The 72,089-nt window shown below is 38.2% G+C and overlaps 3 protein-coding genes and 1 long non-coding RNA gene across 4 annotated transcripts; 3 read left to right on the top strand and 1 right to left on the bottom strand.

The window, feature by feature from the left end:
- The first annotated feature begins 28,891 nt into the window (after positions 1–28,891).
- Positions 28,892–33,325, top strand: LOC111425578 (uncharacterized). Its single transcript, XM_071196767.1, has 3 exons — positions 28,892–29,254; positions 29,317–33,156; positions 33,227–33,325. Exons 1-3 carry the CDS (start codon positions 28,892–28,894, stop codon positions 33,323–33,325), a joined length of 4,302 nt encoding a protein of 1,433 aa, XP_071052868.1.
- A 14,450-nt stretch (positions 33,326–47,775) lies between these two features.
- LOC139430115 (uncharacterized) lies at positions 47,776–49,044 on the top strand. The gene has a single exon (XM_071196766.1). It carries the CDS (start codon positions 47,776–47,778, stop codon positions 49,042–49,044), a length of 1,269 nt encoding a protein of 422 aa, XP_071052867.1.
- Positions 49,045–50,207: 1,163 nt separating this feature from the next.
- On the top strand, positions 50,208–50,446 carry LOC139430015 (uncharacterized). Its single transcript, XR_011640582.1, has 2 exons — positions 50,208–50,284; positions 50,342–50,446. It is a non-coding gene; the product is annotated as an uncharacterized lncRNA (long non-coding RNA).
- A 5,904-nt stretch (positions 50,447–56,350) lies between these two features.
- On the bottom strand, positions 56,351–59,407 carry LOC139430114 (uncharacterized). The gene has a single exon (XM_071196765.1). It carries the CDS (start codon positions 59,405–59,407, stop codon positions 56,351–56,353), a length of 3,057 nt encoding a protein of 1,018 aa, XP_071052866.1.
- Between the last annotated feature and the right edge of the window lie 12,682 nt (positions 59,408–72,089).

Raw genomic sequence — 72,089 nt, 5'->3', positions numbered from 1 at the left:
AACCAAAAGTGATAGAAAGTTCAAACATGCCTCAAAAGGGCGTATAACGTCATATATCACGTTTTGGGCACATTTTGTTTTTTATCTCCAACATGCTCCAAGATGTCATTTGACGCCTGAATATCACAAATATGGTCAACAGAATTACCGGAACCAAAAGTGATAGAAAGTTCAAACATGGCTCAAAATGGCGTATAACGTCATAATATCACGTTTTGGGCACATTTTGTTTTTTATCTCCAACATGCTCCAGGATGTCATTTGACGCCTGAATATCACAAATACGGTCAACAGAATTACCGGAACCAAAAGTGATAGAAAGTTCAAACATGGCTCAAGACGGCGTATAACGTCATAATATCACGTTTTGGGCACATTTTGTTTTTTATCTCCAACATGTCCAAGATGTCATTTGGCACCTGAATATCACAAATATGATCAACAGAATTACCGGAGCCAAAAGTGATAGAAAGTTCAAACATGGCTCAGAACGGCGTATAACGTCATAATATCACGTTTTGGGCACATTTTGTGTTTTATCTCCAACATGCTCCAAGATGTCATTTGACGCCTGAATATCACAAATATGGTCAACAGAATTATCGGAACCGAAAGTGGTAGAAAGTTCAAACATGGCTCAAAACGGCGTATAACGTCATAATATCACGTTTTGGGCACATTTTGTTTTTTATCTCCAACATGCTCCAAGATGTCATTTGACGCCTGAATATGACAAATATGGTCAACAGAATTACCGGAACCAAAAGTGATAGAAAGTTCAAACATGGCTCAAAACGGCGTATAACGTCATAATATCACGTTTTGGGCACATTTTGTTTTTTATCTACAACATGCTCCAAGATGTCATTTGGCGCCTGAATATCAAATATATGGTCAACAGAATTACCGGAACCAAAAGTGATAGAAAGTTCAAACATGGCTCAAAATGGCGTATAACGTCATAATATCACGTTTTGGGCACATTTTGTTTTTTATCTCCAACATGCTCCAAGATGTCATTTGACGCCTGAATATCACAAATACGGTCAACAGAATTACCGGAACCAAAAGTGATAGAAAGTTCAAACATGGCTCAAAATGGCGTATAACGTCATAATATCACGTTTTGGGCACATTTTGTTTTTTATCTCCAACATGCTCCAAGATGTCATTTGACGCCTGAATATCACAAATACGGTCAACAGAATTACCGGAACCAAAAGTGATAGAAAGTTCAAACATGGCTCAAAACGGCGTATAACGTCATAATATCACGTTTTGGGCACATTTTGTTTTTTATCTCCAACATGCTCCAAGATGTCATTTGGCGCCTGAATATCACAAATATGATCAACAGAATTACCGGAGCCAAAAGTGATAGAAAGTTCAAACATGGCTCAGAACGGCGTATAACGTCATAATATCACGTTTTGGGCACATTTTGTTTTTTATCTCCACCATGCTCCAAGATGTCATTTGACGCCTGCATATCACAAATATGGTCAACAGAATTATCGGAACCGAAAGTGATAGAAAGTTCAAACATGGCTCAAAACGGCGTATAACGTCATAATATCACGTTTTGGGCACATTTTGTTTTTTATCTCCAACTTGCTCCAAGATGTCATTTGGCGCCTGAATATCAAATATATGGTCAACAGAATTACCGGAACCAAAAGTGATAGAAAGTTCAAACATGGCTCAAAACGGCGTATAACGTCATAATATCACGTTTTGGGCACATTTTGTTTTTTATCTCCAACATGCTCCAAGATGTCATTTGAGGCCTGAATATCACAAATATGGTCAACAGAATTATCGGAACCGAAAGTGATAGAAAGTTCAAACATGGCTCAAAACGGCGTATAACGTCATAATATCACGTTTTGGGCACATTTTGTTTTTTATCTCCAACATGCCCAAGATGTCATTTGGCGCCTGAATATCACAAATATGATCAACAGAATTACCGGAGCCAAAAGTGATAGAAAGTTCAAACATGGCTCAGAACGGCGTATAACGTCATAATATCACGTTTTGGGCACATTTTGTTTTTTATCTCCAACATGCCCAAGATGTCATTTGGCGCCTGAATATCACAAATATGATCAACAGAATTACCGGAGCCAAAAGTGATAGAAAGTTCAAACATGGCTCAGAACGGCGTATAACGTCATAATATCACGTTTTGGGCACATTTTGTTTTTTATCTCCAACATGCTCCAAGATGTCATTTGGCGCCTGAATATCACAAATATGGTCAACAGAATTATCGGAACCGAAAGTGATAGAAAGTTCAAACATGGCTCAAAACGGCGTATAACGTCATAATATCACGTTTTGGGCACATTTTGTTTTTTATCTCCAACATGCTCCAAGATGTCATTTGACGCCTGAACATCACAAATACGGTCAACAGAATTACCGGAACCAAAAGTGATAGAAAGTTCAAACATGGCTCAGAACGGCGTATAACGTCATAATATCACGTTTTGGGCACATTTTGTTTTTTATCTCCAACATGCTCCAAGATGTCATTTGACGCCTGAATATCACAAATATGGTCAACAGAATTATCGGAACCGAAAGTGGTAGAAAGTTCAAACATGGCTCAAAACGGCGTATAACGTCATAATATCACGTTTTGGGCACATTTTGTTGTTTATCTCCAACTTGCTCCAAGATGTCATTTGGCGCCTGAATATCAAATATATGGTCAACAGAATTACCGGAACCAAAAGTGATAGAAAGTTCAAACATGGCTCAGAACGGCGTATAACGTCATAATATCACGTTTTGGGCACATTTTGTTTTTTATCTCCAACATGCTCCAAGATGTCATTTGGCGCCTGAATATCACAAATATGGTCAACAGAATTATCGGAACCGAAAGTGATAGAAAGTTCAAACATGGCTCAAAACGGCGTATAACGTCATAATATCACGTTTTGGGCACATTTTGTTTTTTATCTCCAACATGCTCCAAGATGTCATTTGACGCCTGAATATCACAAATATGGTCAACAGAATTATCGGAACCGAAAGTGGTAGAAAGTTCAAACATGGCTCAAAACGGCGTATAACATCATAATATCACGTTTTGGGCACATTTTGTTGTTTATCTCCAACTTGCTCCAAGATGTCATTTGGCGCCTGAATATCAAATATATGGTCAACAGAATTACCGGAACCAAAAGTGATAGAAAGTTCAAACATGGCTCAGAACGGCGTATAACGTCATAATATCACGTTTTGGGCACATTTTGTTTTTTATCTCCAACATGCTCCAAGATGTCATTTGGCGCCTGAATATCACAAATATGGTCAACAGAATTATCGGAACCGAAAGTGATAGAAAGTTCAAACATGGCTCAAAACGGCGTATAACGTCATAATATCACGTTTTGGGCACATTTTGTTTTTTATCTCCAACATGCTCCAAGATGTCATTTGACGCCTGAATATGACAAATATGGTCAACAGAATTACCGGAACCAAAAGTGATAGAAAGTTCAAACATGGCTCAAAACGGCGTATAACGTCATAATATCACGTTTTGGGCACATTTTGTTTTTTATCTCCAACATGCTCCAAGATGTCATTTGACGCCTGAATATGACAAATATGGTCAACAGAATTACCGGAACCAAAAGTGATAGAAAGTTCAAACATGGCTCAAAACGGCGTATAACGTCATAATATCACGTTTTGGGCACATTTTGTTTTTTATCTACAACATGCTCCAAGATGTCATTTGGCGCCTGAATACCAATTATATGGTCAACAGAATTACCGGAACCAAAAGTGATAGAAAGTTCAAACATGGCTCAAAACGGCGTATAACGTCATAATATCACGTTTTGGGCACATTTTGTTTTTTATCTCCAACATGCCCAAGATGTCATTTGGCGCCTGAATATCACAAATATGATCAACAGAATTACCGGAGCCAAAAGTGATAGAAAGTTCAAACATGGCTCAGAACGGCGTATAACGTCATAATATCACGTTTTGGGCACATTTTGTTTTTTATCTCCAACATGCCCAAGATGTCATTTGGCGCCTGAATATCACAAATATGATCAACAGAATTACCGGAGCCAAAAGTGATAGAAAGTTCAAACATGGCTCAGAACGGCGTATAACGTCATAATATCACGTTTTGGGCACATTTTGTTTTTTATCTCCAACATGCTCCAAGATGTCATTTGGCGCCTGAATATCACAAATATGGTCAACAGAATTATCGGAACCGAAAGTGATAGAAAGTTCAAACATGGCTCAAAACGGCGTATAACGTCATAATATCACGTTTTGGGCACATTTTGTTTTTTATCTCCAACATGCTCCAAGATGTCATTTGACGCCTGAATATCACAAATACGGTCAACAGAATTACCGGAACCAAAAGTGATAGAAAGTTCAAACATGGCTCAGAACGGCGTATAACGTCATAATATCACGTTTTGGGCACATTTTGTTTTTTATCTCCAACATGCTCCAAGATGTCATTTGACGCCTGAATATGACAAATATGGTCAACAGAATTACCGGAACCAAAAGTGATAGAAAGTTCAAACATGGCTCAAAACGGCGTATAACGTCATAATATCACGTTTTGGGCACATTTTGTTTTTTATCTACAACATGCTCCAAGATGTCATTTGGCGCCTGAATACCAAATATATGGTCAACAGAATTACCGGAACCAAAAGTGATAGAAAGTTCAAACATGGCTCAAAACGGCGTATAACGTCATAATATCACGTTTTGGGCACATTTTGTTTTTTATCTCTAACATGCTCCAAGATGTCATTTGACGCCTGAATATCACAAATATGGTCAACAGAATTACCGGAACCAAAAGTGATAGAAAGTTCAAACATGGCTCAAAATGGAGTATAACGCCATAATATCACGTTTTGGGCACATTTTGTTTTTTATCTCCAACATGCCCAAGATGTCATTTGGCGCCTGAATATCACAAATATGATCAACAGAATTACCGGAGCCAAAAGTGATAGAAAGTTCAAACATGGCTCAGAACGGCGTATAACGTCATAATATCACGTTTTGGGCACATTTTGTTTTTTATCTCCAACATGCTCCAAGATGTCATTTGGCGCCTGAATATCACAAATATGGTCAACAGAATTATCGGAACCGAAAGTGATAGAAAGTTCAAACATGGCTCAAAACGGCGTATAACGTCATAATATCACGTTTTGGGCACATTTTGTTTTTTATCTCCAACATGCTCCAAGATGTCATTTGAGGCCTGAATATCACAAATATGGTCAACAGAATTATCGGAACCGAAAGTGGTAGAAAGTTCAAACATGGCTCAAAACGGCGTATAACGTCATAATATCACGTTTTGGGCACATTTTGTTGTTTATCTCCAACTTGCTCCAAGATGTCATTTGGCGCCTGAATATCAAATATATGGTCAACAGAATTACCGGAACCAAAAGTGATAGAAAGTTCAAACATGGCTCAAAACGGCGTATAACGTCATAATATCACGTTTTGGGCACATTTTGTTTTTTATCTCCAACATGCTCCAAGATGTCATTTGAGGCCTGAATATCACAAATATGGTCAACAGAATTATCGGAACCGAAAGTGATAGAAAGTTCAAACATGGCTCAAAACGGCGTATAACGTCATAATATCACGTTTTGGGCACATTTTGTTTTTTATCTCCAACATGCTCCAAGATGTCATTTGACGCCTGAATATCACAAATACGGTCAACAGAATTACCGGAACCAAAAGTGATAGAAAGTTCAAACATGGCTCAAAATGGCGTATAACGTCATAATATCACGTTTTGGGCACATTTTGTTTTTTATCTCCAACATGCTCCAAGATGTCATTTGACGCCTGAATATGACAAATACGGTCAACAGAATTACCGGAACCAAAAGTGATAGAAAGTTCAAACATGGCTCAAAACGGCGTATAACGTCATAATATCACGTTTTGGGCACATTTTGTTTTTTATCTACAACATGCTCCAAGATGTCATTTGGCGCCTGAATATCAAATATATGGTCAACAGAATTACCGGAACCAAAAGTGATAGAAAGTTCAAACATGGCTCAAAACGGCGTATAACGTCATAATATCACGTTTTGGGCATATTTTGTTTTTTATCTGTAACATGCTCCAAGATGTCATTTGACGCCTGAATATCACAAATATGGTCAACAGAATTACCGGAACCAAAAGTAATAGAAAGTTCAAACATGGCTCAAAATGGCGTATAACGTCATAATATCACGTTTTGGGCACATTTTGTTTTTTATCTCCAACATGCTCCAGGATGTCATTTGACGCCTGAATATCACAAATACGGTCAACAGAATTACCGGAACCAAAAGTGATAGAAAGTTCAAACATGGCTCAAGACGGCGTATAACGTCATAATATCACGTTTTGGGCACATTTTGTTTTTTATCTCCAACATGCCCAAGATGTCATTTGGCGCCTGAATATCACAAATATGATCAACAGAATTACCGGAGCCAAAAGTGATAGAAAGTTCAAACATGGCTCAGAACGGCGTATAACGTCATAATATCACGTTTTGGGCACATTTTGTTTTTTATCTCCAACATGCTCCAAGATGTCATTTGACGCCTGAATATCACAAATATGGTCAACAGAATTATCGGAACCGAAAGTGGTAGAAAGTTCAAACATGGCTCAAAACGGCGTATAACGTCATAATATCACGTTTTGGGCACATTTTGTTTTTTATCTCCAACATGCTCCAAGATGTCATTTGGCGCCTGAATATCATAAATATGGTCAACAGAATTATCGGAACCGAAAGTGATAGAAAGTTCAAACATGGCTCAAAACGGCGTATAACGTCATAATATCACGTTTTGGGCACATTTTGTTTTTTATCTCCAACATGCTCCAAGATGTCATATGGCGCCTGAATATCACAAATATGATCAACAGAATTACCGGAACCAAAAGTGATAGAAAGTTCAAACATGCTCAGAACGGCGTATAACGTCATAATATCACGTTTTGGGCACATTTTGTTTTTTATCTCCAACATGCTCCAAGATGTCATTTGACGCCTGCATATCACAAATATGGTCAACAGAATTATCGGAACCGAAAGTGATAGAAAGTTCAAACATGGCTCAAAACGGCGTATAACGTCATAATATCACGTTTTGGGCACATTTTGTTTTTTATCTCCAACATGCTCCAAGATGTCATTTGGCGCCTGAATATCACAAATATGATCAACAGAATTACCGGAACCAAAAGTGATAGAAAGTTCAAACATGCTCAGAACGGCGTATAACGTCATAATATCACGTTTTGGGCACATTTTGTTTTTTATCTCCAACATGCTCCAAGATGTCATTTGACGCCTGCATATCACAAATATGGTCAACAGAATTATCGGAACCGAAAGTGATAGAAAGTTCAAACATGGCTCAAAACGGCGTATAACGTCATAATATCACGTTTTGGGCACATTTTGTTTTTTATCTCCAACTTGCTCCAAGATGTCATTTGGCGCCTGAATATCAAATATATGGTCAACAGAATTACCGGAACCAAAAGTGATAGAAAGTTCAAACATGGCTCAAAACGGCGTATAACGTCATAATATCACGTTTTGGGCACATTTTGTTTTTTATCTCCAACATGCTCCAAGATGTCATTTGAGGCCTGAATATCACAAATATGGTCAACAGAATTATCGGAACCGAAAGTGATAGAAAGTTCAAACATGGCTCAAAACGGCGTATAACGTCATAATATCACGTTTTGGGCACATTTTGTTTTTTATCTCCAACATGCTCCAAGATGTCATTTGGCGCCTGAATATCACAAATATGGTCAACAGAATTATCGGAACCGAAAGTGATAGAAAGTTCAAACATGGCTCAAAACGGCGTATAACGTCATAATATCACGTTTTGGGCACATTTTGTTTTTTATCTCCAACATGCTCCAAGATGTCATTTGGCGCCTGAATATCACAAATATGATCAACAGAATTACCGGAACCAAAAGTGATAGAAAGTTCAAACATGCTCAGAACGGCGTATAACGTCATAATATCACGTTTTGGGCACATTTTGTTTTTTATCTCCAACATGCTCCAAGATGTCATTTGACGCCTGCATATCACAAATATGGTCAACAGAATTATCGGAACCGAAAGTGATAGAAAGTTCAAACATGGCTCAAAACGGCGTATAACGTCATAATATCACGTTTTGGGCACATTTTGTTTTTTATCTCCAACATGCTCCAAGATGTCATTTGGCGCCTGAATATCACAAATATGGTCAACAGAATTATCGGAACCGAAAGTGATAGAAAGTTCAAACATGGCTCAAAACGGCGTATAACGTCATAATATCACGTTTTGGGCACATTTTGTTTTTTATCTCCAACATGCTCCAAGATGTCATTTGGCGCCTGAATATCACAAATATGGTCAACAGAATTATCGGAACCGAAAGTGATAGAAAGTTCAAACATGGCTCAAAACGGCGTATAACGTCATAATATCACGTTTTGGGCACATTTTGTTTTTTATCTCCAACATGCTCCAAGATGTCATTTGACGCCTGAATATGACAAATATGGTCAACAGAATTACCGGAACCAAAAGTGATAGAAAGTTCAAACATGGCTCAAAACGGCGTATAACGTCATAATATCACGTTTTGGGCACATTTTGTTTTTTATCTCCAACATGCTCCAAGATGTCATTTGGCGCCTGAATATCACAAATATGGTCAACAGAATTATCGGAACCGAAAGTGATAGAAAGTTCAGACATGGCTCAAAACGGCGTATAACGTCATAATATCACGTTTTGGGCACATTTTGTTTTTTATCTCCAACATGCTCCAAGATGTCATTTGACGCCTGAATATGACAAATATGGTCAACAGAATTACCGGAACCAAAAGTGATAGAAAGTTCAAACATGGCTCAAAACGGCGTATAACGTCATAATATCACGTTTTGGGCACATTTTGTTTTTTATCTACAACATGCTCCAAGATGTCATTTGGCGCCTGAATATCAAATATATGGTCAACAGAATTACCGGAACCAAAAGTGATAGAAAGTTCAAACATGGCTCAAAACGGCGTATAACGTCATAATATCACGTTTTGGGCACATTTTGTTTTTTATCTCTAACATGCTCCAAGATGTCATTTGACGCCTGAATATCACAAATATGGTCAACAGAATTACCGGAACCAAAAGTGATAGAAAGTTCAAACATGGCTCAAAATGGCGTATAACGTCATAATATCACGTTTTGGGCACATTTTGTTTTTTATCTCCAACATGCTCCAAGATGTCATTTGACGCCTGAATATCACAAATACGGTCAACAGAATTACCGGAACCAAAAGTGATAGAAAGTTCAAACATGGCTCAAAACGGCGTATAACGTCATAATATCACGTTTTGGGCACATTTTGTTTTTTATCTCCAACATGCTCCAAGATGTCATTTGGCGCCTGAATATCACAAATATGATCAACAGAATTACCGGAGCCAAAAGTGATAGAAAGTTCAAACATGGCTCAGAACGGCGTATAACGTCATAATATCACGTTTTGGGCACATTTTGTTTTTTATCTCCAACATGCTCCAAGATGTCATTTGACGCCTGCATATCACAAATATGGTCAACAGAATTATCGGAACCGAAAGTGATAGAAAGTTCAAACATGGCTCAAAACGGCGTATAACGTCATAATATCACGTTTTGGGCACATTTTGTTTTTTATCTCCAACTTGCTCCAAGATGTCATTTGGCGCCTGAATATCAAATATATGGTCAACAGAATTACCGGAACCAAAAGTGATAGAAAGTTCAAACATGGCTCAAAACGGCGTATAACGTCATAATATCACGTTTTGGGCACATTTTGTTTTTTATCTCCAACATGCTCCAAGATGTCATTTGGCGCCTGAATATCACAAATATGGTCAACAGAATTACCGGAACCAAAAGTGATAGAAAGTTCAAACATGGCTCAAAACGGCGTATAACGTCATAATATCACGTTTTGGGCACATTTTGTTTTTTATCTCCAACATGCTCCAAGATGTCATTTGGCGCCTGAATATCATAAATATGGTCAACAGAATTATCGGAACCGAAAGTGATAGAAAGTTCAAACATGGCTCAAAACGGCGTATAACGTCATAATATCACGTTTTGGGCACATTTTGTTTTTTATCTCCAACATGCTCCAAGATGTCATTTGGCGCCTGAATATCACAAATATGGTCAACAGAATTATCGGAACCGAAAGTGATAGAAAGTTCAAGCATGGCTCAAAACGGCGTATAACGTCATAATATCACGTTTTGGGCACATTTTGTTTTTTATCTCCAACATGCTCCAAGATGTCATTTGGCGCCTGAATATCACAAATATGGTCAACAGAATTATCGGAACCGAAAGTGATAGAAAGTTCAAACATGGCTCAAAACGGCGTATAACGTCATAATATCACGTTTTGGGCACATTTTGTTTTTTATCTCCAACATGCTCCAAGATGTCATTTGGCGCCTGAATATCACAAATATGGTCAACAGAATTATCGGAACCGAAAGTGATAGAAAGTTCAAACATGGCTCAAAACGGCGTATAACGTCATAATATCACGTTTTGGGCACATTTTGTTTTTTATCTCCAACATGCTCCAAGATGTCATTTTGCGCCTGAATATCACAAATATGATCAACAGAATTACCGGAACCAAAAGTGATAGAAAGTTCAAACATGCTCAGAACGGCGTATAACGTCATAATATCACGTTTTGGGCACATTTTGTTTTTTATCTCCAACATGCTCCAAGATGTCATTTGACGCCTGCATATCACAAATATGGTCAACAGAATTATCGGAACCGAAAGTGATAGAAAGTTCAAACATGGCTCAAAACGGCGTATAACGTCATAATATCACGTTTTGGGCACATTTTGTTTTTTATCTCCAACATGCTCCAAGATGTCATTTGGCGCCTGAATATCACAAATATGGTCAACAGAATTATCGGAACCGAAAGTGATAGAAAGTTCAAACATGGCTCAAAACGGCGTATAACGTCATAATATCACGTTTTGGGCACATTTTGTTTTTTATCTCCAACATGCTCCAAGATGTCATTTGGCGCCTGAATATCACAAATATGGTCAACAGAATTATCGGAACCGAAAGTGTTGGAAAGTTCAAACATGGCTCAAAACGGCGTATAACGTCATAATATCACGTTTTGGGCACATTTTGTTTTTTATCTCCAACATGCTCCAAGATGTCATTTGGCGCCTGAATATCACAAATATGGTCAACAGAATTATCGGAACCGAAAGTGATAGAAAGTTCAAACATGGCTCAAAACAGCGTATAACGTCATAATATTACGTTTTGGGCACATTTTGTTTTTTATCTCCAACATGCTCCAAGATGTCATTTGGCGCCTGAATATCACAAATATGATCAACAGAATTACCGGAACCAAAAGTGTTAGAAAGTTCAAACATGCTCAGAACGGCGTATAACGTCATAATATCACGTTTTGGGCACATTTTGTTTTTTATCTCCAACATGCTCCAAGATGTCATTTGACGCCTGCATATCACAAATATGGTCAACAGAATTATCGGAACCGAAAGTGATAGAAAGTTCAAACATGGCTCAAAACGGCGTATAACGTCATAATATCACGTTTTGGGCACATTTTGTTTTTTATCTCCAACATGCTCCAAGATGTCATTTGGCGCCTGAATATCACAAATATGGTCAACAGAATTATCGGAACCGAAAGTGATAGAAAGTTCAAACATGGCTCAAAACGGCGTATAACGTCATAATATCACGTTTTGGGCACATTTTGTTTTTTATCTCCAACATGCTCCAAGATGTCATTTGACGCCTGCATATCACAAATATGGTCAACAGAATTATCGGAACCGAAAGTGATAGAAAGTTCAAACATGGCTCAAAACGGCGTATAACGTCATAATATCACGTTTTGGGCACATTTTGTTTTTTATCTCCAACTTGCTCCAAGATGTCATTTGGCGCCTGAATATCAAATATATGGTCAACAGAATTACCGGAACCAAAAGTGATAGAAAGTTCAAACATGGCTCAAAACGGCGTATAACGTCATAATATCACGTTTTGGGCACATTTTGTTTTTTATCTCCAACATGCTCCAAGATGTCATTTGAGGCCTGAATATCACAAATATGGTCAACAGAATTATCGGAACCGAAAGTGATAGAAAGTTCAAACATGGCTCAAAACGGCGTATAACGTCATAATATCACGTTTTGGGCACATTTTGTTTTTTATCTCCAACATGCTCCAAGATGTCATTTGGCGCCTGAATATCACAAATATGGTCAACAGAATTATCGGAACCGAAAGTGATAGAAAGTTCAAACATGGCTCAAAACGGCGTATAACGTCATAATATCACGTTTTGGGCACATTTTGTTTTTTATCTCCAACATGCTCCAAGATGTCATTTGGCGCCTGAATATCACAAATATGGTCAACAGAATTATCGGAACCGAAAGTGTTGGAAAGTTCAAACATGGCTCAAAACGGCGTATAACGTCATAATATCACGTTTTGGGCACATTTTGTTTTTTATCTACAACATGCTCCAAGATGTCATTTGGCGCCTGAATATCAAATATATGGTCAACAGAATTACCGGAACCAAAAGTGATAGAAAGTTCAAACATGGCTCAAAACGGCGTATAACGTCATAATATCACGTTTTGGGCACATTTTGTTTTTTATCTCTAACATGCTCCAAGATGTCATTTGACGCCTGAATATCACAAATATGGTCAACAGAATTACCGGAACCAAAAGTGATAGAAAGTTCAAACATGGCTCAAAATGGCGTATAACGTCATAATATCACGTTTTGGGCACATTTTGTTTTTTATCTCCAACATGCTCCAGGATGTCATTTGACGCCTGAATATCACAAATACGGTCAACAGAATTACCGGAACCAAAAGTGATAGAAAGTTCAAACATGGCTCAAGACGGCGTATAACGTCATAATATCACGTTTTGGGCACATTTTGTTTTTTATCTCCAACATGCCCAAGATGTCATTTGGCGCCTGAATATCACAAATATGATCAACAGAATTACCGGAGCCAAAAGTGATAGAAAGTTCAAACATGGCTCAGAACGGCGTATAACGTCATAATATCACGTTTTGGGCACATTTTGTTTTTTATCTCCAACATGCTCCAAGATGTCATTTGACGCCTGAATATCACAAATATGGTCAACAGAATTATCGGAACCGAAAGTGGTAGAAAGTTCAAACATGGCTCAAAACGGCGTATAACGTCATAATATCACGTTTTGGGCACATTTTGTTTTTTATCTCCAACATGCTCCAAGATGTCATTTGACGCCTGAATATGACAAATATGGTCAACAGAATTACCGGAACCAAAAGTGATAGAAAGTTCAAACATGGCTCAAAACGGCGTATAACGTCATAATATCACGTTTTGGGCACATTTTGTTTTTTATCTACAACATGCTCCAAGATGTCATTTGGCGCCTGAATATCAAATATATGGTCAACAGAATTACCGGAACCAAAAGTGATAGAAAGTTCAAACATGGCTCAAAACGGCGTATAACGTCATAATATCACGTTTTGGGCACATTTTGTTTTTTATCTCTAACATGCTCCAAGATGTCATTTGACGCCTGAATATCACAAATATGGTCAACAGAATTACCGGAACCAAAAGTGATAGAAAGTTCAAACATGGCTCAAAATGGCGTATAACGTCATAATATCACGTTTTGGGCACATTTTGTTTTTTATCTCCAACATGCTCCAGGATGTCATTTGACGCCTGAATATCACAAATACGGTCAACAGAATTACCGGAACCAAAAGTGATAGAAAGTTCAAACATGGCTCAAGACGGCGTATAACGTCATAATATCACGTTTTGGGCACATTTTGTTTTTTATCTCCAACATGCCCAAGATGTCATTTGGCGCCTGAATATCACAAATATGATCAACAGAATTACCGGAGCCAAAAGTGATAGAAAGTTCAAACATGGCTCAGAACGGCGTATAACGTCATAATATCACGTTTTGGGCACATTTTGTTTTTTATCTCCAACATGCTCCAAGATGTCATTTGACGCCTGAATATCACAAATATGGTCAACAGAATTATCGGAACCGAAAGTGGTAGAAAGTTCAAACATGGCTCAAAACGGCGTATAACGTCATAATATCACGTTTTGGGCACATTTTGTTTTTTATCTCCAACATGCTCCAAGATGTCATTTGACGCCTGAATATGACAAATATGGTCAACAGAATTACCGGAACCAAAAGTGATAGAAAGTTCAAACATGGCTCAAAACGGCGTATAACGTCATAATATCACGTTTTGGGCACATTTTGTTTTTTATCTACAACATGCTCCAAGATGTCATTTGGCGCCTGAATATCAAATATATGGTCAACAGAATTACCGGAACCAAAAGTGATAGAAAGTTCAAACATGGCTCAAAACGGCGTATAACGTCATAATATCACGTTTTGGGCACATTTTGTTTTTTATCTCTAACATGCTCCAAGATGTCATTTGACGCCTGAATATCACAAATATGGTCAACAGAATTACCGGAACCAAAAGTGATAGAAAGTTCAAACATGGCTCAAAATGGCGTATAACGTCATAATATCACGTTTTGGGCACATTTTGTTTTTTATCTCCAACATGCTCCAGGATGTCATTTGACGCCTGAATATCACAAATACGGTCAACAGAATTACCGGAACCAAAAGTGATAGAAAGTTCAAACATGGCTCAAGACGGCGTATAACGTCATAATATCACGTTTTGGGCACATTTTGTTTTTTATCTCCAACATGCCCAAGATGTCATTTGGCGCCTGAATATCACAAATATGATCAACAGAATTACCGGAGCCAAAAGTGATAGAAAGTTCAAACATGGCTCAGAACGGCGTATAACGTCATAATATCACGTTTTGGGCACATTTTGTTTTTTATCTCCAACATGCTCCAAGATGTCATTTGACGCCTGAATATCACAAATATGGTCAACAGAATTATCGGAACCGAAAGTGGTAGAAAGTTCAAACATGGCTCAAAACGGCGTATAACGTCATAATATCACGTTTTGGGCACATTTTGTTTTTTATCTCCAACATGCTCCAAGATGTCATTTGACGCCTGAATATGACAAATATGGTCAACAGAATTACCGGAACCAAAAGTGATAGAAAGTTCAAACATGGCTCAAAACGGCGTATAACGTCATAATATCACGTTTTGGGCACATTTTGTTTTTTATCTACAACATGCTCCAAGATGTCATTTGGCGCCTGAATATCAAATATATGGTCAACAGAATTACCGGAACCAAAAGTGATAGAAAGTTCAAACATGGCTCAAAACGGCGTATAACGTCATAATATCACGTTTTGGGCACATTTTGTTTTTTATCTCTAACATGCTCCAAGATGTCATTTGACGCCTGAATATCACAAATATGGTCAACAGAATTACCGGAACCAAAAGTGATAGAAAGTTCAAACATGGCTCAAAATGGCGTATAACGTCATAATATCACGTTTTGGGCACATTTTGTTTTTTATCTCCAACATGCTCCAGGATGTCATTTGACGCCTGAATATCACAAATACGGTCAACAGAATTACCGGAACCAAAAGTGATAGAAAGTTCAAACATGGCTCAAGACGGCGTATAACGTCATAATATCACGTTTTGGGCACATTTTGTTTTTTATCTCCAACATGCCCAAGATGTCATTTGGCGCCTGAATATCACAAATATGATCAACAGAATTACCGGAGCCAAAAGTGATAGAAAGTTCAAACATGGCTCAGAACGGCGTATAACGTCATAATATCACGTTTTGGGCACATTTTGTTTTTTATCTCCAACATGCTCCAAGATGTCATTTGACGCCTGAATATCACAAATATGGTCAACAGAATTATCGGAACCGAAAGTGGTAGAAAGTTCAAACATGACTCAAAACGGCGTATAACGTCATAATATCACGTTTTGGGCACATTTTGTTTTTTATCTACAACATGCTCCAAGATGTCATTTGACGCCTGAATATCAAATATATGGTCAACAGAATTACCGGAACCAAAAGTGATAGAAAGTTCAAACATGGCTCAAAATGGCGTATAACGTCATAATATCACGTTTTGGGCACATTTTGTTTTTTATCTCCAACGTGCTCCAAGATGTCATTTGACGCCTGAATATCACAAATACGGTCAACAGAATTACCGGAACCAAAAGTGATAGAAAGTTCAAACATGGCTCAAAACGGCGTATAACGTCATAATATCACGTTTTGGGCACATTTTGTTTTTTATCTCCAACATGCTCCAAGATGTCATTTGGCGCCTGAATATCACAAATATGATCAACAGAATTACCGGAGCCAAAAGTGATAGAAAGTTCAAACATGGCTCAGAACGGCGTATAACGTCATAATATCACGTTTTGGGCACATTTTGTTTTTTATCTCCAACATGCTCCAAGATGTCATTTGGCGCCTGAATATCACAAATATGATCAACAGAATTACCGGAGCCAAAAGTGATAGAAAGTTCAAACATGGCTCAGAAAGGCGTATAACGTCATAATATCACGTTTTGGGCACATTTTGTTTTTTATCTCCAACATGCTCCAAGATGTCATTTGGCGCCTGAATATCACAAATATGATCAACAGAATTACCGGAACCAAAAGTGATAGAAAGTTCAAACATGCTCAGAACGGCGTATAACGTCATAATATCACGTTTTGGGCACATTTTGTTTTTTATCTCCAACATGCTCCAAGATGTCATTTGACGCCTGCATATCACAAATATGGTCAACAGAATTATCGGAACCGAAAGTGATAGAAAGTTCAAACATGGCTCAAAACGGCGTATAACGTCATAATATCACGTTTTGGGCACATTTTGTTTTTTATCTCCAACTTGCTCCAAGATGTCATTTGGCGCCTGAATATCAAATATATGGTCAACAGAATTACCGGAACCAAAAGTGATAGAAAGTTCAAACATGGCTCAAAACGGCATATAACGTCATAATATCACGTTTTGGGCACATTTTGTTTTTTATCTCCAACATGCTCCAAGATGTCATTTGAGGCCTGAATATCACAAATATGGTCAACAGAATTATCGGAACCGAAAGTGATAGAAAGTTCAAACATGGCTCAAAACGGCGTATAACGTCATAATATCACGTTTTGAGCACATTTTGTTTTTTATCTCCAACATGCTCCAAGATGTCATTTGGCGCCTGAATATCACAAATATGGTCAACAGAATTATCGGAACCGAAAGTGATAGAAAGTTCAAACATGGCTCAAAACGGCGTATAACGTCATAATATCACGTTTTGGGCACATTTTGTTTTTTATCTCCAACATGCTCCAAGATGTCATTTGGCGCCTGAATATCACAAATATGATCAACAGAATTACCGGAGCCAAAAGTGATAGAAAGTTCAAACATGGCTCAGAACGGCGTATAACGTCATAATATCACGTTTTGGGCACATTTTGTTTTTTATCTCCAACATGCTCCAAGATGTCATTTGGCGCCTGAATATCACAAATAAGATCAACAGAATTACCGGAACCAAAAGTGATAGAAAGTTCAAACATGGCTCAAAACGGCGTATAACGTCATAATATCACGTTTTGGGCACATTTTGTTTTTTATCTCCAACTTGCTCCAAGATGTCATTTGGCGCCTGAATATCAAATATATGGTCAACAGAATTACCGGAACCAAAAGTGATAGAAAGTTCAAACATGGCTCAAAACGGCATATAACGTCATAATATCACGTTTTGGGCACATTTTGTTTTTTATCTCCAACATGCTCCAAGATGTCATTTGAGGCCTGAATATCACAAATATGGTCAACAGAATTATCGGAACCGAAAGTGATAGAAAGTTCAAACATGGCTCAAAACGGCGTATAACGTCATAATATCACGTTTTGAGCACATTTTGTTTTTTATCTCCAACATGCTCCAAGATGTCATTTGGCGCCTGAATATCACAAATATGGTCAACAGAATTATCGGAACCGAAAGTGATAGAAAGTTCAAACATGGCTCAAAACGGCGTATAACGTCATAATATCACGTTTTGGGCACATTTTGTTTTTTATCTCCAACATGCTCCAAGATGTCATTTGGCGCCTGAATATCACAAATATGATCAACAGAATTACCGGAGCCAAAAGTGATAGAAAGTTCAAACATGGCTCAGAACGGCGTATAACGTCATAATATCACGTTTTGGGCACATTTTGTTTTTTATCTCCAACATGCTCCAAGATGTCATTTGGCGCCTGAATATCACAAATAAGATCAACAGAATTACCGGAACCAAAAGTGATAGAAAGTTCAAACATGGCTCAGAACGGCGTATAACGTCATAATATCACGTTTTGGGCACATTTTGTTTTTTATCTCCAACATGCTCCAAGATGTCATTTGGCGCCTGAATATCACAAATATGGTCAACAGAATTATCGGAACCGAAAGTGATAGAAAGTTCAAACATGGCTCAAAACGGCGTATAACGTCATAATATCACGTTTTGGGCACATTTTGTTTTTTATCTCCAACATGCTCCAAGATGTCATTTGACGCCTGAATATGACAAATATGGTCAACAGAATTACCGGAACCAAAAGTGATAGAAAGTTCAAACATGGCTCAAAACGGCGTATAACGTCATAATATCACGTTTTGGGCACATATTGTTTTTTATCTCCAACATGCTCCAAGATGTCATTTGACGCCTGAATATGACAAATATGGTCAACAGAATTACCGGAACCAAAAGTGATAGAAAGTTCAAACATGGCTCAAAACGGCGTATAACGTCATAATATCACGTTTTGGGCACATTTTGTTTTTTATCTACAACATGCTCCAAGATGTCATTTGGCGCCTGAATACCAAATATATGGTCAACAGAATTACCGGAACCAAAAGTGATAGAAAGTTCAAACATGGCTCAAAACGGCGTATAACGTCATAATATCACGTTTTGGGCACATTTTGTTTTTTATCTCTAACATGCTCCAAGATGTCATTTGACGCCTGAATATCACAAATATGGTCAACAGAATTACCGGAACCAAAAGTGATAGAAAGTTCAAACATGGCTCAAAATGGCGTATAACGTCATAATATCACGTTTTGGGCACATTTTGTTTTTTATCTCCAACATGCCCAAGATGTCATTTGGCGCCTGAATATCACAAATATGATCAACAGAATTACCGGAGCCAAAAGTGATAGAAAGTTCAAACATGGCTCAGAACGGCGTATAACGTCATAATATCACGTTTTGGGCACATTTTGTTTTTTATCTCCAACATGCTCCAAGATGTCATTTGGCGCCTGAATATCACAAATATGGTCAACAGAATTATCGGAACCGAAAGTGATAGAAAGTTCAAACATGGCTCAAAACGGCGTATAACGTCATAATATCACGTTTTGGGCACATTTTGTTTTTTATCTCCAACATGCTCCAAGATGTCATTTGACGCCTGAATATGACAAATATGGTCAACAGAATTACCGGAACCAAAAGTGATAGAAAGTTCAAACATGGCTCAAAACGGCGTATAACGTCATAATATCACGTTTTGGGCACATTTTGTTTTTTATCTCCAACATGCTCCAAGATGTCACATGACGCCTGAATATGACAAATATGGTCAACAGAATTACCGAAACCAAAAGTGATAGAAAGTTCAAACATGGCTCAAAACGGCGTATAACGTCATAATATCACGTTTTGGGCACATTTTGTTTTTTATCTCCAACATGCTCCAAGATGTCATTTGACGCCTGAATATGACAAATATGGTCAACAGAATTACCGGAACCAAAAGTGATAGAAAGTTCAAACATGGCTCAAAACGGCGTATAACGTCATAATATCACGTTTTGGGCACATTTTGTTTTTTATCTACAACATGCTCCAAGATGTCATTTGGCGCCTGAATACCAAATATATGGTCAACAGAATTACCGGAACCAAAAGTGATAGAAAGTTCAAACATGGCTCAAAACGGCGTATAACGTCATAATATCACGTTTTGGGCACATTTTGTTTTTTATCTCTAACATGCTCCAAGATGTCATTTGACGCCTGAATATCACAAATATGGTCAACAGAATTACCGGAACCAAAAGTGATAGAAAGTTCAAACATGGCTCAAAATGGCGTATAACGTCATAATATCACGTTTTGGGCACATTTTGTTTTTTATCTCCAACATGCCCAAGATGTCATTTGGCGCCTGAATATCACAAATATGATCAACAGAATTACCGGAGCCAAAAGTGATAGAAGGTTCAAACATGGCTCAGAACGGCGTATAACGTCATAATATCACGTTTTGGGCACATTTTGTTTTTTATCTCCAACATGCTCCAAGATGTCATTTGGCGCCTGAATATCACAAATATGGTCAACAGAATTATCGGAACCGAAAGTGATAGAAAGTTCAAACATGGCTCAAAACGGCGTATAACGTCATAATATCACGTTTTGGGCACATTTTGTTTTTTATCTCCAACATGCTCCAAGATGTCATTTGACGCCTGAATATCACAAATACGGTCAACAGAATTACCGGAACCAAAAGTGATAGAAAGTTCAAACATGGCTCAGAACGGCGTATAACGTCATAATATCACGTTTTGGGCACATTTTGTTTTTTATCTCCAACATGCTCCAAGATGTCATTTGACGCCTGAATATCACAAATATGGTCAACAGAATTATCGGAACCGAAAGTGGTAGAAAGTTCAAACATGGCTCAAAACGGCGTATAACGTCATAATATCACGTTTTGGGCACATTTTGTTGTTTATCTCCAACTTGCTCCAAGATGCCATTTGGCGCCTGAATATCAAATATATGGTCAACAGAATTACCGGAACCAAAAGTGATAGAAAGTTCAAACATGGCTCAGAACGGCGTATAACGTCATAATATCACGTTTTGGGCACATTTTGTTTTTTATCTCCAACATGCTCCAAGATGTCATTTGGCGCCTGAATATCACAAATATGGTCAACAGAATTATCGGAACCGAAAGTGATAGAAAGTTCAAACATGGCTCAAAACGGCGTATAACGTCATAATATCACGTTTTGGGCACATTTTGTTTTTTATCTCCAACATGCTCCAAGATGTCATTTGACGCCTGAATATGACAAATATGGTCAACAGAATTACCGGAACCAAAAGTGATAGAAAGTTCAAACATGGCTCAAAACGGCGTATAACGTCATAATATCACGTTTTGGGCACATTTTGTTTTTTATCTCCAACATGCTCCAAGATGTCATTTGACGCCTGAATATGACAAATATGGTCAACAGAATTACCGGAACCAAAAGTGATAGAAAGTTCAAACATGGCTCAAAACGGCGTATGTCATAATATCACGTTTTGGGCACATTTTGTTTTTTATCTACAACATGCTCCAAGATGTCATTTGGCGCCTGAATACCAAATATATGGTCAACAGAATTACCGGAACCAAAAGTGATAGAAAGTTCAAACATGGCTCAAAACGGCGTATAACGTCATAATATCACGTTTTGGGCACATTTTGTTTTTTATCTCTAACATGCTCCAAGATGTCATTTGACGCCTGAATATCACAAATATGGTCAACAGAATTACCGGAACCAAAAGTGATAGAAAGTTCAAACATGGCTCAAAATGGCGTATAACGTCATAATATCACGTTTTGGGCACATTTTGTTTTTTATCTCCAACATGCCCAAGATGTCATTTGGCGCCTGAATATCACAAATATGATCAACAGAATTACCGGAGCCAAAAGTGATAGAAAGTTCAAACATGGCTCAGAACGGCGTATAACGTCATAATATCACGTTTTGGGCACATTTTGTTTTTTATCTCCAACATGCTCCAAGATGTCATTTGGCGCCTGAATATCACAAATACGGTCAACAGAATTACCGGAACCAAAAGTGATAGAAAGTTCAAACATGGCTCAGAACGGCGTATAACGTCATAATATCACGTTTTGGGCACATTTTGTTTTTTATCTCCAACATGCTCCAAGATGTCATTTGACGCCTGAATATCACAAATATGGTCAACAGAATTATCGGAACCGAAAGTGGTAGAAAGTTCAAACATGGCTCAAAACGGCGTATAACGTCATAATATCACGTTTTGGGCACATTTTGTTGTTTATCTCCAACTTGCTCCAAGATGCCATTTGGCGCCTGAATATCAAATATATGGTCAACAGAATTACCGGAACCAAAAGTGATAGAAAGTTCAAACATGGCTCAGAACGGCGTATAACGTCATAATATCACGTTTTGGGCACATTTTGTTTTTTATCTCCAACATGCTCCAAGATGTCATTTGGCGCCTGAATATCACAAATATGGTCAACAGAATTATCGGAACCGAAAGTGATAGAAAGTTCAAACATGGCTCAAAACGGCGTATAACGTCATAATATCACGTTTTGGGCACATTTTGTTTTTTATCTCCAACATGCTCCAAGATGTCATTTGACGCCTGAATATGACAAATATGGTCAACAGAATTACCGGAACCAAAAGTGATAGAAAGTTCAAACATGGCTCAAAACGGCGTATAACGTCATAATATCACGTTTTGGGCACATTTTGTTTTTTATCTCCAACATGCTCCAAGATGTCATTTGACGCCTGAATATGACAAATATGGTCAACAGAATTACCGGAACCAAAAGTGATAGAAAGTTCAAACATGGCTCAAAACGGCGTATGTCATAATATCACGTTTTGGGCACATTTTGTTTTTTATCTACAACATGCTCCAAGATGTCATTTGGCGCCTGAATACCAAATATATGGTCAACAGAATTACCGGAACCAAAAGTGATAGAAAGTTCAAACATGGCTCAGAACGGCGTATAACGTCATAATATCACGTTTTGGGCACATTTTGTTTTTTATCTCCAACATGCTCCAAGATGTCATTTGACGCCTGAATATCACAAATATGGTCAACAGAATTATCGGAACCGAAAGTGGTAGAAAGTTCAAACATGGCTCAAAACGGCGTATAACGTCATAATATCACGTTTTGGGCACATTTTGTTGTTTATCTCCAACTTGCTCCAAGATGCCATTTGGCGCCTGAATATCAAATATATGGTCAACAGAATTACCGGAACCAAAAGTGATAGAAAGTTCAAACATGGCTCAGAACGGCGTATAACGTCATAATATCACGTTTTGGGCACATTTTGTTTTTTATCTCCAACATGCTCCAAGATGTCATTTGGCGCCTGAATATCACAAATATGGTCAACAGAATTATCGGAACCGAAAGTGATAGAAAGTTCAAACATGGCTCAAAACGGCGTATAACGTCATAATATCACGTTTTGGGCACATTTTGTTTTTTATCTCCAACATGCTCCAAGATGTCATTTGACGCCTGAATATGACAAATATGGTCAACAGAATTACCGGAACCAAAAGTGATAGAAAGTTCAAACATGGCTCAAAACGGCGTATAACGTCATAATATCACGTTTTGGGCACATTTTGTTTTTTATCTCCAACATGCTCCAAGATGTCATTTGACGCCTGAATATGACAAATATGGTCAACAGAATTACCGGAACCAAAAGTGATAGAAAGTTCAAACATGGCTCAAAACGGCGTATGTCATAATATCACGTTTTGGGCACATTTTGTTTTTTATCTACAACATGCTCCAAGATGTCATTTGGCGCCTGAATACCAAATATATGGTCAACAGAATTACCGGAACCAAAAGTGATAGAAAGTTCAAACATGGCTCAAAACGGCGTATAACGTCATAATATCACGTTTTGGGCACATTTTGTTTTTTATCTCTAACATGCTCCAAGATGTCATTTGACGCCTGAATATCACAAATATGGTCAACAGAATTACCGGAACCAAAAGTGATAGAAAGTTCAAACATGGCTCAAAATGGCGTATAACGTCATAATATCACGTTTTGGGCACATTTTGTTTTTTATCTCCAACATGCCCAAGATGTCATTTGGCGCCTGAATATCACAAATATGATCAACAGAATTACCGGAGCCAAAAGTGATAGAAAGTTCAAACATGGCTCAGAACGGCGTATAACGTCATAATATCACGTTTTGGGCACATTTTGTTTTTTATCTCCAACATGCTCCAAGATGTCATTTGGCGCCTGAATATCACAAATATGGTCAACAGAATTATCGGAACCGAAAGTGATAGAAAGTTCAAACATGGCTCAAAACGGCGTATAACGTCATAATATCACGTTTTGGGCACATTTTGTTTTTTATCTCCAACATGCTCCAAGATGTCATTTGACGCCTGAATATCACAAATACGGTCAACAGAATTACCGGAACCAAAAGTGATAGAAAGTTCAAACATGGCTCAGAACGGCGTATAACGTCATAATATCACGTTTTGGGCACATTTTGTTTTTTATCTCCAACATGCTCCAAGATGTCATTTGACGCCTGAATATCACAAATATGGTCAACAGAATTATCGGAACCGAAAGTGGTAGAAAGTTCAAACATGGCTCAAAACGGCGTATAACGTCATAATATCACGTTTTGGGCACATTTTGTTGTTTATCTCCAACTTGCTCCAAGATGTCATTTGGCGCCTGGATATCAAATATATGGTCAACAGAATTACCGGAACCAAAAGTGATAGAAAGTTCAAACATGGCTCAAAACGGCGTATAACGTCATAATATCACGTTTTGGGCACATTTTGTTTTTTATCTCCAACATGCTCCAAGATGTCATTTGAGGCCTGAATATCACAAATATGGTCAACAGAATTATCGGAACCGAAAGTGATAGAAAGTTCAAACATGGCTCAAAACGGCGTATAACGTCATAATATCACGTTTTGGGCACATTTTGTTTTTTATCTCCAACATGCTCCAAGATGTCATTTGACGCCTGAATATCACAAATACGGTCAACAGAATTACCGGAACCAAAAGTGATAGAAAGTTCAAACATGGCTCAAAATGGCGTATAACGTCATAATATCACGTTTTGGGCACATTTTGTTTTTTATCTCCAACATGCTCCAAGATGTCATTTGACGCCTGAATATCACAAATACGGTCAACAGAATTACCGGAACCAAAAGTGATAGAAAGTTCAAACATGGCTCAAAACGGCGTATAACGTCATAATATCACGTTTTGGGCACATTTTGTTTTTTATCTCCAACATGCTCCAAGATGTCATTTGGCGCCTGAATATCACAAATATGATCAACAGAATTACCGGAGCCAAAAGTGATAGAAAGTTCAAACATGGCTCAGAACGGCGTATAACGTCATAATATCACGTTTTGGGCACATTTTGTTTTTTATCTCCAACATGCTCCAAGATGTCATTTGACGCCTGCATATCACAAATATGGTCAACAGAATTATCGGAACCGAAAGTGATAGAAAGTTCAAACATGGCTCAAAACGGCGTATAACATCATAATATCACGTTTTGGGCACATTTTGTTTTTTATCTCCAACTTGCTCCAAGATGTCATTTGGCGCCTGAATATCAAATATATGGTCAACAGAATTACCGGAACCAAAAGTGATAGAAAGTTCAAACATGGCTCAAAACGGCGTATAACGTCATAATATCACGTTTTGGGCACATTTTGTTTTTTATCTCCAACATGCTCCAAGATGTCATTTGAGGCCTGAATATCACAAATATGGTCAACAGAATTATCGGAACCGAAAGTGATAGAAAGTTCAAACATGGCTCAAAACGGCGTATAACGTCATAATATCACGTTTTGGGCACATTTTGTTTTTTATCTCCAACATGCTCCAAGATGTCATTTGGCGCCTGAATATCACAAATATGGTCAACAGAATTATCGGAACCGAAAGTGATAGAAAGTTCAAACATGGCTCAAAACGGCGTATAACGTCATAATATCACGTTTTGGGTGCATTTTGTTTTTTATCTCCAACATGCTCCAAGATGTCATTTGGCTCCTGAATATCACAAATATGGTCAACAGAATTATCGGAACCAAAAGTGATAGAAAGGTCAAGCATGGCTCAAAACGGCGTATAACGGCAAAATAACACGTTTTGGGCACATTTTGTTTTTTATCTCCAACATGCTCCAAGATGTCATTTGGCGCCTGAATATCACAAATATGATCAACAGAATTACCGGAGCCAAAAGTGATAGAAAGTTCAAACATGGCTCAGAACGGCGTATAACGTCATAATATCACGTTTTGGGCACATTTTGTTTTTTATCTCCAACATGCTCCAAGATGTCATTTGGCGCCTGAATATCACAAATATGATCAACAGAATTACCGGAGCCAAAAGTGATAGAAAGTTCAAACATGGCTCAGAACGGCGTATAACGTCATAATATCACGTTTTGGGCACATTTTGTTTTTTATCTCCAACTTGCTCCAAGATGTCATTTGGCGCCTGAATATCAAATATATGGTCAACAGAATTATCGGAACCGAAAGTGATAGAAAGTTCAAACATGGCTCAGAACGGCGTATAACGTCATAATATCACGTTTTGGGCACATTTTGTTTTTTATCTCCAACATGCTCCAAGATGTCATTTGACGCCTGAATATCACAAATATGGTCAACAGAATTATCGGAACCGAAAGTGATAGAAAGTTCAAACATGGCTCAAAACGGCGTATAACGTCATAATATCACGTTTTGGGCACATTTTGTTTTTTATCTCCAACTTGCTCCAAGATGTCATTTGGCGCCTGAATATCAAATATATGGTCAACAGAATTACCGGAACCAAAAGTGATAGAAAATTCAAACATGGCTCAATACGGCGTATAACGTCATAATATCACGTTTTGGGCACATTTTGTTTTTTATCTCCAACATGCTCCAAGATGTCATTTGAGGCCTGAATATCACAAATATGGTCAACAGAATTATCGGAACCGAAAGTGATAGAAAGTTCAAACATGGCTCAAAACGGCGTATAACGTCATAATATCACGTTTTGGGCACATTTTGTTTTTTATCTCCAACATGCTCCAAGATGTCATATGGCGCCTGAATATCACAAATATGGTCAACAGAATTATCGGAACCGAAAGTGATAGAAAGTTCAAACATGGCTCAAAACGGCGTATAACGTCATAATATCACGTTTTGGGCACATTTTGTTTTTTATCTCCAACATGCTCCAAGATGTCATTTGACGCCTGAATATCAAATATATGGTCAACAAAATTACCGGAACCAAAAGTGATAGAAAGTTCAAACATGGCTCAAAACTGCGTATAAAGTCATAATATCACGTTTTGGGCACATTTTGTTTTTTATCTCCAACATGCTCCAAGATGTCATTTGGCGCCTGAATATCACATATATGGTCAACAGAATTACCGGAACCGAAAGTGATAGAAAGTTCAAACATGGTTCAGAACGGCGTATAACGTCATAATATCACGTTTTGGGCACATTTTGTTTTTTATCTCCAACATGCTCCAAGATGTCATTTGGCGCCTGAATATCACAAATATGATCAACAGAATTACCGGAACCAAAAGTGATAGAAAGTTCAAACATGCTCAGAACGGCGTATAACGTCATAATATCACGTTTTGGGCACATTTTGTTTTTTATCTCCAACATGCTCCAAGATGTCATTTGACGCCTGAATATGACAAATATGGTCAACAGAATTACCGGAACCAAAAGTGATAGAAAGGTCAAACATGGCTCAGAACGGCGTATAACGTCATAATATCACGTTTTGGGCACATTTTGTTTTTTATCTCCAACATACTCCAAGATGTCATTTGGCGCCTGAATATCACAAATATGGTCAACAGAATTACCGGAGCCAAAAGTGATAGAAAGTTCAAACATGGCTCAGAACGGCGTATAACGTCATAATATCACGTTTTGGGTGCATTTTGTTTTTTATCTCCAACATGCTCCAAGATGTCATTTGGCGCCTGAATATCACAAATATGGTCAACAGAATTATCGGAACCGAAAGTGATAGAAAGTTCAAGCATGGCTCAAAACGGCGTATAACGGCAAAATATCACGTTTTGGGCACATTTTGTTTTTTATCTCCAACATTGTTGTAATTTGTATCTTGTTTATACACATTTTTGCATTTTTTATTTGTATTTAAATTAGTTTTCCGATTTGTCAAGAATCATAGCAATAAGAAGTTTTTGTTTTGTTTTCGTTGTTGTTGACAACAAGCGCGTCACTAATCAATAAGATTTCTGTAAGAGCGTCGTTTTGAGTCGTGTTGTACCTTCGTTATAATTAATAAATAATTCGTTACAACAAAAGCCAGCAAATCGTTATTCGTTACGAAGAAGTGTTAACCAGCGCTATAACATACGTTATATTATTCAACATGGTCCTTCGAGCCGGATTAAATTAATTATCGTCGTTTTTGAGATTATCATCAGTCGTGGTTGCCAAGCAACACAAACAGGAAAAATTTGGTGAGCTGGAATTCAAAGGAAATTCGGAAGAACCTTCGTCGGGACACGTTATCCACGGGCCGGAAGCATCCCCCTTTAAGTTTGAGCGTGTCGTAAGCATATAATCCTTTTTTTCCATTTCCTTTTCCCTTGCTTAAATTTGAATCAATTGAGTTGCGTTCATTTTACGTATTATCATGTCGGAAATAGAAACTTTAATAAAAAAACGTGGCATTGTCAAAGGCAAGCTAACTAATTTTTCAAAATTTGTTACTAAATCGAAATTAGATGATAAGGGTAGTCTCGATCAGACGTGGGTTTTTGAGTTGGAACAACGGTACGATCGTGCACTTAATTTAATTAGTGATTTCGAAATCATTCAGGAGAACATTGATTTAGTAAGCGCCGACGGGGAGGTGCAAGCGTTAGAACGAGAAAATTTTGAGACAGCTTTTTACGCAAGCACTGCGGAAGCCAAACGTATATTAACAAATAGCAAAAATTCTCGCAATTCTTCTCTCACTGTCAGTCCTGCTCCGGAGCAATGCGTAAAGTTACCGGTAATTGATTTACCTAAATTTAATGGAAATAATCATGGCTGGAATTTCACGATATTTTCGAGTCATTGATTCATAATAATCATGCCGTGAATGACGTTCAAAAATTCCATTATTTGTTATCAACTTTAACGGGTGAAGCTCGACAAGTAATTGCGAGTTTAGAAATTACCAATACAAACTATGATGTTGCGTGGGATTTAGTTTGCAGTCGATATAACAACCCTCGAATACTAGTGCAAAATCACATTAAGGCACTTTTTAAAATTGAAAGAATTACTTCCGTTAACTCGAATGTAATACGCACTTTAATTGATAACATTCGCAAACATTTACGTGCATTAAACACATTAAAGGAACCCACCGATAAATGGGACACATTAATTGTATATTTAGTTTCCACTAAATTGGATTTCGAATCAAACCGTGAATGGGAACATCAAAAAATACAGATTGATAAACCCACATTAGACGATTTATTGGATTGCTTAAAAGGTAGAGCTGATTTATTAGAATCACTTGAAGATAAAGGGCCGTCTAAATCGTTAGTTAAACATCAGTCAGCTACTAAAGCTAGATCATTTGTAGTTTCAAGGCAGATAGATGCAATAAAATGTGTTTTGTGCAAGGCCGAACATAATCTTCAACATTGCCCTGAATTTCTTCAACTTAACATACAAAAACGTATAGAGCAAGTAAAAAAATTGAAACTTTGTACGAATTGTCTTCGATTGGGTCACTTTATTAATCAATGTAGGTCGGGTCTATGTAAACAATGTAAATCTAAACACCACACCCTTCTGCATATCACATATAATCGTTCAGATTCGCAACAATCACCAACAACACAATTACAAACTCTCACATCTAGTTCATTAACAACTGTACAAACTTTATTATCAACTGTCACTTTACATGCATTTGATCGGCGAAATAAAAAACACACATTCCGTGCACTACTAGATCCAGGTAGTCAAAGTAGCTTCATAACGACAGATCTTCGCGAAAGGTTGCATCTCCCTGAAACAAAAACAAATATCAGCGTTACGGGAATAACTCAATCTAAATCTACAATTTCTAGTTCATGTTTGCTAAAAATACATTCGCATTGTACTAATTTTTCACTTCAAGTTACGTGTCTTGTCCTTCCAGTAATTACTAGTAATTTGCCTCAGTTCGCTATCGATGTTAATTCGTTAAAGATTCCTGCTCACCTACGCTTAGCTGATCCTGAGTTTTATAACCCAAATAGTATTGATATGTTGCTAGGCGCAGATTACTTTTGGGAATTGTTGTGCATAGGTCAAATCAAATTAGATGATGGACCGGTTATACAAAATACAAGGTTCGGGTGGATTGTTTCGGGTCCGGTTCAAACAAGCGCTGTGCCTTCTGTCCGGTGCAATTTAGTTCAAAGCGCACAGTCATCAAAACTTCACGAACAACTCACGCGTTTTTGGGAAGTTGAGTCGGTGAACGTACCCATTTCGCTATCGAAATCTGACGCGTTCTGTGAGAAACATTTTCAAGAAACGACCTCGCGAACGGATGACGGCCGATTCATAGTTACAATTCCAATCGATGGAGAACTTCATCAATTGGGCGAGTCGTACCACAATGCCAAAACACGCTTACTAAGTATGGAGCGTAAATTCAAGCGATTACCAGAATTCGGTAATAAATATCGCGAATTCATGCGAGAATACTCTGAATTAGGCCATATGCGTAGGGTAGTATCACCGCAGGAATCAGATAAAAATAATTACTATATACCCCACCACGGTGTTATAAACGAAAAAAGCGCAACCACAAAGTTACGAGTAGTGTTTGACGCGTCGTGCAATACATCCACCGGTTATTCTTTTAACAATCTGCAGGTTGTGGGTCCTACTATCCAACCAGATCTATTTAGCGCTCTAGTCCGGTACAGACAATATAGCATAGTTGTAGTATCAGATATTCAAAAAATGTATCGTGCATGCCTCGTTAACACGGAACAATTAAGGTTCCAACGTATTCTATGGCGCGATTCCGAAAATCTTCCAATAGAGGTTTACGAGTTAACCACTATTACCTACGGTACAGCATCAGCAAGTTACCTAGCGACTCGCTGTTTAAAGCAGTTAGGTTTAGAAAGCTCCGATCCAGTGATTGCTAACGTTATTAAGAATCATTTTTACGTAGACGATCTTCTTACGGGAGCGGATTCAGTTCAGAAAGTTATGTACATTATTGACGGAGTATCACTAACTTTGAATGCGGGTGGTTTCAAGCTACATAAATGGGTTTCTAACAATCCCGCAATATTACGTTGTGTATCAGATAGTAGAGCGGAAGATATAATAGACATGGGACGTAGAGAAAATACGCGTACGTTAGGTCTGATGTGGGATCCTCAGAAAGATGTCTTTAAATTTAACATTAGCAAAAACACAACTATGACACGGGTTACCAAACGATCTATTCTTTCTGAGATAGCTCAAATCTTCGATCCGTTAGGGTTATTGAGTCCTGTTATCATAAGGGCCAAAATTATCCTTCAACACATTTGGCAGGAGGGATTGGATTGGGATGTTTCACTTCCAAATCAAATTTACACACGTTGGTGTGAATTTCGTGACATGTTAGTTCTATTAAATTCCATTGAAATTCCACGTCATATTTCGTTAAAAAATGCGAATGAATTTGAACTACATGGATTTTCAGACGCATCAATTAAAGCATACGGAGCTTGTGTTTACTTACGAGCTACTAATTCTTATAATGATTGTTCGGTTCAATTAGTATGCGCAAAATCCAGAGTGGCTCCAATAAAACCTACTACGGTTCCGCGATTAGAACTGCTTGGTGCTTTGTTACTTACCGATCTTGTTAATAAAGTTAGAGCAGCTTTAAATCTAGAAATTAAAAGAGTAGTGTACTGGACGGACTCTAGTGTTCTGATAGGATGGCTAGGAACTGATCCTAGTAAATTACATACATTCGTAGGAAATCGCATTGCGCGAATTCTTGACTTATCGAGAGCGTCTGATTGGCGCTACGTTTCAACCGAGCACAACCCCGCAGACCCCGTTTCACGCGGTATAGACTCGGGAGCCCTCGCGGATTTAACAATATATTGGTGTGGTCCTGTATGGTTAAAGCAAGATGAGTCGTTATGGCCACGTAGAACGTTTCGTTCTGAAAGTTTACCGGAAATAAAGGTTAACGTTCTAAAAGCTACTATAATTGAAGAATGCGTTATTCCGTTCACGCGCTTTTCTACCCTATTTCGGCTACAACGTGTAATAGCATATTGTCTGCGGTTCATTAATAATTGTTCAAATAAATCTGATAAACGAACGGGTTCTTTAAAATGTTCGGAATTGAATGAAGCGCAAATTTACCTAATCAAATGTAGTCAACGAGACTCATTTCAGGATGAAATCAATCATTTGAGTGGCAAGGGCAGTTTGCCGCAGAAAAACGAACTAACTAAATTAAACGTATTTCTTGATCACACTGGTATTATGCGCGTAGGCGGTCGATTACGCAATTCGTCTTATAACGTTGATAAAAAGCACCCGATGCTACTTCATAGTAAACACGTGTTAACGCGGTTGATCTTCGAACACGAACACGTACAACTTCTTCATGCAGGTCCGCAACATTTACTAGCTTCAATACGGGATCGGTATTGGCCGATTGGGGGGAGAAATCTTGCCAAAAAGGTAATCTTTAATTGCATGCGTTGTTTTCGAGTAAAACCGCGGGTGTCGCAGCCTATTATGGGCGATTTACCATCGCAACGTGTTACTCCAGCACCTCCGTTCAGTACCACCGGCGTCGATTACGCTGGCCCGTTTCTTTTGAAAGATCGGAAAGGTCGCGGTTCTAAAACTTCAAAATGCTATATTTGTCTATTTGTATGCTTTATAACACGTGCTATACACCTTGAATTGGTGTCGGATTTGACTTCTGAATGTTTTATTGCAGCACTGCGGCGTTTTGTTGGTCGCCGTGGAAAGCCGTCTCAGATTTTTTCGGATAACGGTACCAATTTCGTCGGCGCGAATCGCGAGCTTCACGAGTTAGGAACGTTCCTACAAGGTTCCAATCAATTAACCGATGTGATTGAGAATGAGTCGATTAATTGGTCATTCATTCCCCCTAATTCGCCTCATTTCGGCGGTTTATGGGAGGCAGGCGTTAAAGCAACCAAATATCATTTAAAGCGGGTCGTTGGCAATGTAATACTTACCTTTGAACAATTTTATGCGCTGTTGATTCAAATTGAAGCTATCCTAAATTCTCGCCCTTTGTCACCCTTGTCCACGGATCCCAATGATTTAACACCCTTAACTCCTGCGCATTTCTTAATTGGGAGAACGCTTTCGGCCCCACCAGATCCAAGCCTGGATCACGTCAAGTTAAATCGGCTGTCCCACTATCAATATACGCAACGAATTCAGCAAGACTTTTGGAAGCGTTGGTCAAAGGAATACATTTCGGAACTCCAACGCCGTTCCAAGTGGTCAACTAAAACAGAGAATCTTAAAATTGATGAATTGGTTGTAGTAAAGGATGACAACTTACCAACATTGAAGTGGTTATATGGTCGCGTTATCGCTCTACACCCTGGATCCGATGGTATTGCAAGAGTTGCTACCGTACGCACCACCAACGGGATTATCAAGCGACCAACCAATAAACTTTGCCCGCTTCCAATGACAAATTAGTACTAATTTTGATATTATTTACTTTTTTTGTTATTGTTACCTTAGGTGATTGTCTATTAGATATAGACAATCAAATAATTTGTTATAATATGTTTTCTTTAGCGCTCCCCCCTCCCATATACTCACTAATTTTTTTTTTGAAAGGCAGTCCTTTCAAGGAGGGGGGCATGTTGTAATTTGTATCTTGTTTATACACATTTTTGCATTTTTTATTTGTATTTAAATTAGTTTTCCGATTTGTCAAGAATCATAGCAATAAGAAGTTTTTGTTTTGTTTTCGTTGTTGTTGACAACAAGCGCGTCACTAATCAATAAGATTTTTGTAAGAGCGTCGTTTTGAGTCGTGTTGTACCTACGTTATAATTAATAAATAATTCGTTACAACAAAAGCCAGCAAATCGTTATTCGTTACGAAGAAGTGTTAACCAGCGCTATAACATACGTTATATTATTCAACAAACATGCTCCAAGATGTCATTTGGCGCCTGAATATCACAAATATGGTCAACAGAATTATTGGAACCGAAAGTGATAGAAAGTTCAAGCATGGCTCAAAACGGCGTATAACGGCAAAATATCACGTTGTGGGCACATTTTGTTTTTTATCTCCAACATGCTCCAAGATGTCATTTGGCGCCTGAATATCACAAATATGATCAACAGAATTACCGGAGCCAAAAGTGATAGAAAGTTCAAACATGGCTCAGAACGGCGTATAACGTCATAATATCACGTTTTGGGCACATTTTGTTTTTTATCTCCAACATGCTCCAAGATGTCATTTGGCGCCTGAATATCACAAATATGATCAACAGAATTACCGGAGCCAAAAGTGATAGAAAGTTCAAACATGGCTCAGAACGGCGTATAACGTCATAATATCACGTTTTGGGCACATTTTGTTTTTTATCTCCAACTTGCTCCAAGATGTCATTTGGCGCCTGAATATCAAATATATGATCAACAGAATTATCGGAACCGAAAGTGATAGAAAGTTCAAACATGGCTCAGAACGGCGTATAACGTCATAATATCACGTTTTGGGCACATTTTGTTTTTTATCTCCAACATGCTCCAAGATGTCATTTGGCGCCTGAATATCACAAATATAATCAACAGAATTACCGGAGCCAAAAGTGATAGAAAGTTCAAACATGGCTCAGAACGGCGTATAACGTCATAATATCACGTTTTGGGCACATTTTGTTTTTTATCTCCAACATGCTCCAAGATGTCATTTGGCGCCTGAATATCACAAATATGATCAACAGAATTACCGGAGCCAAAAGTGATAGAAAGTTCAAACATGGCTCAGAACGGCGTATAACGTCATAATATCACGTTTTGGGCACATTTTGTTTTTTATCTCCAACTTGCTCCAAGATGTCATTTGGCGCCTGAATATCAAATATATGATCAACAGAATTATCGGAACCGAAAGTGATAGAAAGTTCAAACATGGCTCAGAACGGCGTATAACGTCATAATATCACGTTTTGGGCACATTTTGTTTTTTATCTCCAACATGCTCCAAGATGTCATTTGGCGCCTGAATATCACAAATATGGTCAACAGAATTATCGGAACCGAAAGTGATAGAAAGTTCAAGCATGGCTCAAAACGGCGTATAACGGCAAAATATCACGTTTTGGGCACATTTTGTTTTTTATCTCCAACATGCTCCAAGATGTCATTTGGCGCCTGAATATGACATATATGGTCAACAGAATTACCGGAACCGAAAGTGATAGAAAGTTCAAACATGGTTCAGAACGGCGTATAACGTCATAATATCACGTTGTGGGCACATTTTGTTTTTTATCTCCAACATGGTCCAAGATGTCATTTGGCGCCTGAATATCACAAATATGATCAACAGAATTACCGGAGCCAAAAGTGATAGAAAGTTCAAACATGGCTCAGAACGGCGTATAACGTCATAATATCACGTTTTGGGCACATTTTGTTTTTTATCTCCAACTTGCTCCAAGATGTCATTTGGCGCCTGAATATCAAATATATGGTCAACAGAATTATCGGAACCGAAAGTGATAGAAAGTTCAAACATGGCTCAGAACGGCGTATAACGTCATAATATGACGTTTTGGGCACATTTTGTTTTTTATCTCCAACATGCTCCAAGATGTCATTTGGCGCCTGAATATCACAAATATGGTCAACAGAATTATCGAAACCGAAAGTGATAGAAAGTTCAAGCATGGCTCAAAACGGCGTATAACGGCAAAATATCACGTTTTGGGCACATTTTGTTTTTTATCTCCAACATGCTCCAAGATGTCATTTGGCGCCTGAATATCACAAATATGATCAACAGAATTACCGGAGCCAAAAGTGATAGAAAGTTCAAACATGGCTCAGAACGGCGTATAACGTCATAATATCACGTTTTGGGCACATTTTGTTTTTTATCTCCAACTTGCTCCAAGATGTCATTTGGCGCCTGAATATCACAAATAAGGTCAACAGAATTATCGGAACCGAAAGTGATAGAAAGTTCAAACATGGCTCAAAACGGCGTATAACGTCATAATATCACGTTTTGGGCACATTTTCTTTTTTATCTCCAACATGCTCCAAGATGTCATTTGGCGCCTGAATATCAAATATATGGTCAACAGAATTACCGGAACCAAAAGTGATAGAAAGTTCAATCATGGCTCAAAACGGCGTATAACGTCATAATATCATGTTTTGGGCACATTTTGTTTTTTATCTCCAACATGCTCCAAGATGTCATTTGAGGCCTGAATATCACAAATATGGTCAACAGAATTATCGGAACCGAAAGTGATAGAAAGTTCAAACATGGCTCAAAACGGCGTATAACGTCATAATATCACGTTATGGGCACATTTTGTTTTTTATCTCCAACATGCTCCAAGATGTCATTTGACGCCTGAATATCAAATATATGGTCAACAGAATTACCGGAACCAAAAGTGATAGAAAGTTCAAACATGGCTCAAAACGGCGTATAACGTCATAATATCACGTTTTGGGCACATTTTGTTTTTTATCTCCAACATGCTCCAAGATGTCATTTGACGCCTGAATATCAAATATATGGTCAACAGAATTACCGGAACCAAAAGTGATAGAAAGTTCAAACATGGCTCAGAACGGCGTATAACGTCATAATATCACGTTTTGGGCACATTTTCTTTTTTATCTCCAACATGCTCCAAGATGTCATTTGACGCCTGAATATGACAAATATGGTCAACAGAATTACCGGAACCAAAAGTGATAGAAAGTTCAAACATGGCTCAGAACGGCGTATAACGTCATAATATCACGTTTGGGCACATTTTGTTTTTTATCTCCAACATGCTCCAAGATGTCATTTGACGCCTGAATATGACAAATATGGTCAACAGAATTACCGGAACCAAAAGTGATAGAAAGTTCAAACATGGCTCAGAACGGCGTATAACGTCATAATATCACGTTTTGGGCACATTTTGTTTTTTATCTCCAACATGCTCCAAGATGTCATTTGACGCCTGAATATGACAAATATGGTCAACAGAATTACCGGAACCAAAAGTGATAGAAAGTTCAAACATGGCTCAAAACGGCGTATAACGTCATAATATCACGTTTTGGGCACATTTTGTTTTTTATCTCCAACATGCTCCAAGATGTCATTTGGCGCCTGAATATCACAAATATGATCAACAGAATTACCGGAGCCAAAAATGATAGAAAGTTCAAACATGGCTCAGAACGGCGTATAACGTCATAATATCACGTTTTGGGCACATTTTGTTTTTTATCTCCAACATGCTCCAAGATGTCATTTGACGCCTGAATATCACAAATAAGGTCAACAGAATTATCGGAACCGAAAGTGATAGAAAGTTCAAACATGGCTCAAAACGGCGTATAACGTCATAATATCACGTTTTGGGCACATTTTCTTTTTTATCTCCAACATGCTCCAAGATGTCATTTGACGCCTGAATATCAAATATATGGTCAACAGAATTACCGGAACCAAAAGTGATAGAAAGTCCAAACATGGCTCAAAACGGCGTATAACGTCATAATATCACGTTTTGGGCACATTTTGTTTTTTATCTCCAACATGCTCCAAGATGTCATTTGGTGCCTGAATATCACAAATATGATCAACAGAATTACCGGAACCAAAAGTGATAGAAAGTTCAAACATGGCTCAGAACGGCGTATAACGTCATAATATCACGTTTTGGGCACATTTTGTTTTTTATCTCCAACATGTTCCAAGATGTCATTTGGCGCCTGAATATCACAAATATGGTCAACAGAATTATCGGAACCGAAAGTGATAGAAAGTTCAAGCATGGCTCAAAACGGCGTATAACGGCAAAATATCACGTTTTGGGCACATTTTGTTTTTTATCTCCAACATGCTCCAAGATGTCATTTGGCGCCTGAATATCACATATATGGTCAACAGAATTACCGGAACCGAAAGTGATAGAAAGTTCAAACATGGTTCAGAACGGCGTATAACGTCATAATATCACGTTTTGGGCACATTTTGTTTTTTATCTCCAACATGCTCCAAGATGTCATTTGGCGCCTGAATATCACAAATATGATCAACAGAATTACCGGAACCGAAAGTGATAGAAAGGTCAAACATGGCTCAGAACGGCGTATAACGTCATAATATCACGTTTTGGGCACATTTTGTTTTTTATCTCCAACATGCTCCAAGATGTCATTTGGCGCCTGAATATCACATATATGGTCAACAGAATTACCGGAACCGAAAGTGATAGAAAGTTCAAACATGGCTCAGAACGGCGTATAACGTCATAATATCACGTTTTGGGCACATTTTGTTTTTTATCTCCAACATGCTCCAAGATGTCATTTGGCGCCTGAATATCACATATATGGTCAACAGAATTACCGGAACCGAAAGTTCAAACATGGCTCAGAACGGCGTATAACGTCATAATATCACGTTTTGGGCACATTTTGTTTTTTATCTCCAACATGCTCCAAGATGTCATTTGGCGCCTGAATATCACAAATATGATCAACAGAATTACCGGAGCCAAAAGTGATAGAAAGTTCAAACATGGCTCAGAACGCCGTATAACGTCATAATATCACGTTTTGGGCACATTTTGTTTTTTATCTCCAACATGCTCCAAGATGTCATTTGACGCCTGAATATCACAAATATGGTCAACAGAATTATCGGAACCGAAAGTGATAGAAAGTTCAAACATGGCTCAAAACGGCGTATAACGTCATAATATCACGTTTTGGGCACATTTTGTTTTTTATCTCCAACTTGCTCCAAGATGTCATTTGGCGCCTGAATATCAAATATATGGTCAACAGAATTACCGGAACCAAAAGTGATAGAAAGTTCAAACATTGCTCAAAACGGCGTGTAACATAATAATATCACGTTTTGGGCACATTTTGTTTTTTATCTCCAACATGCTCCAAGATGTCATTTGGTGCCTGAATGTCATAAATATGATCAACAGAATTACCGGAACCAAAAGTGATAGAAAGTTCAAACATGGCTCAGAACGGCGTATAACGTCATAATATCACGTTTTGGGCACATTTTGTTTTTTATCTCCAACATGCTCCAAGATGTCATTTGGTGCTTGAATATCACAAATATGATCAACAGAATTGCCGGAACCGAAAGTGATAGAAAGTTCAAGCATGGCTCAAAACGGCGTATAACGGCAAAATATCACGTTTTGGGCACATTTTGTTTTTTATCTCCAACATGCTCCAAGATGTCATTTGCGCCTGAATATCACATATATGGTCAACAGAATTACCGGAACCGAAAGTGACAGAAAGTTCAAACATGGCTCAAAACGGCGTATAACTTCATAATATCACGTTTTGGGCACATTTTGTTTTTTATCTCCAACATGCTCCAAGATGTCATTTGGCGCCTGAATATCACAAATATGGTCAACAGAATTACCGAAACCGAAAGTGATAGAAAGTTCAAACATGGCTCAGAACGGCGTATAACGTCATAATATCACGTTTTGGGCACATTTTGTTTTTTATCTCCAACATGCTCCAAGATGTCATTTGGCTCCTGAATTTCACAAATATGATCAACAGAATTACCGGAACCAAAAGTGATAGAAAGGTCAAACATGGCTCAGAACGGCGTATAACGTCATAATATCACGTTTTGGGCACATTTTGTTTTTTATCTAAAACATGCTCCAAGATGTCATTTGGCGCCTGAATATCACAAATATGATCAACAGAATTACCGGAGCCAAAAGTGATAGAAAGTTCAAACATGGCTCAGAACGGCGTATAACGTCATAATATCACGTTTTGGGCACATTTTGTTTTTTATCTCCAACATGCTCCAAGATGTCATTTGACGCCTGAATATCACAAATATGGTCAACAGAATTATCGGAACCGAAAGTGATAGAATGTTCAAACATGGCTCAAAACGGCGTATAACGTCATAATATCACGTTTTGGGCACATTTTGTTTTTTATCTCCAACTTGCTCCAAGATGTCATTTGGCGCCTGAATATCAAATACATGGTCAACAGAATTACCGGAACCAAAAGTGATAGAAAGTTCAAACATGGCTCAAAACGGCGTATAACGTCATAATATCACGTTTTGGGCACATTTTGTTTTTTATCTCCAACATGCTCCAAGATGTCATTTGACGCCTGAATATCAAATATATGGTCAACAGAATTACCGGAACCAAAAGTGATAGAAAGTCCAAACATGGCTCAAAACGGCGTATAACGTCATAATATCACGTTTTGGGCACATTTTGTTTTTTATCTCCAACATGCTCCAAGATGTCATTTGGTGCCTGAATATCACAAATATGATCAACAGAATTACCGGAACCAAAAGTGATAGAAAGTTCAAACATGGCTCAGAACGGCGTATAACGTCATAATATCACGTTTTGGGCACATTTTGTTTTTTATCTCCAACATGTTCCAAGATGTCATTTGGAGCCTGAATATCACAAATATGGTCAACAGAATTATCGGAACCGAAAGTGATAGAAAGTTCAAGCATGGCTCAAAACGGCGTATAACGGCAAAATATCACGTTTTGGGCACATTTTGTTTTTTATCTCCAACATGCTCCAAGATGTCATTTGGCGCCTGAATATCACATATATGGTCAACAGAATTACCGGAACCGAAAGTGATAGAAAGTTCAAACATGGTTCAGAACGGCGTATAACGTCATAATATCACGTTTTGGGCACATTTTGTTTTTTATCTCCAACATGCTCCAAGATGTCATTTGGCGCCTGAATATCACAAATATGATCAACAGAATTACCGGAACCGAAAGTGATAGAAAGGTCAAACATGGCTCAGAACGGCGTATAACGTCATAATATCACGTTTTGGGCACATTTTTTTTTAAATCTCCAACATGCTCCAAGATGTCATTTGGCGCCTGAATATCACATATATGGTCAACAGAATTACCGGAACCGAAAGTGATAGAAAGTTCAAACATGGCTCAGAACGGCGTATAACGTCATAATATCACGTTTTGGGCACATTTTGTTTTTTATCTCCAACATGCTCCAAGATGTCATTTGGCGCCTGAATATCACATATATGGTCAACAGAATTACCGGAACCGAAAGTGATAGAAAGTTCAAACATGGCTCAGAACGGCGTATAACGTCATAATATCACGTTTTGGGCACATTTTGTTTTTTATCTCCAACATGCTCCAAGATGTCATTTGGCGCCTGAATATCACAAATATGATCAACAGAATTACCGGAGCCAAAAGTGATAGAAAGTTCAAACATGGCTCAGAACGGCGTATAACGTCATAATATCACGTTTTGGGCACATTTTGTTTTTTATCTCCAACTTGCTCCAAGATGTCATTTGGCGCCTGAATATCAAATACATGGTCAACAGAATTACCGGAACCAAAAGTGATAGAAAGTTCAAACATGGCTCAAAACGGCGTATAACGTCATAATATCACGTTTTGGGCACATTTTGTTTTTTATCTCCAACATGCTCCAAGATGTCATTTGACGCCTGAATATCAAATATATGGTCAACAGAATTACCGGAACCAAAAGTGATAGAAAGTCCAAACATGGCTCAAAACGGCGTATAACGTCATAATATCACGTTTTGGGCACATTTTGTTTTTTATCTCCAACATGCTCCAAGATGTCATTTGGTGCCTGAATATCACAAATATGATCAACAGAATTACCGGAACCAAAAGTGATAGAAAGTTCAAACATGGCTCAGAACGGCGTATAACGTCATAATATCACGTTTTGGGCACATTTTGTTTTTTATCTCCAACATGTTCCAAGATGTCATTTGGCGCCTGAATATCACAAATATGGTCAACAGAATTATGGGAACCGAAAGTGATAGAAAGTTCAAGCATAGCTCAAAACGGCGTATAACGGCAAAATATCACGTTTTGGACACATTTTGTTTTTTATCTCCAACATGCTCCAAGATGTCATTTGGCGCCTGAATATCACAAATATGATCAACAGAATTACGGGAACCGAAAGTGATAGAAAGTTCAAACATGGTTCAGAACGGCGTATAACGTCATAATATCACGTTTTGGGCACATTTTGTTTTTTATCTCCAACATGCTCCAAGATGTCATTTGGCGCCTGAATATCACAAATATGATCAACAGAATTACCGGAACCGAAAGTGATAGAAAGTTCAAACATGGTTCAGAACGGCGTATAACGTCATAATATCACGTTTTGGGCACATTTTGTTTTTTATCTCCAACATGCTCCAAGATGTCATTTGGCGCCTGAATATCACAAATATGATCAACAGAATTACCGGAACCAAAAGTGATAGAAAGGTCAAACATGGCTCAGAACGGCGTATAACGTCATAATATCACGTTTTGGGCACATTTTGTTTTTTATCTCCAACATGCTCCAACATGTCAATTGAGGCCTGAATATCACAAATATGGTCAACAGAATTATCGGAACCGAAAGTGATAGAAAGTTCAAACATGGCTCAAAACGGCGTATAACGTCATAATATCACGTTTTGGGCACATTTTGTTTTTTATCTCCAACATGCTCCAAGATGTCATTTGGCGCCTGAATATCACAAATATGGTCAACAGAATTATCGGAACCGAAAGTGATAGAAAGTTCAAACATGGCTCAAAACGGCGTATAACGTCATAATATCACGTTTTGGGCACATTTTGTTTTTTATCTCCAACATGCTCCAAGATGTCATTTGACGCCTGAATATCAAATATATGGTCAACAGAATTACCGGAACCAAAAGTGATAGAAAGTTCAAACATGGCTCAAAACGGCGTATAACGTCATAATATCACGTTTTGGGCACATTTTGTTTTTTATCTCCAACATGCTCCAAGATGTCATTTGGCGCCTGAATATCACAAATATGGTCAACAGAATTATCGGAACCGAAAGTGATAGAAAGTTCAAACATGGCTCAAAACGGCGTATAACGTCATAATATCACGTTTTGGGCACATTTTGTTTTTTATCTCCAACATGCTCCAAGATGTCATTTGACGCCTGAATATCAAATATATGGTCAACAGAATTACCGGAACCAAAAGTGATAGAAAGTTCAAACATGGCTCAAAACGGCGTATAACGTCATAATATCACGTTTTGGGCACATTTTGTTTTTTATCTCCAACATGCTCCAAGATGTCATTTGACGCCTGAATATCAAATATATGGTCAACAGAATTACCGGAACCAAAAGTGATAGAAAGTTCAAACATGGCTCAAAACGGCGTATAACGTCATAATATCACGTTTTGGGCACATTTTGTTTTTTATCTCCAACATGCTCCAAGATGTCATTTGGCGCCTGAATATCACAAATATGGTCAACAGAATTATCGGAACCGAAAGTGATAGAAAGTTCAAACATGGCTCAAAACGGCGTATAACGTCATAATATCACGTTTTGGGCACATTTTGTTTTTTATCTCCAACATGCTCCAAGATGTCATTTGGCGCCTGAATATCACAAATATGGTCAACAGAATTATCGGAACCGAAAGTGATAGAAAGTTCAAACATGGCTCAAAACGGCGTATAACGTCATAATATCACGTTTTGGGCACATTTTGTTTTTTATCTCCAACATGCTCCAAGATGTCATTTGACGCCTGAATATCAAATATATGGTCAACAGAATTACCGGAACCAAAAGTGATAGAAAGTTCAAACATGGCTCAAAACGGCGTATAACGTCATAATATCACGTTTTGGGCACATTTTGTTTTTTATCTCCAACATGCTCCAAGATGTCATTTGGCGCCTGAATATCACAAATATGGTCAACAGAATTATCGGAACCGAAAGTGATAGAAAGTTCAAACATGGCTCAAAACGGCGTATAACGTCATAATATCACGTTTTGGGCACATTTTGTTTTTTATCTCCAACATGCTCCAAGATGTCATTTGGCGCCTGAATATCACAAATATGGTCAACAGAATTATCGGAACCGAAAGTGATAGAAAGTTCAAACATGGCTCAAAACGGCGTATAACGTCATAATATCACGTTTTGGGCACATTTTGTTTTTTATCTCCAACATGCTCCAAGATGTCATTTGACGCCTGAATATCAAATATATGGTCAACAGAATTACCGGAACCAAAAGTGATAGAAAGTTCAAACATGGCTCAAAACGGCGTATAACGTCATAATATCACGTTTTGGGCACATTTTGTTTTTTATCTCCAACATGCTCCAAGATGTCATTTGGCGCCTGAATATCACAAATATGGTCAACAGAATTATCGGAACCGAAAGTGATAGAAAGTTCAAACATGGCTCAAAACGGCGTATAACGTCATAATATCACGTTTTGGGCACATTTTGTTTTTTATCTCCAACATGCTCCAAGATGTCATTTGGCGCCTGAATATCACAAATATGGTCAACAGAATTATCGGAACCGAAAGTGATAGAAAGTTCAAACATGGCTCAAAACGGCGTATAACGTCATAATATCACGTTTTGGGCACATTTTGTTTTTTATCTCCAACATGCTCCAAGATGTCATTTGACGCCTGAATATCAAATATATGGTCAACAGAATTACCGGAACCAAAAGTGATAGAAAGTTCAAACATGGCTCAAAACGGCGTATAACGTCATAATATCACGTTTTGGGCACATTTTGTTTTTTATCTCCAACATGCTCCAAGATGTCATTTGACGCCTGAATATCAAATATATGGTCAACAGAATTACCGGAACCAAAAGTGATAGAAAGTTCAAACATGGCTCAAAACGGCGTATAACGTCATAATATCACGTTTTGGGCACATTTTGTTTTTTATCTCCAACATGCTCCAAGATGTCATTTGGCGCCTGAATATCACAAATATGGTCAACAGAATTATCGGAACCGAAAGTGATAGAAAGTTCAAACATGGCTCAAAACGGCGTATAACGTCATAATATCACGTTTTGGGCACATTTTGTTTTTTATCTCCAACATGCTCCAAGATGTCATTTGACGCCTGAATATCAAATATATGGTCAACAGAATTACCGGAACCAAAAGTGATAGAAAGTTCAAACATGGCTCAAAACGGCGTATAACGTCATAATATCACGTTTTGGGCACATTTTGTTTTTTATCTCCAACATGCTCCAAGATGTCATTTGACGCCTGAATATCAAATATATGGTCAACAGAATTACCGGAACCAAAAGTGATAGAAAGTTCAAACATGGCTCAAAACGGCGTATAACGTCATAATATCACGTTTTGGGCACATTTTGTTTTTTATCTCCAACATGCTCCAAGATGTCATTTGACGCCTGAATATCAAATATATGGTCAACAGAATTACCGGAACCAAAAGTGATAGAAAGTTCAAACATGGCTCAAAACGGCGTATAACGTCATAATATCACGTTTTGGGCACATTTTGTTTTTTATCTCCAACATGCTCCAAGATGTCATTTGGCGCCAGAATATCACATATATGGTCAACAGAATTATCGGAACCGAAAGTGATAGAAAGTTCAAGCATGGCTCAAAACGGCGTATAACGGCATAATATCACGTTTTGGGCACATTTTGTTTTTTATCTCCAACATGCTCCAAGATGTCATTTGGCGCCAGAATATCACATATATGGTCAACAGAATTATTATAAAAACCGTAAACGAAGCAAAAATAGCAAGGGAGCAGTTACAAGAAGCCGAACGTCACAATCGGGCTATGGAACCAAAAGCGATCGGCAGCGGTTTGTATATTAAACCATATAAGCAAGGTTGCGGACTAGTCATGAAAACGGTATCACGAAAATCAAAGCGACTAAAACGCACCAAGAGGGCGAACAAAATTGGTACAGGAATGTTTATTAATCCATATAAAAAGGGTTGTGGTTATAAAACTGTAGCAAAAAACTAATAAAAATACCCCAACATTCTTTAACGGATGTAGAGTTAAGGCGATATGCACGAGCGCTTGATCTGTTAAACTTTCGTGGGGTGTACATGAGAAACAATTTACCGAAGAAAATCCGAAAACGAGAGAGTGGGATAATAAATCTTGATAATCGTACGGGTCCCGGTACTCACTGGACAGCTTACAACAAGGATGGTGTAAATGTTAACTACTTTGACAGTTATGGAGATTTACGACCACCGATTGAAGTGGAGAAGTATTTTATATCGGATGGGGGGAGAAATATTGTGAGGTATAATTATCGGCTATATCAAAAAGAAGATCAAACAAATTGTGGACAATTGTGTTTCTTAGATAGTTTAAATACCAAGGAAGTATCCGTGTAAGATTAGTCTTGAGAACAACAATGGAACAAGATACAATACATACAAGTTATACATTTACGCTCACCGGAAGGGGATCGGAGTTGTCTTGTAACTTTAACCCACCGATTTATTTGAATGAACTCGGTACATACGAGTTAGCTCTTTTAAATTTCGAAACGTTCAATACGTTACCTAATATCGATTCAACAAACAATATTTTACAATATGAAGATCATATGGGAAATTTTACAGAGAATATTGAAATACCGCTAGGAACATACGATATTAACGATATTAACGAATACGTTAAAAAAACATTAACAGCGAGGAATATTCTCAGCGTGACTACACCGGGTACACAGATACGCATAAGAGGTAATAATAATACGCAACGTACTGAGATAAAAACAAACCGGCGAATAAATTTTGCTAGCGATAATTCAATCGGTTCCTTACTTGGTTTTAACCCTAAAGTTATACCTAAAAACACGATAACAGAATCGGATCATATCGTGAATATAAACAAAACGAATGCATTACAAATTTATTGTAATTTGAGCTCCGGATCGTATACGAATGGACAACCCATGCACGTGTTGTATTATTTCTTCCCGAACGTACTGGCTGGTTTTAAAATAATAGAAGCTCCGCAACAACCGATTTACTTACCTGTTACAACGAACGTGATTAGTACCTTAATAGTACGCATACTTGATCAGGACGGTCAGTTGGTAAACTTCAGAGACGAAGAAGTGACCGTGAGAGTGCACTTGAAATCGGTGTGAGTAGTAGGGTATTTAATATGGGTATAGTGTACGACGTTCGAAGAAAAGCACAGGAAAGTCTGGGTGATAGAGTAATGTATAAAACGGTACGAAAGGATGTAAAACCTAACAGTAAGCGAAAATCAACTAGCCAGTTAACACGCGTCAATCGTCAGTATTTAAGCAACTTAGGTTTTCAACTACTATAAATGGAGTCCTTAAACGTCACGGAGAAAATAAAAGTAGATAACTCGATTGTAAGTTACGAATATCATTCCCATCAACCGTTTGGTTCTACTAGCTTCGGTAACAATGATGAAATTCGTATAGGCATACCCGAAATAGACAATTACACATTGCCTCATGAAAGTTTTTTGTATGTGGAAGGGAGCGTACGTAAACTGGATGCGAGTGGTAAAGCAACAAAAGATGCTAGTGCAACTGCAAAATTGCAACTGCAAAATAATCCTGTAGCGTTTATGTTCAGTGATATTCGCTATCTTATAAATGGTGTTCAAATAGATGGAGTGAGAAACGTGGGGCTAACATCATGTATGAAAGGATACTTTTCGTATACCCCTCACGATATAATAAAGTTGGCGAACGCAGGTTGGAACATGGGCGAGGATCTGCTAGGTCAAGTGGTCCCAACATCCACTGTAACGGATGTAATAATGGATAAAAATGGAAATTTTGGATTGAGTGTACCGCTAAAGACATTAATAGGGTTTGCTGAAGATTTTAAAACAATTGTGATGAATGTGAGACAAGAGCTAGTGTTAATTCGTAATAATGATGATAATGATGTGCTTGTGAATACGGTAGAAGAACCGTTACAGTTAAAAATCGATAAAGTTGTGTGGAGAATGCCCCATCTAGCCCTAGGCTTACGAGAACAATTAGCTCTAACAAAAATAGCAGGACGAAATATTGATCTGCAAATACCTTTTCGCAGTTGGGAAGTACATGAATATCCTTCTTTACCTCAAACAACAAAGCATTCATGGGCTGTGAAAACAGCTCCGCAGTTGGAAACACCTAGATTTATAATAATTGGGTTTCATACAAAGAAGAAAGGAAAACAGTTGGCGAACATGGCAACCTTTGATAATGTAAAACTCACCAATTTGACGGTATTCCTAAACGGTGAACGCTACCCATACGATAATCTGAACGTGGACTTTGATAGTAATCGTGTCGCAGTGTTATATGACATGTATACACGCTTTCAAAAGTCCTACTATGGGAAGGAAGGAGAACCATTACTCACTCCGAAACAATTTATTGAAAATTATCCACTGATTGGAATTGATTGTACATATCAAGCAGAAGCGCTACACAAAAGTGGGGTAGAAATACGGATAGAATTTACGACAAAAAATCCGATTCCTGATGGTACCACAGCATACTGTTTAGTTTTACATGATAAGGCGTTTCAATATTCTCCACTAACAAAAATCGTCAAACAAATGACTTGAGTATGGGGAAAGAAGGGTTGGTAGTGTGTAGTTGGATCGGATCCTGAACCGCATCGCACCCGTAGCTCATCATCCGAAATGTGAGACTTCTATATTCAGCGTAAACAAAAAAAAGTCGTAGAGTATAAGTTGTGCGACAGATTTCTACGGCTGCATAGTATGGATAATCGTGTTGATGTACGGAAGCAAGATGTATTCAAATAAAACTCAATACATAATTCTCGATATACAAGGTTTCATGGTCAACGAAGATCAGTTCGTACCTAAAGAATTAGCATCATGTGATAGTAACAAATGCATAACCCACCACGTTTTTCAACCGAGTAGCAGTATAGCTTCATTACCATCTAAATATAGGAATACTGCAAACTGGTTAATGACACATCATCATTGCATCGACTGGAAAGTTGGTTTTATCCATCCAATGGAATTCGACGCCATAGTCAAATATCTGTGTCGGAATGTCAAGAAAGTGTATGTTAAAGGACCTGAAAAAATTAAATTTTTAAGACATATTATTTCCGCGCCGATATTTGCGTTGGAAGGTAGTATCTATAAACTTGAGATGGGTATACCGAGCTGTGCTTTTCACTCGCGACGAAGAAGTATGTGCGCTCTTTCCAATGTACGCCACTTACAAGAAGTTGTCGAAGAGGGGGTGCAAAACAAGGATGCGAAAGACAGTCGGTGACTATAAGCAGAGACAAGTCGTAATGGGGGATAGTTAAGAGCTGGTTGCGATGGAACAAGTGTTCACTGTGTTTGGGTGTTGGCCACTTACATCTGCCAAGAAAGTGTACAGCGTAATGAAAAAACATGAACGAGATGCCTCATTTGCGAACATTCCAGCTCGTGATTTAAAATATTTACCAACACAGTATTATTTTGATAAAGTACCATCTATGGAATTACGAAGAATTTGGACCCAACTACCGTTCGCCTACCAGCAATCGAAAATGTTACAAATGAAGTTACCGTGTCTTGAACATTATAATAATGATTGTGCGGAAACTCATTTCGATGGACCACCACCACCTAAAATGCATTGTATTAAATGTACGTTAGAAAAGAAATAAATGTTATTTTTTTATCCATATTGATGAGTTTTATATAAAGAAACCTCTTCACCTCACCCTCCCCCCCTTCCCCACCTCCCCAGGTATTAATTGTTATACGCTGAGAAAAGTGGTTCTTCAGCGCATTGCAAACCTGTCAGACGTGATAGAAAACCATTTGAAAAGTAAGTTACATCAATCAGTTTATCGGTTTTCTTCATGTATGTTTGTGATGATTTCAGACATTAATTGTTATACGCTGAGAAAAGTGGTTCTTCAGCGCATTGCAAACTTGTCAGACGTGAGCGAACGTATAATTTTAATAAAATAATCCAAATTTTTTGTAACCCTTTTGATTCCTTGAAGTCTTTCCCATTATGCTTCACTTAATTGGTAACAGCCACGCTCGTGCAAGCGATAATACCGATGGTATGACCGACCCACTGGTTGCCGTGCTGCAATAACGACAGTACGAATGTTGTTGAGTCAAGCCTACCGTCGTTACCATTATATTGCAGCGGCAACTTTGACGGTTTGAGTCGTACCATGCAGGATTTCACAACAGACCCACCACTGTACGAGCAAATAATGAATGAGCTCCGGTCCCAGCCAGGGGACGACAATGGTGCGATTGTTACCACCAGTCCAACCTTGTCGTCCTACGGCTTAACTCGCATCAGTATGGAGATACGAGAAGAAGGAACATATCAGGAAGTTGTTGTGCCACATGAACCTGCTACCAATCAGGCCGACGTGGTACAACCACTTCCAGATATTGTACATACGGATGTCACAAGTCAAGCACCTGCTGAAAACCAGGTGCTTGCGGCACCGTCTGTACCAGCGACGGAAGACGTATCCCAACTCTCCGATAGGATATGTGTTTCGCCTGTCTTCTCGAGTGGACCCATACGGTACACATCCCGCCGTATAAAAAAACGCGTCAACTTGTTGTCAAGGGGTTGCGTGAAACAAACTACCCGCCCAAACCCTTCTCCTGCTTCACAAGACTCCTGTAGATTGCTGCGCAACGCATTAGCCAAACTTCCGCGTAACACACGAAGAGTACCTACACTCGCTACAGTAACCAGACCTGCAACGGTGGTTACATCTCCGCCAGAGGTGACCATCGACATCAGTGACAGCCCGCCAACTATCACAACTATCCCACCACAAAATGTGGTGTTCCCACCACCTTTACCTATCCCTACTATCCCGCAGAGGCAAAATCTTCCAGCTGTAAATACCGCACATCCCGACCCATGGGTTGATGCGTTTCTGCATTCAACAACCGACTTGGCAAGCAGTCTTTTGTCCCAAGAGGATTTTTTCATCTTGGGCTTGAAACCTCAATTGCAAACCAAAGTGACAAAACCAAAGCGCCACTTCGTGAACGCGTTGAATGCAGTAAATCAGAATCCCACCGTCTGCTTTGCTGCTTCTTCAAACATCCTTAACATGTACAACACCAAAATTAACCTGTATAAGTCCCTTCTCAGGCTGCTGCCTGACAACGGTTAATAGCGTTTTTTTTTGAAGCTCGTTCAGTTTTTTTGTCTCTTGCAGTGTTAACGTTGCAGGAGTTGGCTATGGAGAGCGTTAATTCGACGATTTCCCGTAAAGACCGTACGTTGCGGTTAGTAGATGTTTTACCAAAGACTCTACTACTAAACGTAATGTACAGCTGGGACATATGCTTCTGGCGTCGAATATCCCGAAAGGGCGATCGAATCAATCTTGGGGAGGTTTGCTTCCCCACCGTGGAACGCTTTGGAAAGAAAATGTCGCAAGGCACCGTACATAAGTTGTTCCACGGTTCTCCGGTTGATTGGAGTTCAACTTTCGGAGTGGGTCTTCAGTATCAAGCAAGGTATGTTTTTTATGAATCACATTTGGGCAACCTTTGCTATCGTTGTCGACGCCGCCTACACCATATTAGTATAACGAACGTTTTACAACTGGATTGTCGTGTGAAATTGCGCTCGAAAATAAAGTATGCATCTTCTGAACGATTGCAGACTATTATTTTAAATAAAAAATATTGGTGTGCGATGTGTTGTCGTGTGTCTTTGTTTCGAGTCTGTTTTAAACCACAACTTGAGGAGGATCAAAGTACTGAGGAATTGTCGGAGGGATGTCTCAGCAACTAATATGTTGTAGGTGGTTTTTTCAAATTTGTACACCATCCTTGTATGATACTGAAAATCGTTCGAATTGATGATATGACAACAAGTTCGCTTCCTTTTCACCTTTTCCGCTCCCATGCTTTTGTTTATATGTATTATTAATTATTTATTTGAATATTTACCGTATCTACTTATTGTTACCGCTCCCATGCTTTTGTTAATATGTATTATTAATTACTTATTTGAATATTTACCGTATCTACTTATTGTTAATTTAATACTAAGTAGTGTAAATTGTACTGTGACTTACACTGCTTTATTTTGTTTAATCACATAACCCACTGTGAATAACCCACTGGTGGTTCTACTACATCAACCATACAGATACTTTTGAAATCATGATAATAAATAATTTTGTAAATTTATGTATACCACGTCTTATTGTAAAATAAATATTGTGTAATATTACGCACGCTTTAAATAACTTTCAAACTCAATGTTAACAGTTTATATAGTTAAAGTGTTGTAAACCATTATTTTGAAACAATGATAATAAATAATCTGCTGAAATTTTTTGTATGCTACATTTTATGATAAAATAAACATTGTTTTCTACTACGACTTCATTTCTTGTTAATCTCCCGTTCAAGTATCACCCGTCAGCATGGTTGAAGACGTTAAGTTTGTTAGCCAACCTTTAACACTACCAATCTGTAATCTTCATAACGACTTCGCTGCAAATAAATTTAAACGACATAGCGAATTATTTGGTGGGGAATGTAAACGTGGTTTGATAATTGGTTCTTCGGGTGCCGGAAAAACAAACGTAATGTTAACTTTATTGACAGCTCTCAACGGGTTGCGCTTTTTGAATGTATATTTGTGCTCTAATTCACTCTACCAAATCAAATACGAATTTCTACGACAATTACTTAAACCTATCCGCTCTTGCGGCTATTATGAATACTCAGATGTCGGACGATTTCTACCACCGTCAAAGGTGAAAGAATATTCAATTATTATTTTTGATGATATTGCTCCTACAGAGCAACAGATTATCAAGGAATATTTTTCATACGGTCGTCATAGAAACGTTGATACTTTTTTACTCGCTCAAAGTTATAGCGCCATTTCCAAGCAGCTTTTACGTGACAATTGCAACCTTTTAGTTTTATTTAAACAAGATCTCACTAACTTGAAACATATTTACAACGATCATTTGCTAGGGGACATTACGTGGGATGATTTTGTCAGAATTTGTCGAACTTGTTGGGATACACCGCACGGTATATTAGTTATTGATTTAGATTGCGATAAAAATAACGGACGCTATCGGAAAGGTTTCGATGAGTACATTATACTGTAAAACCGTTGACTTTACGACTGCATGCTCAGTCTCTGTGCGATCATTACACTATCACGTTGAACTATGAATCGTAATGTTGCACAACAGTTAATAGCTGCGCGAGAAGATGTTAAACATAAAATACGCACTTTGAAAGGAGATATAAAACAGAAGCAGTCCATTGCCGAAGCTCAACTCGCTCCACTGAAAGAACCTCTGACAGATATTTCCAAAAAATTACAAACTGTCAATTTATTAGCGCTCGACAATAAATTCGGGATAAAACGTGATTTATTTACCCCGAAAAAGGAGCAGTCACCAGATATCTCAGCCTTACTGGCTGACTTGCAGAAACCTTCTAAAGGACTTAAACTGGAAACTCCTAGAGTGAAACCTAAACGTAGAGTTACGTCAACACCCATTAAACCGGGAGCTAGCATGGATGTTTCACCGGAACTCGCACGGAGTCCGCAATTTCTCAGCGACGAAGAGGTGTTCGAGGGTCGAGATACTACACCTGAGTTTTCTGTTCGTGAGTCAGACACATCTTTAGATGTCTACGAGCGGGACGCTAGGGTTGGCGCGCATGAAAGAGAATATGGAGGGAATAATGGAACAGACAGTTATTCGAGAAGCTTTAGGACAGCTGGACCCCTTACCACGTACCTATGTTACGGGTTTAACAGTAGATGTAAATAACGAGTTCGATCAAACTTACGGTGTTCGTGCACTTACCGGTGGATTGTATATCGCAAATCAACCAATAACGTTTGACGGGAAAAACATTTTGGTGGGTGAATTTACGTATACAGGAACACCGGGGTTATACGAGTTGTTATTCAAAAATAAACCGGGTAAATTTACTTTACCAGATGCGAGAAATTACAAAGATATCTTACAACGTTCGAATGTACATAAAAGAGATTATGACGCTTCAAAAAGTATCATAACTGATGATGAAAATGAAAAGTTTGTGAACATAATCAAACCAATTTCCTTGGGTCAAAGACCAAATGTGTACTGGGCTCGATATTGGCCAAAACCTAAAACTGGATCAGGTCACTTAAATAAGTTGTTAGTACCTGCTGCAATTAAAGAGTACGAATACTGGGACGACGTGAACGAATTAGTTGATCGGTTGCGTTTACTACTTGCTTCCGAAGCAGCAGGTCATACTGCTCATCATAACGAAATTATATCCCTGATAGAGGAATTACGGGAAGCGCAAGTCATTCGTTAAGGGTATATAAACTTTTTTCTGTTTCTGTGACGCTTCAGAAGCCAATATGCCTTTAAACCGTTTTGGTGAACATGGTTCTACATCTATCGATAAATTTGGTAAGCATGTTCACCACCATGTTATACAGAACCACATAGCAAGATCCGAAGTTCTACAACCTTCATCAACATTTATTTTAACTTTACGTGGTGATGGAGATGTTGATCCAAAAACAAAACTTTATAAAATCACAAACAAAAGTGGAATTACGGATTACATCAATTCTTTCTACGAAGGTATGATAAAAGATGTTGTAAAGTCCGCTCATGTTCAGTTACTTGTTAACGATATCGTTATTAAGTCGCTCCAGGGAGTCCAACTCAAACGCGGAGATACCATTAAGTGTAAAAATAATGCACCGATAGGAGGACTACCTTTTCTTGTAGAGTTGTTGATTGAAGGGGTTGTAGAGTAATGGTTAGTGTTAAGCGAGATCTCGTTAACGAACTACATGCACCTGCGAGACGACATTATCGGCGACGCCGCGTTCTGCTTCACGGACTATTGGATCTTTATCAAGCTGATTTGGTTGAAATGATCCCATATGCGTCGGTCAATAAAGGTTACAAGTATATACTGACTGTTATCAACGCTTTTTCAAAATACGCATGGGCCTTACCACTCAAAACCAAAACTGGGAAAGAGGTTACTCAAGCTATGAAGGACATTTTGCATAGTAAAAAGAATATTACTCCGAGCAACTTACAAACCGATAATGGGAAAGAGTTTTACAATAGCGATTTTCAAAAATTAATGGAACAACTTAACATTAATCATTACAGCACCTATTCCACTTTAAAAAGCTCGATTATCGAACGGTTTAATAGAACCCTAAAAAATAAAATGTGGAAAGAATTTAGTATGCAAGGAAATTATCGCTGGTTAGACTTACTATCCAAATTACTAAAATCTTACAACAACACAATACATCGCACCATTCACATGAAACCTTCAGCTGTTAATCGACGAAATGAATCTGCTCTGTTAAATACTGTATACAATTCCATTAAAGTTGTCGACCCCAACCACCGTAAATTTAATGTGGGGGAACACGTGCGAATTAGCAAGTACAGACACGCTTTTGCTAAACGTTACCAACCAACTTGGTCCAATGAAATTTTCACCATAGCGACAGTTCAAAATACTAATCCCAGGACTTACCTTATTAAAGATGGTAGAGGAGAACCCATTCTTGGAGCATTTTACGACGAAGAATTACAACGTGTGAAACACCCGGATGTATTTTTAATTGAAAAAGTTCTTCGTCGAAAAGGAAATAAAGTCCGAGTGAAATGGTTGGGAGTGGATAGCTCTCATAATTCTTGGATTGCAAAAAAAGATGTATTATAATTTTTACACTAAGAAAATAAAAAACTTTTTTTAATTTCGTTGATTTTATTTCAAGTAACCTTTTTAACAACCTACTTTCTACTTTATATACAAGTTTTGTGATACAAGCAAGTATTTTTTTTTTTTTACAAATTAACTGATCGCAATTTAACTAGCCATACATGTTTACGTTTAACAACTCCAATAAGTTGTCCAAAAGATCTTCCCTGCGTAGATCTTCAATAAGATAGTTTCCCCAAGCTAACGTATGACATCCATCCTCCATCACGTAACGTTTATCGTCATGTGCAGAGAGCGCCACTTTATTCTTTAGTTCTGTATACATCGTGTGATAGGAGGAGCGAAAGACATACATCTTTTTTCGCACAGAACCTCCATCTTCGATAATCCGTTTATATTCTGAAACACTTAAGTTTTTATCGATAACATACTTTTTCACACCCTTGGCACGCTTGACAACTCCTTCCAAAGTGTTAATACAATAAGCTTTAGCTCCTGTACCATAAAACGATGTTAATATCGTATTTGGGTACTCATCTTTCATTTTTCCAACTATCGGCGGCCCTGGAGGAATATTATGTCTGTTGTTTAACTTGTAATTAGAGGTATCGAACATCTCTATATTTTCTTTGATATCCTGGTATACATTCTCAGTAAATATTTCGAGAATTAACGAATCCGTATCTGTATATAACAATAATACGTTTTCACCATATTTCTCTTTTAAAAAATTATAAAAAAAGTTATAAATGACCGCTTTCGACAATTCCAGTACGCTAAACCCTACATACAGAGGTTTGTTATATTTGACCTCCACCTTCTGCATTTCAATGGCTGCCAAATTATGGCAGAAAATTTTCGATGACTTGAAAGTCGGCTTTGCGATAAGAGCTTCTGCACCGGGTCTCCTGTAACGATTCTCCCAATGTGACACTAATCGTATATCGACTCTATTTTCAACATTTTCCATCGTTTTCCCATACACGATATTATTCATTTGTTTATAATGATTTTTCCCAAATTCATTCGTAGCATTCATTCGTTTCTCAGAGTTAAAATCGATATATGGTTTCATCCACGGCGATTGTTGAAATTGCAATGCACGGTGTATTTTGGTTAGCTTAAGACCTTTTTTCACACATTCACGTAGGTTTACATAGTGAATTATGTATTTCGATTTATTTTGTAAGTTCGCAATCAACTTAGGATGCTTCGATCCGGGAGCGATTATGTTTTCGGGACAAAACGGTAGATCATCATGCTGGTTGTGTAACCTTTCGGGATACTCCAAATCCACTTCAAACACATTACCAAGGTGTTCATCATCTAAACACTCCACATCTATATCTGCTATTTCTTGGTTCGACAACCATCGAAAACCGCCTGTTGGTAATTTACAACTCATTGCATACCCATACAAATTGGTAGCGTCCAAGTATAGAATATATGATGATGGTTTTTCCGGGTTAAAATCGTCAAGGAACTTGTTGTTTGCTATTGCAGATCGTTTTACACACATACAGAGACCGCCTCTAATTCCTTTCTTAAAAAAGTGTAACATGTCAATGTCTGATAACAATTCTAATTTTACACCAGTCATTTTTAACAGAGCATCCCACCCAAACCCGGGCGCAGTATAATAATGGCAAGGATCCAGATTGTAATTCTCCAAAGATATTGTCCTGAAATTTTCAAAGACATCAGTCAACATTAACACATCTGACGTCAAATACAGGTCACTGTATTCTCCCAACGTTGTACACTTAAATTTATTCCATACAGTCTGTGCTCTAGAGTATTGTTCCTTTGAAATATTACTTGAACTCAATATGTCGTAAAACTGTGTATGATCAGGCAATTTACTATACTCCAACTTTTCAAACGAATCTACGAACGAATATGGAAATACACCTTTCTGGCGCATCAATCTAAATTCTTCAGAGTCTTTGAATTTTTTTTTCACTTCCACACAATCCTTATCATCCAAATATGAAACCAACTTTTCCAAAGAACTCGCCATGAATCTAAACGAGTCGACGAATCTTATTTTCATAAACACTTTGCGTTTCTTTCCTTTGTTATCGGTTGTTTCTCCGACAACTATTTTTTTGGAAAAAGAAATATATTTTTCTTTGTTTTGTGCTATCACCTCTACTTCCTCCTTGTTTAGGGCAATACTTTTCACAAACATGTGGGCATCGTAATTCGACAGGTTGTGGAAAAACACAGGGATAAACATCGGTAATTTATAATTTATATTGCAGACGGAATGCGCAGGACCCCTATACAATCCTGTCAAGTGATCGTGATCACACACTTTCTCTTCTTTGTTTATTGGTTTATCACAAATGTGACATACGGAACTCAGTTCATGTACAAATTGGTCCAGACAGCTTAGCGGTATCATATCCTTTGTTTGCCTCAAATGTTGTTCATAGATCTCTATTACATCCTTCTCCAATCTTATAATAAATTCCAGAGCAGCGTTTCGCCCTCGGTATATTTGGAATTTCGATAAGTTATCATCGTAAGCACACTTAATGTAGTACGCAAACGCGTATGGTTCGTGTTCAAAACATCGGGCCGTATATGGTTTATTATCATCGTAAACTTTTCCTTCTTCGGGCGTTAAGGGTTTCAGAATCGCCTCGAAATCGGCGTACACCACAAACGGAACTTTCATTTTTTTTTCAAATCCTTCAAATTGTAAAACATTTTCCTTTTCTAGATGTCCGAACTTATTCACTTTTATTTGTTCGCTTGGTACTGTTGCTTTCACTTTTTTACAGTCATCCATCTGATGTCGTACCAACTTGTCTTCAGTTGAAAAGTATTGCAAACAACCCTCACAAATATATCTTTGATGTTCATGAGTCGATGATTGTGTATTTATCAGTCGAGATAAGTTTTTTATCCAACAATAGTGGTTATTCCCGAAATTGTCGCTGACTACTAATAAGTTTACATGACGCTCCCGTTTCTGTTTACATATACATACAGTTACAATATCATCTACCATTTTCTCTCCATTATACCAAGAATTTATACCATAGACGTTAATTGAAATGTTATTTTCTTCCTCAAATTTTGGTATGTCTCTGATGGGTACTGGGAATGTTACGCAGTCAAACTTTAATTCTGTTTCCCTATAATCTGGGTATGATGATATTCTTTGCGGTAAACCTGTGGGTTGGTACAGCGCGGACATCAGTGCCCAAGCAAAACACTTATTATCGGTATTTTGCACGTTTATTACCGCTCTCTTCCCTTTTATGGATGTCGGTAAGTCGATGTAGCTCGATGCTCTTGTAGGATTAAACTTGTTACAGTTCACTTTAAGATATAATATTTCCAACAAGGTCCAACCTGCAGTATTAACACCTTTAGTTTCGCATTTTACTACTTTTCTATTCTTATACTCTTACCTGAGTCCCGTTCTTGGAATTCCGACATTTTCACCATAATCTCGTCCATAAAGTCCTCGTATGTTTGGTACAAGTCTACGGCTACTGTTATAATTTTATTTTTTGTGTTGAATGATTTGATTTCCACTTCCTCCTTCGTATTTATGAAATACAATCCAAAAATTTCCGTATTCACTTTTAAACTACCATTTACATTCCTCACGGAGTGTATCAAACTGATAACTTTTTCTCTAATTCGGTTACTGAATTCCTTCATGTCTACGTACTTCCGTTCATGATCGCTCACTCTAAAACTACATATTTTATCTCCAAATATCGAATCTATTTTTCTACACCATCATCTATTATTACGAAGGCTTTCTGTTTATGTTTGTTGCTGCGCAGATGTGAGGAATAACATTGTCTGGTTACGTGTTCATCACATATTTCACACACTATAACATCTCCTTGTTGATCCTCTTCCACCTTTCGACGTTTCCCAATACATGCTGTGCGTTGATGTCTCACAAGATTATCTGGTCTAGTAAACTCTTTGTAACACACGTCGCAGGTCAACATGTTCACAACACTCTTACTTCAATACTGTTGAACACGATTTTCTATCTGCTATTTAAAGCATACCCCCTCCGAAGTGGGGTTTTCAATGAACTCATGTCGTGTAACCTTCATTTCAGGTCACGTACAAGGTCAATGTCATGGTCACAATTAAGGTTGACTTCAAGGTCTCCGTTGAGGTCAAAGTAAAGGTCATTGTTCAGGTCAAGGTTACTGATCAAGGTCATGGTCACTAAACGTGATCTTGACCTGAGGTGAGCTCAAAGTAAAGGTCATTGTTTAGGTCTAGGTTACTGGTCAACGACACCCTTTGCAATAGCCGATTCTGGAACCTCCTCCCAGAACCTCAGGGCAAGGTCAAGGTCATGGTCACTCAACGTGACCTTGGCCCTGACCTGAGGTTCTGAGAGGAGGTTCTAGAATCGGCTTTTATCTACTACTCAGCAGAATTATCGGAACCAAAAGTGACAGAAAGTTCAAACATGGCTCAAAACGGCGTATAACGTCACAATATCACGTTTTGGGCACATTTTGTTTTTTATCTCCAACATGCTCCAAGATGTCATATGGCGCCTGAATATCACAAATATGGTCAACAGAATTATCGGAACCGAAAGTGATAGAAAGTTCAAGCATGGCTCAAAACGGCGTATAACGGCATAATATCACGTTTTGGGCACATTTTGTTTTTTATCTCCAACATGCTCCAAGATGTCATATGGCGCCTGAATATCACAAATATGGTCAACAGAATTACCGGAACCGAAAGTGATAGAAAGTTCAAACATGGCTCAGAACGGCGTATAACGTCATAATAGCACGTTTTGGGCACATTTTGTTTTTTATCTCCAACATGCTCCAAGATGTCATTTGGCGCCTGAATATCACAAATATGGTCAACAGAATTACCGAAACCGAAAGTGATAGAAAGTTCAAACATGGCTCAGAACGGCGTATAACGTCATAATAGCACGTTTTGGGCACATTTTGTTTTTTATCTCGAACATGCTCCAAGATGTCATTTGGCGCCTGAATATCACAAATATGGTCAACAGAATTACCGGAACCGAAAGTGATAGAAAGTTCAAACATGGCTCAGGACGGCGTATAACGTCATAATAGCACGTTTTGGGCACATTTTGTTTTTTATCTCCAACATGCTCCAAGATGTCATTTGGCGCCTGAATATCACAAATATGGTCAACAGAATTACCGGAACCGAACGTGATAGAAAGTTCAAACATGGCTCAGAACGGCGTATAACGTCATAATAGCACGTTTTGGGCACATTTTGTTTTTTATCTCCAACATGCTCCAAGATGTCATTTGGCGCCAGAATATCACATATATGGTCAACAGAATTATCGGAACCGAAAGTTATAGAAAGTTCAAGCATGGCTCAGAACGGCGTATAACGTCATAATATCATGTTTTGGGCGCATTTTGTGTTTTATCTCCAACATGCTCCAAGATGTCATTTGACGCCTGAATATCACAAATATGGTCAACAGAACTTTCGGAACCGAAAGTGACAGAAAGTTCAAACATGGCTCAGAACGGCGTATAACGTCATAATATCACGTTGTGGGCACATTTTGTTTTTTATCTCCAACATGCTCCAAGATGTCATTTGGCGCCTGAATATCACAAATATGGTCAACAGAATTATCGGAACCGAAAGTGATAGAAAGTTCAAACATGGCTCAGAACGGCGTATAACGTTATAATAGCACGTTTTGGGCACATTTTGTTTTTTATCTCCAACATGCTCCAAGATGTCATTTGGCGCCTGAATATCACAAATATGGTCAGCAGAATTATCGGAACCAAAAGTGACAGAAAGTTCAAACATGGCTCAAAACGGCGTATAACGTCACAATATCACGTTTTGGGCACATTTTGTTTTTTATCTCCAACATGCTCCAAGATGTCATTTGGCGCCTGAATATCACAAATATGGTCAACAGAATTATCGGAACCGAAAGTGATAGAAAGTTCAAGCATGGCTCAAAACGGCGTATAACGGCATAATATCACGTTTTGGGCACATTTTGTTTTTTATCTCCAACATGCTCCAAGATGTCATTTGGCGCCTGAATATCACAAATATGGTCAACAGAATTACCGGAACCGAAAGTGATAGAAAGTTCAAACATGGCTCAGAACGGCGTATAACGTCATAATAGCACGTTTTGGGCACATTTTGTTTTTTATCTCCAACATGCTCCAAGATGTCATTTGGCGCCTGAATATCACAAATATGGTCAACAGAATTACCGGAACCGAAAGTGATAGAAAGTTCAAACATGGCTCAGAACGGCGTATAACGTCATAATATCACGTTTTGGGCACATTTTGTTTTTTATCTCCAACATGCTCCAAGATGTCATTTGGCGCCTGAATATCACAAATATGGTCAACAGAATTACCGGAACCGAAAGTGATAGAAAGTTCAAACATGCCTCAAAAGGGCGTATAACGTCATAATATCACGTTTTGGGCACATTTTGTTTTTTATCTCCAACATACTCCAAGATGTGATTTGGCGCCTGAATATCACAAATATGATCAACAGAATTACCGGAACCAAAAGTTATAGAAAGTTCAAACATGGCTCAGAGCGGCGTATAACGTCACAATATCACGTTTTGGGCACATTTTGTTTTTTATCACCAACATGCTCCAAGATGTCATTTGGCGCCTGAATATCACAAATATGATCAACAGAATTACCGGAACCAAAAGTGATAGAAAGTTCAAACATGGCTCAGAGCGGCGTATAACGTCATAATATCACGTTTTGGGCACATTTTGTTTTTTATCTCCAACTTGCTCCAAGATGTCATTTGGCGCCTGAATATCAAATATATGGTCAACAGAATTACCGGAACCAAAAGTGATAGAAAGTTCAAGCATGGCTCAAAACGGCGTATAACGGCATAATATCACGTTTTGGGCACATTTTGTTTTTATCTCCAACATGCTCCAAGATGTCATTTGGCGCCTGAATATCACAAATATGGTCAACAGAATTATCGGAACCAAAAGTGACAGAAAGTTCAAACATGGCTCAAAACGGCGTATAACGTCACAATATCACGTTTTGGGCACATTTTGTTTTTTATCTCCAACATGCTCCAAGATGTCATATGGCGCCTGAATATCACAAATATGGTCAACAGAATTATCGGAACCGAAAGTGATAGAAAGTTCAAGCATGGCTCAAAACGGCGTATAACGGCATAATATCACGTTTTGGGCACATTTTGTTTTTTATCTCCAACATGCTCCAAGATGTCATATGGCGCCTGAATATCACAAATATGGTCAACAGAATTACCGGAACCGAAAGTGATAGAAAGTTCAAACATGGCTCAGAACGGCGTATAACGTCATAATAGCACGTTTTGGGCACATTTTGTTTTTTATCTCCAACATGCTCCAAGATGTCATTTGGCGCCTGAATATCACAAATATGGTCAACAGAATTACCGGAACCGAAAGTGATAGAAAGTTCAAACATGGCTCAGAACGGCGTATAACGTCATAATAGCACGTTTTGGGCACATTTTGTTTTTTATCTCGAACATGCTCCAAGATGTCATTTGGCGCCTGAATATCACAAATATGGTCAACAGAATTACCGGAACCGAAAGTGATAGAAAGTTCAAACATGGCTCAGGACGGCGTATAACGTCATAATAGCACGTTTTGGGCACATTTTGTTTTTTATCTCCAACATGCTCCAAGATGTCCTTTGGCGCCTGAATATCACAAATATGGTCAACAGAATTACCGGAACCGAACGTGATAGAAAGTTCAAACATGGCTCAGAACGGCGTATAACGTCATAATAGCACGTTTTGGGCACATTTTGTTTTTTATCTCCAACATGCTCCAAGATGTCATTTGGCGCCAGAATATCACATATATGGTCAACAGAATTATCGGAACCGAAAGTTATAGAAAGTTCAAGCATGGCTCAGAACGGCGTATAACGTCATAATATCATGTTTTGGGCGCATTTTGTGTTTTATCTCCAACATGCTCCAAGATGTCACTTGACGCCTGAATATCACAAATATGGTCAACAGAACTTTCGGAACCGAAAGTGACAGAAAGTTCAAACATGGCTCAGAACGGCGTATAACGTCATAATATCACGTTGTGGGCACATTTTGTTTTTTATCTCCAACATGCTCCAAGATGTCATTTGGCGCCTGAATATCACAAATATGGTCAACAGAATTATCGGAACCGAAAGTGATAGAAAGTTCAAACATGGCTCAGAACGGCGTATAACGTTATAATAGCACGTTTTGGGCACATTTTGTTTTTTATCTCCAACATGCTCCAAGATGTCATTTGGCGCCTGAATATCACAAATATGGTCAGCAGAATTATCGGAACCAAAAGTGACAGAAAGTTCAAACATGGCTCAAAACGGCGTATAACGTCACAATATCACGTTTTGGGCACATTTTGTTTTTTATCTCCAACATGCTCCAAGATGTCATTTGGCGCCTGAATATCACAAATATGGTCAACAGAATTATCGGAACCGAAAGTGATAGAAAGTTCAAGCATGGCTCAAAACGGCGTATAACGGCATAATATCACGTTTTGGGCACATTTTGTTTTTTATCTCCAACATGCTCCAAGATGTCATTTGGCGCCTGAATATCACAAATATGGTCAACAGAATTACCGGAACCGAAAGTGATAGAAAGTTCAAACATGGCTCAGAACGGCGTATAACGTCATAATAGCACGTTTTGGGCACATTTTGTTTTTTATCTCCAACATGCTCCAAGATGTCATTTGGCGCCTGAATATCACAAATATGGTCAACAGAATTACCGGAACCGAAAGTGATAGAAAGTTCAAACATGGCTCAGAACGGCGTATAACGTCATAATATCACGTTTTGGGCACATTTTGTTTTTTATCTCCAACATGCTCCAAGATGTCATTTGGCGCCTGAATATCACAAATATGGTCAACAGAATTACCGGAACCGAAAGTGATAGAAAGTTCAAACATGCCTCAAAAGGGCGTATAACGTCATAATATCACGTTTTGGGCACATTTTGTTTTTTATCTCCAACATACTCCAAGATGTGATTTGGCGCCTGAATATCACAAATATGATCAACAGAATTACCGGAACCAAAAGTTATAGAAAGTTCAAACATGGCTCAGAGCGGCGTATAACGTCACAATATCACGTTTTGGGCACATTTTGTTTTTTATCACCAACATGCTCCAAGATGTCATTTGGCGCCTGAATATCACAAATATGATCAACAGAATTACCGGAACCAAAAGTGATAGAAAGTTCAAACATGGCTCAGAGCGGCGTATAACGTCATAATATCACGTTTTGGGCACATTTTGTTTTTTATCTCCAACTTGCTCCAAGATGTCATTTGGCGCCTGAATATCAAATATATGGTCAACAGAATTACCGGAACCAAAAGTGATAGAAAGTTCAAGCATGGCTCAAAACGGCGTATAACGGCATAATATCACGTTTTGGGCACATTTTGTTTTTATCTCCAACATGCTCCAAGATGTCATTTGGCGCCTGAATATCACAAATATGGTCAACAGAATTATCGGAACCGAAAGTGATAGAAAGTTCAAGCATGGCTCAAAACGGCGTATAACGTCATAATAGCACGTTTTGGGCACATTTTGTTTTTTATCTCCAACATGCTCCAAGATGTCATTTGACGCCTGAATATCACAAATATGGTCAACAGAATTACCGGAACCAAAAGTGATATAAAGTTCAAACATGGCTCAAAACGGCGTATAACGTCATAATATCACGTTTTGGGCACATTTTGTTTTTTATCTCCAACATGCTCCAAGATGTCATTTGACGCCTGAATATCACAAATATGGTCAACAGAATTACCGGAACCAAAAGTGATATAAAGTTCAAACATGGCTCAAAACGGCGTATAACGTCATAATATCACGTTTTGGGCACATTTTGTTTTTTATCTCCAACTTGCTCCAAGATATCATTTGACGCCTGAATATCAAATATATGGTCAACAGAATTACCGGAACCAAAAGTGATAGAAAGTTCAAACATGGCTCAAAACAGCGTATAACGTCATAATATCACGTTTTGGGCACATTTTGTTTTTTATCTCCAACATGCTCCAAGATGTCATTTGACGCCTGAATATCACAAATATGGTCAACAGAATTACCGGAACCAAAAGTGATAGAAAGTTCAAACATGCCTCAAAAGGGCGTATAACGTCATAATATCACGTTTTGGGCACATTTTGTTTTTTATCTCCAACATGCTCCAACATGTCATTTGATGCCTGAATATCACAAATATGGTCAACAGAATTACCGGAACCCAAAGTGATAGAAAGTTCAAACATGGCTCAGAACGGCGTATAACGTCATAATAGCACGTTTTGGGCACATTTTGTTTTTTATCTCCAACATGCTCCAAGATGTCATTTGACGCCTGAATATCACAAATATGGTCAACAGAATTACCGGAACCAAAAGTGATATAAAGTTCAAACATGGCTCAAAACGGCGTATAACGTCATAATATCACGTTTTGGGCACATTTTGTTTTTTATCTCCAACATGCTCCAAGATGTCATTTGACGCCTGAATATCACAAATATGGTCAACAGAATTACCGGAACCAAAAGTGATAGAAAGTTCAAACATGCCTCAGAACGGCGTATAACGTCACAATATCACGTTTTGGGCACATTTTGTTTTTTATCTCCAACATGCTCCAAGATGTCATTTGGCGCCTGAATATCACAAATATGGTCAACAGAATTATCGGAACCGAAAGTGATAGAAAGTTCAAACATGGCTCAAAACGGCGTATAACGTCATAATATCACGTTTTGGGCACATTTTGTTTTTTATCTCCAACATGCTCCAAGATGTCATTTGGCGCCTGAATATCACAAATATGGTCAACAGAATTACCGGAACCGAAAGTGATAGAAAGTTCAAACATGGCTCAGAACGGCGTATAACGTCATAATATCACGTTTTGGGCACATTTTGTTTTTTATCTCCAACATGCTCCAAGATGTCATTTGGCGCCAGAATATCACATATATGGTCAACAGAATTATCGGAACCGAAAGTTATAGAAAGTTCAAGCATGGCTCAGAACGGCGTATAACGTCATAATATCATGTTTTGGGCGCATTTTGTGTTTTATCTCCAACATGCTCCAAGATGTCATTTGACGCCTGAATATCACAAATATGGTCAACAGAACTTTCGGAACCGAAAGTGACAGAAAGTTCAAACATGGCTCAGAACGGCGTATAACGTCATAATATCACGTTGTGGGCACATTTTGTTTTTTATCTCCAACATGCTCCAAGATGTCATTTGGCGCCTGAATATCACAAATATGGTCAACAGAATTATCGGAACCGAAAGTGATAGAAAGTTCAAACATGGCTCAGAACGGCGTATAACGTTATAATAGCACGTTTTGGGCACATTTTGTTTTTTATCTCCAACATGCTCCAAGATGTCATTTGGCGCCTGAATATCACAAATATGGTCAGCAGAATTATCGGAACCAAAAGTGACAGAAAGTTCAAACATGGCTCAAAACGGCGTATAACGTCACAATATCACGTTTTGGGCACATTTTGTTTTTTATCTCCAACATGCTCCAAGATGTCATTTGGCGCCTGAATATCACAAATATGGTCAACAGAATTATCGGAACCGAAAGTGATAGAAAGTTCAAGCATGGCTCAAAACGGCGTATAACGGCATAATATCACGTTTTGGGCACATTTTGTTTTTTATCTCCAACATGCTCCAAGATGTCATTTGGCGCCTGAATATCACAAATATGGTCAACAGAATTACCGGAACCGAAAGTGATAGAAAGTTCAAACATGGCTCAGAACGGCGTATAACGTCATAATAGCACGTTTTGGGCACATTTTGTTTTTTATCTCCAACATGCTCCAAGATGTCATTTGGCGCCTGAATATCACAAATATGGTCAACAGAATTACCGGAACCGAAAGTGATAGAAAGTTCAAACATGGCTCAGAACGGCGTATAACGTCATAATATCACGTTTTGGGCACATTTTGTTTTTTATCTCCAACATGCTCCAAGATGTCATTTGGCGCCTGAATATCACAAATATGGTCAACAGAATTACCGGAACCGAAAGTGATAGAAAGTTCAAACATGCCTCAAAAGGGCGTATAACGTCATAATATCACGTTTTGGGCACATTTTGTTTTTTATCTCCAACATACTCCAAGATGTGATTTGGCGCCTGAATATCACAAATATGATCAACAGAATTACCGGAACCAAAAGTTATAGAAAGTTCAAACATGGCTCAGAGCGGCGTATAACGTCACAATATCACGTTTTGGGCACATTTTGTTTTTTATCACCAACATGCTCCAAGATGTCATTTGGCGCCTGAATATCACAAATATGATCAACAGAATTACCGGAACCAAAAGTGATAGAAAGTTCAAACATGGCTCAGAGCGGCGTATAACGTCATAATATCACGTTTTGGGCACATTTTGTTTTTTATCTCCAACTTGCTCCAAGATGTCATTTGGCGCCTGAATATCAAATATATGGTCAACAGAATTACCGGAACCAAAAGTGATAGAAAGTTCAAGCATGGCTCAAAACGGCGTATAACGGCATAATATCACGTTTTGGGCACATTTTGTTTTTATCTCCAACATGCTCCAAGATGTCATTTGGCGCCTGAATATCACAAATATGGTCAACAGAATTATCGGAACCGAAAGTGATAGAAAGTTCAAGCATGGCTCAAAACGGCGTATAACGTCATAATAGCACGTTTTGGGCACATTTTGTTTTTTATCTCCAACATGCTCCAAGATGTCATTTGACGCCTGAATATCACAAATATGGTCAACAGAATTACCGGAACCAAAAGTGATATAAAGTTCAAACATGGCTCAAAACGGCGTATAACGTCATAATATCACGTTTTGGGCACATTTTGTTTTTTATCTCCAACATGCTCCAAGATGTCATTTGACGCCTGAATATCACAAATATGGTCAACAGAATTACCGGAACCAAAAGTGATATAAAGTTCAAACATGGCTCAAAACGGCGTATAACGTCATAATATCACGTTTTGGGCACATTTTGTTTTTTATCTCCAACTTGCTCCAAGATATCATTTGACGCCTGAATATCAAATATATGGTCAACAGAATTACCGGAACCAAAAGTGATAGAAAGTTCAAACATGGCTCAAAACAGCGTATAACGTCATAATATCACGTTTTGGGCACATTTTGTTTTTTATCTCCAACATGCTCCAAGATGTCATTTGACGCCTGAATATCACAAATATGGTCAACAGAATTACCGGAACCAAAAGTGATAGAAAGTTCAAACATGCCTCAAAAGGGCGTATAACGTCATAATATCACGTTTTGGGCACATTTTGTTTTTTATCTCCAACATGCTCCAACATGTCATTTGATGCCTGAATATCACAAATATGGTCAACAGAATTACCGGAACCCAAAGTGATAGAAAGTTCAAACATGGCTCAGAACGGCGTATAACGTCATAATAGCACGTTTTGGGCACATTTTGTTTTTTATCTCCAACATGCTCCAAGATGTCATTTGACGCCTGAATATCACAAATATGGTCAACAGAATTACCGGAACCAAAAGTGATATAAAGTTCAAACATGGCTCAAAACGGCGTATAACGTCATAATATCACGTTTTGGGCACATTTTGTTTTTCATCTCCAACATGCTCCAAGATGTCATTTGACGCCTGAATATCACAAATATGGTCAACAGAATTACCGGAACCAAAAGTGATAGAAAGTTCAAACATGCCTCAGAACGGCGTATAACGTCACAATATCACGTTTTGGGCACATTTTGTTTTTTATCTCCAACATGCTCCAAGATGTCATTTGGCGCCTGAATATCACAAATATGGTCAACAGAATTATCGGAACCGAAAGTGATAGAAAGTTCAAACATGGCTCAAAACGGCGTATAACGTCATAATATCACGTTTTGGGCACATTTTGTTTTTTATCTCCAACATGCTCCAAGATGTCATTTGGCGCCTGAATATCACAAATATGGTCAACAGAATTACCGGAACCGAAAGTGATAGAAAGTTCAAACATGGCTCAGAACGGCGTATAACGTCATAATATCACGTTTTGGGCACATTTTGTTTTTTATCTCCAACATGCTCCAAGATGTCATTTGGCGCCTGAATATCACAAATATGGTCAACAGAATTATCGGAACCGAAAGTGATAGAAAGTTCAAGCATGGCTCAAAACGGCGTATAACGGCATAATATCACGTTTTGGGCACATTTTGTTTTTTATCTCCAACATGCTCCAAGATGTCATTTGGCGCCTGAATATCACAAATATGGTCAACAGAATTACCGGAACCGAAAGTGATAGAAAGTTCAAACATGCCTCAAAAGGGCGTATAACGTCATAATATCACGTTTTGGGCACATTTTGTTTTTTATCTCCAACATACTCCAAGATGTGATTTGGCGCCTGAATATCACAAATATGATCAACAGAATTACCGGAACCAAAAGTTATAGAAAGTTCAAACATGGCTCAGAGCGGCGTATAACGTCACAATATCACGTTTTGGGCACATTTTGTTTTTTATCACCAACATGCTCCAAGATGTCATTTGGCGCCTGAATATCACAAATATGATCAACAGAATTACCGGAACCAAAAGTGATAGAAAGTTCAAACATGGCTCAGAGCGGCGTATAACGTCATAATATCACGTTTTGGGCACATTTTGTTTTTTATCTCCAACTTGCTCCAAGATGTCATTTGGCGCCTGAATATCAAATATATGGTCAACAGAATTACCGGAACCAAAAGTGATAGAAAGTTCAAGCATGGCTCAAAACGGCGTATAACGGCATAATATCACGTTTTGGGCACATTTTGTTTTTATCTCCAACATGCTCCAAGATGTCATTTGGCGCCTGAATATCACAAATATGGTCAACAGAATTATCGGAACCGAAAGTGATAGAAAGTTCAAGCATGGCTCAAAACGGCGTATAACGTCATAATAGCACGTTTTGGGCACATTTTGTTTTTTATCTCCAACATGCTCCAAGATGTCATTTGACGCCTGAATATCACAAATATGGTCAACAGAATTACCGGAACCAAAAGTGATATAAAGTTCAAACATGGCTCAAAACGGCGTATAACGTCATAATATCACGTTTTGGGCACATTTTGTTTTTTATCTCCAACATGCTCCAAGATGTCATTTGACGCCTGAATATCACAAATATGGTCAACAGAATTACCGGAACCAAAAGTGATATAAAGTTCAAACATGGCTCAAAACGGCGTATAACGTCATAATATCACGTTTTGGGCACATTTTGTTTTTTATCTCCAACTTGCTCCAAGATATCATTTGACGCCTGAATATCAAATATATGGTCAACAGAATTACCGGAACCAAAAGTGATAGAAAGTTCAAGCATGGCTCAAAACGGCGTATAACGGCATAATATCACGTTTTGGGCACATTTTGTTTTTATCTCCAACATGCTCCAAGATGTCATTTGGCGCCTGAATATCACAAATATGGTCAACAGAATTATCGGAACCGAAAGTGATAGAAAGTTCAAGCATGGCTCAAAACGGCGTATAACGTCATAATAGCACGTTTTGGGCACATTTTGTTTTTTATCTCCAACATGCTCCAAGATGTCATTTGACGCCTGAATATCACAAATATGGTCAACAGAATTACCGGAACCAAAAGTGATATAAAGTTCAAACATGGCTCAAAACGGCGTATAACGTCATAATATC

The sequence above is a fragment of the Onthophagus taurus genome, chromosome 6, assembly GCF_036711975.1.
Source record: "Onthophagus taurus isolate NC chromosome 6, IU_Otau_3.0, whole genome shotgun sequence".
NCBI lineage: Eukaryota > Metazoa > Arthropoda > Insecta > Coleoptera > Scarabaeidae > Onthophagus > Onthophagus taurus.
The sequence above is the reverse complement of the archived record's forward strand: the minus strand, read 5'-3'. Positions and strand labels throughout refer to the sequence as shown.

Coding starts and splice junctions, on each gene's coding strand:
- LOC111425578 (XM_071196767.1), top strand. CDS start 28,892: ATGTCGGAAATAGAAACTTTAATAAAAAAACGTGGCATTGTCAAAGGC. Junction 29,255..29,316: donor AGCAATGCGTAAAGTTACCG/GTAATTGATTTA, acceptor GATATTTTCGAG/TCATTGATTCATAATAATCA. Junction 33,157..33,226: donor AATGCTATATTTGTCTATTT/GTATGCTTTATA, acceptor GTTTTATTGCAG/CACTGCGGCGTTTTGTTGGT.
- LOC139430115 (XM_071196766.1), top strand. CDS start 47,776: ATGGAGTCCTTAAACGTCACGGAGAAAATAAAAGTAGATAACTCGATT.
- LOC139430114 (XM_071196765.1), bottom strand. CDS start 59,407: ATGTCCGCGCTGTACCAACCCACAGGTTTACCGCAAAGAATATCATCA.